The following is a 50,944-nucleotide window of genomic DNA, read 5'->3' as shown; positions in this document are numbered from 1 at the left end:
TCTGCCCAGCGCTGCCTGCGCTGCCCGTCTGCCCAGCGCCGCCTGCGCTGCCCAGCGCCGTCTGAGCTGCCCGTCTGCCCAGCGTCGTCTGATCTGCCCGTCTGCCCAGCGCCGTCTGAGCCGCCCGTCTGTCCTGAGCCGCCGGAGCCGTCCATCAGTCAGGAGCCGCCGGAGCCGCCCGCCAGTCAGGAGCCGCCCGCCAGTCAGGAGCCGCCGGAGCCGCCCGCCAGTCAGGAGCCGCCGGAGCCGCCCGCCAGTCAGGAGCCGCCGGGGCCGCCCGCCAGTCAGGAGCCGCCGGAGCCGCCCGCCAGTCAGGAGCCGCCGGAGCCGCCCGCCAGTCAGGAGCCGCGAGAGCCGCCCGCCAGTCAGGAGCCGCGAGAGCCGCCAGCCAGTATGGAGCCGCCAGCCAGTCAGGAGCCGCCAGAGCCGCCCGCCAGTCAGGAGCCGCCAGAGCCGCCCGCCAGTCAGGAGCCGCCAGAGCCGCCCGCCAGTCAGGAGCCGCCCGCCAGTCAGGAGCCGCCAGAGCCGCCCGCCAGTCAGGAGCCGCCCGCCAGTCAGGAGCCGCCCGCCAGTCATGAGCCGCCCTCCAGTCATGAGCCGCCCTCCAGTCATGAGCCGCCCTCCAGTCATGAGCCGCCCTTCAGTCATGAGCCGCCCTTCAGTCATGAGCCGCCCTCCAGTCATGAGCCGCCCTCCAGTCATGAGCTGCCATTCAGTCCGGAGCTGTCCTTAGTCCGGAGCTGTCCTTAGTCCGGAGCTACCTCTCAGTCCTGAGCTACCTCTCAGTCCTGAGCTACCTCTCAGTCCTGAGCTACCTCTCAGTCCTGAGCTACCTCTCGGTCCTGAGCTACCCCTCGGTCCTGAGCTACCCCTCGGTCCTGAGCTACCCCTCGGTCCTAAGCTACCCCTCGGTCCTGAGCTACCCCTCGGTCCTGAGCTACCTCTCGGTCATGAGCTACCTATCGGTCATGAGCTGCCCTTCAGTCATGAGGCGCCCCTCAGTCCAGAGGCGCTCCTCAGTCCAATGGGGTCCCCTATAGGTTTAGGTTGTGCGGTCGGAGTCTGCACCTTGGGGGGGGGGGGGGGGGGGGGGGTACTGTCACGTTCTGACCATAGTTCTTTTGTGTTTTCTTTGTTTTTGTGTTGGTCAGGACGTGAGCTGGGTGGGCATTCTATGTTGTGTGTATAGTTTGTCCGTTTCTATATATGACCTGATATGGTTCTCAATCAGAGGCAGGTGTTAGTCATTGTCTCTGATTGGGAGCCATATTTAGGTAGCTTGTTTTGTGTTGGGGTTTGTGGGTGGTTGTCTTCTGTCTTTGTGTTCATTGCACCAGATAGGACTGTTTCGGGTTTGCCACGTTTGTTATTTTGTATTTGTGTAGTGTTCACGTTATCGTCTTTTATTAAACATGTTGAACACGAACTACGCTGCGTCTTGGTCCGATCCCTGCTACACCTCCTCTTCAGAGGAAGAAGAGGATGGCTGCCGTTACAATATTTGAGATTCTTCAAAGTAGCCACCCTTTGCCTTGATGACAGCTTTGCACACTCTTTTCATTCTCTCAACCAGCTTCATGAGGTAGTCACCTGGAATTCATTTCAATTAACAGGTGTGCCTTGTTAATTTGTGAAATTTCTTTCCTTATTAATGCGTTTGAGCCAATCAGTTGTGTTGTGACAAGGTAGGGGTGGTATACAGAAGATAGGCCTATTTGGTAAAATACTAAGTCCATATTATGGCAAGAACAGCTCAAATAAGAAAAGAGAAATGACAGTCCATCATTACTTTAAGACATGAAGGTCAGTCAATCCGGAAAATATCAAGAACTTTTAAGGTTTCTTTAAGTGCAGTCACAAAAACCATCAAGAGCTATTATGAAACTGGCTCTCATTAGGACCGCCACAGGAAAGGAAGACCCAGAGTTACCTCTGCTGCAGAGGATAAGTTCATTAGTGTTACCAGCCTCAGAAATTGCAGCCCAAATGATTCACAGAGTTCAAGTAACAGACACATCTCAACATCAACTGTTCAGAGGAGACTGTGTGAATCAGGCCTTCATGGCGGAACTGTTGCAAAGAAACCACTACTAAAGGACACCAATAAGAGCCGAGAAACATGAGCAATGGACATTAGACCAGTGGAAATCTGTCCTTCGGTCTGATGAGTCCAAATCTGAGATTTTTGGTTCCAATCGCCGTGTCTTTGTGAGATGCAGAGTAGGTGCACGGATGATCTCCGCATCTGTGGTTCCCACCGTGAAGCATGGAGGAGGAGGTGTGATGGTGTGGGGGTGCTTTGCTGGTGACACTGTCTGTGATTTTGTTTAGAATTCAATTCACACTTAACCAGCATGGCTAGCACAGCATTCTGCAGTGATACGCCATCCCATCTGGTTTGCGCTTAGTGAGACTATCATTTGTTTTTCAACAGGACAATGACCCAAAACTCACCTCCAGGCTGTGTAAGGGCTATTTGACCAAGGAGAGTGATGGAGTGCTGCATCAGATGACCTGTCCTCCACAATCACCCGACCTCAACCCAGTTGAGATGGTTTGGGATGAGTTGGACAGCAGAGTGAAGGAAAAGCAGCCAACAGGTCCTCAGCATATGTGGGAACTCCTTCAAGACTGTTAAAAATGCATTCCAGGTGAAGCTGGTTGAGAGAATGCCAAAAGTGTTCAAAGCTGTCATCAAGGCTACTTTGAAGAATCTCCCATATAATATATATTTTGATTTGTTTAACACTTATTTTCATTTATACATGATTTCATGTGTTATTTCATAGTTTAATGTCTTCACTATTATTCTACAATGTAGAAAATTGTAAAAATATAGAAAAACCCTTGAATGAGTAAGTGTGTCCAAACTTTTGACTGGTACTGTATATATTTATTATTATACAAAATTATCAACTTACATCCCTACAACAAACATGTCTAACAAAACAAAACACAGGTATAAACAAGAAAATACTAAATACATACAACAACAACAAAAATATAGATATAAATAACATTAAAAAAATATTTAAAAAATATGACAATCCTAGTGCAATTGTATTCACTCAGAAAAAAATCTCATTATGATTCAGCAAGATGCTATTATTTTTGTTATTCACTATGGCTAATGTCTTAACAAGATTATTAAATTAAATAAAAAATATTTGTAATTTTGGTATAGAATTCTGGAATTTTTGTTTGTGTATAAAGTATTTGGCAACAAGAATAAAAAAATTCACAATCATTTCAATGATCTTGTTATCATTGCAATTGTAACATATTATATCCTTCATGTTAAAAACATGGGTAGTGTTAAAAAAGGTAAATAAGTACACTGAAAGGTTTTTCCAAAAATCTATCACAGATTTACATTCAGAGAACAAGTGAGTCAGATGTTCACCGTCATTTTCACAGAAAACGCAGATATCATCAATATCAACAAATTTCGACAACATAGAATTACATGGATATATCTTATGTAGAATCTTAAAGTGCAGTTCCTTAAATTTATTTGGTATACAATATTTGTAAGGCATCAACCAAGCTTTTTTCCAGACAATGTCAGGAATAAGCATATTCCAGAAAAATGTTCCTCTAGCCGTAAGTTGGTTCCGTGAATGGAAAATGTGTCTTATGTATTTGTTACAACAAGATTTCTCAAGCTCACACCTTCCAAACTGAGTTCTGGATAAACTCTGTGGTCATCACCAAAGCTAAGATGAGTTTTCATTCGTGTAGTAAGACCACTGGGAATGGCTTTGATCACAGAAATAAACTCTCTGAAAGGTAACTCATTCAATGTTATAAATTGTTCACATGAAAGAATATTACCCCTGTTGTCAAAAACATCAAGAACAAAGTTAATATTCTTCTCATGCCAGCTAGGGTAGAACAATTACTTATTCCTTACGGTTACGTCTGAATTATTCCACAAAAGAGCTTTGTGTTGGTAAAAATTGTGCAGGAAACATATTTTCCAGGACATTAAAGCTTGTTGGTGAAACCTAGCCAATTTAGCGGGTAATCTTTCAGGAATATAATTACATTTCAGTTAAAACTGAATACCTCCCAACTTATTAAACACATTGTTTAGAATTAAATACCAAATTGATTCTGTATTGACCAAACATATTTTCAACCAATTGCTCTTGAAAGTGTTATTTATGTCAACAAAATCCAACACTTCCAGACCTCCTTCAGATATTTTATTTGAGAGGACTAACTTTTTTAGTTTGTAAAATGTATTTTTCCTGATGAAGTCAATAAAGGTCTTGTTGATCTCTTTATAGGTAGAGGGATTTACAAATAAAGATAATGAGGTGTACACAAAGCAAGACAGTCCCTCTGCCTTGGACAGAAGCACTCTCCCAAGTATAGAAAGATCCCTTTGTAGCCAATTATTAAATATATTCTTGGTTTTCTTAATTTTAGGAGAGAAATTCATGTGTCTGACTAAGTGTTTTTTTGGTAGATGTATTCCTAAATATTTAACACAGTCCTTTACAGGAATATTTTCTATTTCTTTACATCAGAGTCATATAATCATAAGATTTCACATTTAGAAATGTTTGAATTCAGATGTGATAGAGAATGCAGTGATAGCGTTAAGGGTATGGGCGACCTGGTCTTTGTCTTTAAAAAAAAAAAAGAGTAGTATCATCAGCCAGTTGGGAAATTTAGATTTCTATGTAAAAATGGATAAGCCATGCAGATTTGTATTATTCAGAATATCTAGAGATAGAAGTTCCACTACCAAAATGAATAAAAAGGCTGAAATTGGGCATCCCTGTTGTACACTTCTGTTGATACTGAATATTTTGGAAATAGTAAGGTTTAATATCACAGAACTATTTATCTATGTAAAAAAATGTGAATGACTTTGAAAACATTTTCACCGAAACCAAAAAGTTTAAGAGACTGAAAGAGAAATGAATGTTCAATTGTGTCAAAGGTTTTACAGAAGTCCAAAACTAAAATGACAGCATCTGAGTCAATTGCATCTGAACACTAAACGAATGGTGGAGCTTTGTCATAAACCAGAGCAATCAATTTGTAATCAATATTTAATCAAGTAATTGGTTTCCAATTGTCAATGAAATAAGGGTATTTATCAGGCTTCAGAATCAGTGAAATAAGGCCCTTTTTCATAGTGGAGACCATTTTACAATTTTCAATGAAACCTTGAAACATATTAAAAATAGGGTATTCTAGTATCTCTCAAAACTGCCTATAGAATTCATCTGACAGGCCATCAAGGCCAAGTTATTTCCCTTTTTTCATTGAATTCAGAGCCTCATCTAATTTCTTCGATTGACACAGGTGAATCGCAAACAGTGGAACTAATCTTCAATTACAGGAACATAATTCTGAATTTGGAAAATGTAGCTTTCACAGCCATCTTCCTGAAATTGTGAGTTGTAAAGGTTTTCATAAAAGGACTTGACAAATGTTGATAATATCAGATATTGTAATGGGATCTTTTCATTATTTTACCTTTATTTGACTAGGCAAGTCAGTTATGAACAAATTCTTATTTTCAATGACGGCCTAGTGTTCCTTCCTTGTTCGTCAGATTTTTACCTTGTCAGCTCAGGGATTCGATCTTGCAACTTCTCGGTTATTAGTCCAACGCTCTAACCACTAGACTACCTGCCGCCCCATATACATCATTAATTTTGAGTGCCATTACAGATTTTATTTTGTAGTTTCTCTTTTCAAGTGCAAACAAATAGTTGGTGTTTCTTTCCGAGTTCCCAGTTGTTTCATGTAGGGTGGCCTCTCAAAACGTCATATCCTGTTTGTGCGCGTGTGGAGGGTTGCTGTTCTGTCTGGTTTGGACGGGGCCTGCTGATTATAATTGAAGCACCAGCAATAACAGGGGACTGAAGGTAAAAGCAAAGATTGTTATAACGTAAAAGGGAGAACAATAATGCCGGAAAAAAATACATATAGACTGTAATTCCAAATCATAACGATTTGTAATTCTTTAAAAGTTGACTGGTAACAACTAACGTACAATTCGCGAGTTCACCCGACCACCGTTTTACTATCTTGCTAGCTAACGTTATGCTAAGTTAGCTAACTAACCTGCAATAACACGCCGCCGTTGTGGGTAGAAAAACAAGCTCAGCTGGCATTCGTTGGTTATTTTTTGGAGGATGTGTGATCACTGACAGATCAATACACCACCTTGGAGAATCTGCAGAGGATTTGCTACTTCGTGAGAGCGTTATCCAGTTTGCTATTATTTCGGGGAGAGGGTCTCTTTGGCTAAAGTATCTAAAGAATTCAAGGTAAGGAGCTCATCGTCAGTCGACGCAGAACTCGAATGAATGATAACTAGCTGTTACGAACTAACTAGCGAATGTCAGCCAGCTAGCTGCTAACAACCGAAAACTATAGGCAGTAAACCGTTAATTTACTATTCAATTCAAATGGCTTTATTTGCATGGGAAACATTTTTACATTGCCAAAGCAAGTGAAATAGATAAGAAATAGGTGAAATAATCCATACAAAATGTACAGTAAACATTACATTCACAAAAGTTTCAAAGGAATAAAGACATGTTAAATGTCATGTGGATATGTACAGTGTCATAATGATGTGCAAAAGGGAAAATAAATAAACATAAATATGGGTTGTATTTACAATGGTGTTTGTTCTTCACTGGTTGCCCTTTTCTTGTGCCAACAGGTCACAAATCTTTCTGCGGTGATGGCACAAACCTCACCCGATAGATATGGGAGCAAAATTGAATATGTTTTCGATTTCTTTGTGGGTCTGTGTAATCTGTCTCTAATATGGTCATACATTTGGCAGGAGGTTAGAAAATCCAGCTCAGTTTCTGCCTCATTTTGTGGGCAGTGTGCACAGCCTGTTTTCTCTTGAGAGCCAGGTCTGCCTAGGGTGGCCTCTCAATAGCAAGGCTATGCTCACCGGGTCTGTACATAGTCAAAGCTTTCCTTACTTTTGGGTCAGTCACGTGGTCAGTTATTCTGCCTCTGTGTACTCTCTGTTTAGGGCCAAATAGCATTCTAGTTTGCGCTGTTTTTTTGTTAATTCTTTCCAATGTGTTAAGTAATTATCTTTTGTTTTCTCATTATTTGGTTGGGTCTAAATGTGTTGCTGTCCTGAGGCTCTGTGAGATCTGTTTGTGAACAGAGCCCCAGGACCAGCTTGCTTAGGGGACTCTTATCTATGTTAATCTCTCTCTAGGTGTTGACTTTGTTATGGAAGGTTAGGGAATCTTTTCTTCCGGTGGTTGTAGAATTTAACGTCACTTTTCTGGATTTTGATAATTAACGGTTATCAGCATAATTCTGCTCTGCATGCTTTATTTTGTGTTTTACGTTGTATAAGGAAGATGGATGTTTTTGCAGAATTCTGCATGCAGAGTCTCAATTTGTTGTTTGTCCCATTTTGTGAATTCTTGGTTGGTGAGCGGACCCCAGACCTCACAACCATAAAGGGCTACGGGTTCTATAACTGATTCAAGTATTTTTTTGCCAGATCCTAAAGGCCCTCCTTGTCTTGTCTCTCAGTCCATGTTGGACCACCAACAGAGCTGCTGAAAATGACTAATCAAGCCATGTCTTTGTTGGTAAATAGCAGTTTGTTTGTTTGGTTGAGAACGTTAATGTGACAAATTGGTCAGGTAGTTGGCTAACTTTCACAGGTTACCGGCATCTTTGGCTTTATCAAATATGTGGCTTTATCTAAGCATGTTTAGTAAGTAACTAGCTATCTACTAAGGTTAATGTTTTGTCTTGCTAACGTTGCTTAGTTAATGTTAGCTAGCTACACTAGTTAGCTCTTCATTTCAGTAGGCCATACAGGATGGCTAATTGTAACTTCCTTTTGTAAACATCAGTCATTGGTAGCTAGGTAGAGATAGCCAGATGGCTAGCTAACCGGCCATTGTTCACAGCAGGTCCTGCAGAGGCAAATTTAGTTCAGAGTGTGTTAACTAACCATTATCCATTGTTGTTCATTCACCCATACCTCCATGCATTGGTGTCATTTTATCTGTCAACAACATTTTTACAAGGGGCAGGTGTAGATGGCGACCTAGCCGATTAAACTAAACTCCACGATTTATGATGAGTTGAGTCGGCTAATATCGATTCATGGTCACCTTTCGACGTAACGTTACTCTGAAAAGGCTCGGTCATTTAAGGCTTGCCCGCTTCAGTTGAAGTAGCCTCATATGTTTCATGCAGTAATGTTATTTTAGCTAAGTCATATCACCCACATGCTAGTTTTTCTTTTGAAAGTAGCAACCTACCCACCTAGTTGATGCTGTTATTGGTGCTGTTTGAATTTGTATCAATTCAAGTATCTTATTGGTACCCAGTTCTCATCAAAATCATAAATAGCCCACAGATTTACACTTGATTATTTTAATAATAGATTTGGAATTGACTAAGTGCAAGGGATCCATTGGATTTTATCTCTGCAAACAGTACAGTTCAAACAGACACCAGTCACTTCTGTGTAATGTCAGGCCCCTCCCACTGTTAATAATTTTATTGTGTTAACAAATAATCATTGAACATTCTACTACTCCTCTCCCAATAGAATATGGTTAGATCTATGTAGCCTATCCTGTAGCAGAACGTGTTGTCCATTGTGTTTCTAGGAATTGATAATGCTGGTTCCCCTGTGGGGAGGCAGGTAGCCTAACGGTTAAAGGAACATTTCACCCAAAAATGGTCTTTCGGTATTTGTTTCATTAGTCTCTATTTTGAAAGTTAAATGTCTTAAACTTGATTGCTGACATGCAAAACATTTTGGGGCTATATCAATAATGGACTAATAGTTTTTGGGTGGAGTTTTCCTTTTTAAGAACTTTGGGCCGGTAACCAAAGGTCCCCGAGCTGACTAGGTGGAAAATCTGTCGATGTGCCCTTGAGCAAGGCACTTAACCGTAATTGCTCCTCTAAGTAGCTCTGAATCAGCGTGTCAAATAAATGACTAAAATATATAATGTTATGCTATTTCTGCCATCTTGGAGATAGGAAGCAGAATGTTTTGGATCCCAACAGACGTCTGACCTATTAGTTGATGTAGGGAAAAGCTCATCCTCTAAAGCGGAACAACTTCACATGTGATTCTTTGAAACTCACATGTCAATCTATTGGCCAAGAGACCAGTTGCCATGATGAGCTGCAGTTTGGATTGTGCTTTGTAAGTCTAATCTGAGATTTGACACTGCAGTGTTCAAGCATGTTGCCCATCCCTTGGAACAAAACAAATCGCTAGTGACATACCAGCAGAGAGCTCATCTCTTTACCTGGCAACACCAGAGTACCAGTACTGTAGCCTACCTCCATCTGTCATTACGACTTGCATCATGCCATTCTCTTTTGAAATGTCAGTTGGAAGTCAGCGTAATGGGTAAACAAACCGAAAAGAGGCGACAGCTCAAGCTAGCTGCAAAAGGTTTCACCCAATAAGGTCATGTTACTACCATGATGGTAGCACTAATTCTGTTTGTCTTGTTCCTCTAGAGCAGTGGTTCCCAAACTGAGGGGTCGGCAGGAACTCAACTTACTCTTTAAAGTTGTAATTGTAGAATGCACCTTGGGTATTGCATCGTCAGTTCTTCTGGTCATGTTTTCTAGCCCATATATATTGTTTTAGTCACTCAAATATCACATGAATACACATGGCAAAATACACTGCTCAAAAAAATAAAGGGAACAATAAAATAACACATCCTAGATCTGAATGAATGAAATATTCTTATTAAATATTTTTTTTCTTTACATAGTTGAATGTGCTGACAACAAAATCACACAAAAATTATCAATGGAAATCAAATTTATCAACCCATGGAGGTCTGGATTTGGAGTTACACTCAAAATTAAAGTGGAAAACCACACTACAGGCTGATCCAACTTTGATGTAATGTCCTTAAAACAAGTCAAAATGAGGCTCAGTAGTGTGTGTGGCCTCCACGTGCCTGTATGACCTCCCTACAACGCCTGGGCATGCTCCTGATGAGGTGGCGGATGGTCTCCTGAGGGATCTCCTCCCAGACCTGGACTAAAGCATCCGCCAACTCCTGGACAGTCTGTGGTGCAACGTGGCGTTGGTGGATGGAGCGAGACATGATGTCCCAGATGTGCTCAATTGGATTCAGGTCTGGGGAACAGGCGGGCCAGTCCATAGCATCAATGCCTTCCTCTTGCAGGAACTGCTGACACTCCAGCCACATGCGGTCTAGCATTGTCTTGCATTAGGAGGAACCCAGGGCCAACCGCACCAGCATATGGTCTCACAAGGGGTCTGAGGATCTCATCTCGGTACCTAATGGCAGTCAGGCTACCTCTGGCGAGCACATGGAGGGCTGTGCGGCCCTCAAAGAAATGCCACCCCACACCATGGCTGACCCACCGCCAAACCGGTCATGCTGGAGGATGTTGCAGGCAGCAGAACGTTCTCCACGGCGTCTCCAGACTCTGTCACGTCTGTCACATGTGCTCATGTGCTCAGTGTGAACCTGCTTTCATCTGTGAAGAGCACAGGGCGCCAGTGGCGAATTTGCCAATCTTGGTGTTCTCTGGCAAATGCCAAACGTCCTGCACGGTGTTGGGCTGTAAGCACAACCCCCACCTGTGGACTTCGGGCCCTCATACCACCCTCATGGAGTCTGTTTCTGACCGTTTGAGCAGACACGTGCACATTTGTGGCCTGCTGGAGGTCATTTTGCAGGGCTCTGGCAGTGCTCCACCTGCTCCTCCTTGCACAAAGGCGGAGGTAGCGGTCCTGCTGCTGGGTTGTTGCCCTCCTACGGCCTCCTCCACGTCTCCTGATGTACTGGCCTGTCTCCTGGTAGCGCCTCCATGCTCTGGACACTACGCTGACAGACACAGCAAACCTTCTTGCCACAGCTCGCATTGATGTGCCATCCTGGATGAGCTGCACTACCTGAGCCACTTGTGTGGGTTGTAGACTCCGTCTCATGCTACCACTAGAGTGAGAGCACCGCCAGCATTCAAAAGTGACCAAAACATCAGCCAGGAAGCATAGGAACTGAGAAGTGGTCTGTGGTCACCACCTGCAGAACCACTCCTTTATTGGGGGTGTCTTGCTAATTGCCTATAATTTCCACCTTTTGTCTATTCCATTTGCACAACAGCATGTGAAATTTATTGTCAATCAGTGTTGCTTCCTAAGTGGACAGTTTGATTTCACAGAAGTGTGATTGACTTGGAGTTACATTGTGTTGTTTAAGTGTTCCCTTTATTTTTTTGAGCAGTGTATATAGAATTGCAAGAAATAGCTTTAAACCCACAGAATTTCTCCACCAACAAGAGGGATGTGAATAGTTTGTCATCAGCAGTGCTTCTGCGCATAGAAAAAGACGTGGAGCGTGCACGGGGGGGGGGGGGGGGGGGGCAGGATGTTCCCCAATGCTGGAATGGCAGCCCGAGTGAAACATTTTGGGAATCCCTGCTCTAGAGGACTTCACGTGTGTATGAGTTGTGTAAATGAGAAGGAAGCAGCAGCAGGGGGTGGGGAGTTGAAAGGTAGTTGGCAGCTATTTGATTGTGTAGCCTAGTTGTGTAACAGCCGGTGGGCAGTGCATCACAAGGTGGGGATTATTTGGTAGTCCAGTGCGGTGCCCATGGTAACTGGGAGTACGGCCAGCCTGTGCCAGGGCAAGCTGAGACAGGTGGCCGCTGGGCTCTAACTGAACAGAGCTGGCTGCAGAACAGACACATACCCAACACTTTCTGGTGCTGAGGATTCACATGCACACGGGCCAGAATCAGAAAGAGGAGTCAGTCAACACAGAGACTTGATGGTTTAATAAAAAACATGTCAGCCTTGCTGGTCCAATTTCTTTGCTCTCCTCATTTTACACCTGCATGCCTGTAAAGGCGTCCGCATGCTTCCCATCCAAAACATTTTGGAACAGTTAGAGCATATGTTATGACATTTTGAACAGATATGTAATTGTTCATTGGATCAGTCTAAAACTTTGCACATACACTGCTGCCATCTAGTGGCCATAATCTAAATTGCACCTGGACTGGAATAATACATTATGGCCTTTCTCTTGTATTTCAAAGATGGTACAAAAATTAAACTCATGTTTATTTTCTTTGTATTACCTTTTACCAGATGTAATATTAAATTATCCTACATTAATTTCACATTTCCACAAACTTCAAAGTGTTTCCTTTTAAATGGTATCAAGAATATGCATATCCTTGCTTCAGGTCCTGAGCTACAGGCAGTTAGATTTGGTCATTTTAGGCAGAAATTGTCCGATCCTTAAGAGGTTTTAACAAACAATAGAACTATGCACAAGGACTACTTTTAAAAATGGCCACTGAATATGTTACAAACACATTTACAGTGCATTCGGGAAGTATTGAAACCTTTTTCCACATTTTGTTACGTTACAGCCTTATTATAAAATCGATTACATACTTTTTTCCCCTCATCTACACACACTACCCCATAATGACAAAGCGAAAAGTATTTTTTATTTTAGCAAATTTAGGAACACATTTAAAACAGATTCATAATGTACATAAGTATTCAGACCCTAGCATCCCGAGTGGCGCAGCGTTCTGAAGCACAGCAACGCAGCACAGCAACTACAGATCCTGATTCGATCCCAGGCTGTGTCGCAGCCTGTCTTGACCGTGAGACCCATGTGGCGGCGTACAATTGGCCCTGCGTTGTCCGGGTTAAGGGAGGGTTTGGCCGATCGGTTTGTCCTTTTCTCATCTCGCTCTAGCAACTCCTGTGGCGGGCCGGGTGCAATGCACGCTGACATGGTCGCCAGGTGTACAGTGTTTCCTCTGACACATTGGTGTGCCTGGGTTCTGGGTTGAGCATGAGTTGTGTCAAGAAGCAGTGCGGCTTGGCGGGGTCATGTTTCAGAGGACGCACGGTTCTCGACCTTCAGCTCTCCCGAGTCCGTACGGGAGTTGCAGCGATGGGACAAGACTGTAACTACCAATTGGATATCATGAAAAAGGGGTGAAAAAATATATTAATTATTCAGACCCGTGGCTATGAGACTCGAATTTGAGCTCCAGTGCATCCTGTTTCCACCTGTGGTAAATGCAATCGATTCGACATGATTATGAAAGGTACACACCACAGTTGACAGTGCATGTCAGAGCAAAAACCAAGCCATGTGGTCGAGGGAATTTTCCGTAGAGCTCCAAGACAGGATTGTGTCGAGGCGCAGATCTGGGAAAGGGTACCAAGAAAGTTCTGCAGCATTAAAGGTCCCCAAGAACACAGTGGCCTCCATCGTTCTTAAATGGAAGAAGTTTGAACCACCAAGACTCCTAGAACTGAGCAATCGGGGGAGAAGGGCCTTGGCCAGGGAGTCGACCAAGAACCCGGAGCACCAAGTCTAGGTCCAAAAGGCAGCTTCTACCCCCAAAGCCATAAGGTTCCTAAACAGCTAATCAAAAGTTGGGAAAATTCCTTGTGTCATGCACATGTCCTAACCGACTTGCTAAAATTAGTTTATTAACAAGAAATTTGTGGAGTGGTTGAAAAACAAGTTTTAATAAGTGTATGTAAACATCCGACTTCAACTGTAGATAAAAGTATTCAGAGCCTTTACTCAGTACTTTATTGAAGCACCTTAGGTAACGATTTACAGCCTTGAGTCTTCTTGGGTATGACACTACAAGCTTGGCACACCTGTATTGGGGAGTTCTTCCCATTCTTCTTTGCAGATCCTCTCAAGCTCTGTCAGGTTGGATGGGGAGTGTCGCTGCACAGCTATTTTCAGGTCTCTCCAGAGATGTTCGATCGGGTTCAAGTCTGGGCTCCAGCTGGGCCACTCAAGGACATTCAGAGACTTGTCCCGAAGCCACTCCTGTGTTGTCTTGGTTGTGTGCTTAGGGTCGTTGTCCTATTGAAAGGTGAACCTTCGCTCCCAGTCTGAGGTCCTGAGCGCTCTGGAGCAGGTTTTCATCAAGGATCTCTCTGAACTTTGCTTCATTCAGCTTTCACTCGATCCTGACTAGCCTCCCAGTCCCTGCCACTGGAAAACATATCCACAGCATGATGCTGCCACCACGCTTCACCGTAGGGGTGGTGCCAGGTTTCCTCCAGACGTGGTGCTTGGCATTCAGGCCAAAGAGTTCAATGTTGGTTTCATCAGACCAGAGAATCTTGTTTCTCATGGTCTAAGAGTCCTTAGGTGCCTTTTGGCACGCTCAAAGCGGGCTGTCATGTCATTTACTAAGGAGCGGCTTCCGTCTGGTCACTCTACCATAAAGGCCCGATTGGTGCTGCAGAGATGGATGTCCTTCTGGAAGTTTCCCCCATCTACACAGAGTAACTCTGGAGCTCTAGAGTGACCATCGGGATCAAATAAAATTGTATTTGTCACATGTGCCGAATACAACAGGTGTAGGTAGACCTTACAGTGAAATGCTTACTTACAAGCCCTTAACAAACAATGCTTTAAGAAGTTAACGTCTATATGTTGGATAACATTTACATGAATAACATGACTATTGTTGTCTCTTGCTAGGCACGTGAGGTTGTCACGACTGCTAGGGTTTGAGCAATTGTACCGCAGTTTTAGAATTATCCTGAGCCAAGCAGCTGAATTATGAAAACAAGTGATTTTAACCATAAGATGGTATGAATTCTACAAAAAATTACTTTAAATATCCTTGCTGTCCTGTAGAGCAATGGTTTCCCAAACCTTTTCAGTTAATGCAACACCAAGTAAATTTATCTCTGTTCAGAGTACCACTGAAGTACCCCCTTATGTATATTTTACCAGTAGGCCTATGGTCTCATGAGTCTTCTCAAGTACCCCCAGAGGTGGAAAGCCGAATAAGTTGCAAACAATATATTCTGGGCACCATCAGACTACTTAAGATGTTTTGAGAGGAACAAAATGGTCATGCAGAAACAGGGGTGTAACTAAATATTGGTTATTTACAGAAATAGCTATATATGATGATAATATGTAGCCTAGGAAGCCAATAATGGGTGCTAGATATGCACTAGGCTAGATATGCACATTGGCTGCCAAGGATAGATAATTTACTAATTCATAAACATTAATTATATACAGTGCACGACACAAGTCATTTTTCCAGCAATTGTTTACAGACAGACTATTTTTCTTATAATTCACTGTGTCACAATTCCAGCGGGTCAGAAGTTTACATACACTAAGTTGACTGCCTTTAAACCGCTTGGAAAATTACAGTAAATGATGTCATGGCTTTAGAAGCTTCTGATAGGCTAATTGATGACATTTGAGTCAATTGGAGATGTACCTGTGGATGTACTTCAAGGCCTACCTTCAAACTCAGTGCCTCTTTGCTTGACATCAAGGGAAAATCAAAAGAAATCAGCCAAGACCTCAGGAAAAAAATGGTGGACCTCCCTCCAAGTCTGGTTCATCCTTGGGAGCAATTTCCAAACGCCTGAAGGTACCACGTTCATCTGTACAAACAATAGTACGCAAGTATAAACACCATGGGACCACGCAGCCGTCATACCGCTCAGGAAGTCTCCTAGAGATGAACGTACTTTGGTGCGAAAAGTGCAAATCAATCCCAGAACAACAGCAAAGGACCTTGTGAAGATGCTGGAGGAAACCAGCTCAGCAAGGAAGAAGCCACTGCTCCAAAACCACCATTAAAAAAAAGCCAGACTACAGTTTGCAACTGCACATGGGGTCAAAGATTGTACTTTTTGGAGAAATGTCCTTTGGTCTGATGAAACAAAAATAGAACTGTTTGGCCATAATGACCATCGTTATGTTTGGAGGAAAAGGGGGAGGCTTGCAAGCCGAAGAACACTATCCCAACCGTGAAGCCCGGGGTGCCAGCAACATATTGTGGGGGTGCTTTGCTGCAGGAGGGACTGGTGCACTTCACAAAATAGATGGCATCATGAGGCAGGGAAATGATGTGGATATATTGAAGCAACATCTCAAGACATCAGTCAGGAAGTTAAAGCTTGGTCGCAAATGGACAATGACCCCAAGCATACTTCCAAAGTTGTGGCAAAATGGCTTAAGGACAACAAAGTCAAGGTATTGGAGTGGCCATCACAAAGCCCTGACCTCAATCCTATAAAAGATTTGTGGGCAGAACTGAAAAAGCGTGTGTGAGCAAGGAGGCCTACAAACCTGACTCAGTTACACCAGCTCTGTCAGGAGGAATGGGCCAAAATTCACCCAACTTATTGTGGGAAGCTTGTGGAAGGCTACCTGAAATGTTTGACCCAAGTTAAACAATTTACAGACAATGCTACCAAATACTAATTGAGTGTATGTAAACTTCTGACCCACTGGGAATGTAATGAAATAAAAGCTGAAATAAATCCTTCTCTCTGCTATTATTCTGACATTTCACATTCTTAAAATAAAGTGGTGATCCTAACTGACCTAAAACATGGCATTTTTACTAGGATTAAATGTCAGGGATTTTGTGAAACTGAGTTTAAATGTGTGCGTAAACTAAGGTGTACGTAAACTTCCAACTGTAAATGTGATTTGTCTAAACCCTGTTTTTGCTATTGTGTGTTTAAAATTGATTTAATTAGATTAAGACTGTAATGTACTATCCCTTACTCTACCATTGTACAGGTGATCATCACAAAGTAGCCTTCTGCCATTGTAATCCTACTTTTTTTTCATTTTTTTTTCATGTCGCCTAAGTCTGAAGTTATTCTTTATTATTACTTTTCGAGATGGAAAAACGTGTTAACTATGTAGAAAAGATAATGGATCTATATACATATCTTTTTTATATAATCTTTAAGAACTAACAAAATAGAAGCTAGACAGGGAGAATAGAAAATTCCAAAAACAATGAATTTAGCATCCCATAATTTTATGTTTGAGCAAAAGAACACCGGGCAAAATCTATAGAATTGCAGGAAACTAGCTTTAAAACGGCAAAATATTCTCTCCGCTCAATGGAGAAATCTGTACAATTGCAGGAAATTGGCTTCTGCTGCGCCAAGATGGGGGGCCTCTATAATGTTCTCTAAAATGTAGCCTCCCCGACGACCAACCGCGCTCATTGCCACGCCCCCTGCCGTGCAACAGTGTTTTTCCTATCTGACAGTGCCTCTTATTTCCAGCTTACATTACACACACATCTTGGAAAGTGACATTTATGTAATTGTCATGCAGGCAATTATTTTCCATTGTCATAAGCCAACACAGTGACGTGTTTTCATGATCATTAGTACTCAGTTTCATTTTTAATAATAATCAATGAAAATGTATCCTCTTTCAATTGTGGCTAATATCTTTATCTTTGGTCTTTCGGTCCCCCAGGTATTGAGACGTTTTTGTCAGAGACACATCTGACGCCCTTCGCCAACAGTCACAGCTCCCCTTCCCCCGCTTTTCCCCCTGTGACCCCACCCTGACACCCAGCAACCCTCTGTCCTCTGCCCCAGCATGAACGACATCATTGTGGTCAGAGAGGGCTGGCTCCATAAGAGGGGTGAGCTGAGCTTCACTAGTTGCTGTTTCACTGTGTCTGTTACTCTGTTTCTAGGACACTGTGTCCACTTTACTCAGAATTAGTTAAACATAAACCCTAATATGTATGGCTCATGTGCCCCTCTAACTCCCGCCCCCCCCCCCCCCCCCCCTAACTCCCTCTCTCCCTCCCCTCTCTAACTCCCGCTCTCCCTCCCCTCTCTAACTCCCGCTCTCCCTCCCCTCTCTAACTCCCGCTCTCCCTCCCCTCTCTAACTCCCGCTCTCCCTCCCCTCTCTAACTCCCGCTCCCTGCAGGAGAGTACATTAAGACGTGGAGGCCGCGGTACTTTATCCTGAAGAGTGATGGCTCCTTCATCGGCTACAAGGAGAAACCAGAGATGTTGTCCGACCACAGCCTCCCACCCCTCAACAACTTCTCTGTGGCAGGTTGGTCTCTGTCATTTTTGGGCCAACTTCTAGAGCCTGGTGGTACTTGGATGAGAATGAGAGTTGCTTGGTGGTGTTCACACAGATTGGCTCTAAGTTTTTTTTATTTTGTTACAATTTTTATTATTCCTTGTGTTTCCTCTCCTGGAATCCTTTCCTCACATCATAAGGTGACGTTTTGAGGAGGTTTGTAGAGAAGACTGGAGGAGAGGAATCGAGGGAAGACTGTTGAGATTCACCCAGTGTCTACAGTAGCACACTCTAACCTCTCTATTACTCCCTGTCTGCAGAGTGCCAGCTGATGAAGACAGAACGGCCCAGGCCCAACACGTTTGTCATCCGCTGCCTACAGTGGACCACAGTCATAGAGCGCACCTTCCACGTGGAGAGTAACGAGGAAAGGTGAGAACGGAAAGGTCCAGTGGCAGGGACAACGTGGAAGAGTTGAATGGGTGTTTGTTTCTCTGTAAACTGGGCAATGCCCTCCTTCTCCAAGTTGTATTATTTTTTACTAAACCAACTTTCAGGATTAGAGGTCTGCAATTGACCCCATTAGTGACCTCAATTGACCTCACTAGTTAATCACCCTCATCCCCACCGTATACACACACACACACACACACACACACACACACACACACACACTCAGTCAATGTACATTCATGTCTTTTGGGCTTGAAGTGATCTACATTTAACCTCCTTTCTCCTTCCAGGGAGGAATGGATGAGAGCGATCCAAGCGGTGGCCAACGGCCTGAAGACGCGAGAGGAAGAGGCGCCCATGGACATCACGTTTGGCTCCCCCAGCGACTGCAGCAGCATGGAGGAGATGGAGGTGGCCATGTCCAAGTCCCGCAATAAAGTGGTCAGTGTCCCCCTGACAACCTAGCAGACCTGTCACTGTCCTCCTGTCCCCCTGCCAACCTAGCAGACCTGTCACTGTCCTCCTGTCCCCCTACCAACCTAGCAGACCTGTCACTGTCCTCCTGTCCCCCTAGCAACCTAGCAGACCTGTCACTGTCCTCCTGTCCCCCTACCAACCTAGCAGACCTGTCACTGTCCTCCTGTCCCCCTACCAACCTAGCAGACCTGTCACTGTCCTCCTGTCCCCCTACTAACCTAGCAGACCTGTCACTGTCCCCCTAGCAACCTAGCAGACCTATCCCTGTCCTTCTGTCCCCCTAGCAACCTAGCAGACCTATCCCTGTCCTCCAGTCCCCCTAGCAGACCTGTCCTCCTGTCCCCCTAGCAGACCTGTCCCCCTAGCAGACCTGTCCTCCAGTCCCCCTAGCAGACCTGTCCTCCTGTCCCCCTAGCAGACCTGTCCCCCTAGCAGACCTGTCCTCCAGTCCCCCTAGCAGACCTGTCCCCCTAGCAGACCTGTCCTCCAGTCCCCCTAGCAGACCTGTCCCCCTAGCAGACCTGTCCCCCTAGCAGACCTGTCCACCTAGCAGACCTGTCACTGTCCCCCTACCAACCTAGCAGACCTGTCAGTGCTCTTTGTGTTTGTCCAACAGCCCTTCTCTAGATGTGGCTGCTTTTGTCCATTGGAAACTCTGTATCCTAGTTCTGAATATCTCCTCCTTAGTAAAAGTACCTCATCACAGCTGGTTTCCCATCTCCCTATGTGACCTGGGCCATAGTGTGTGTTGGTGCGTTTTCTGCTCCATTCTCTGCCCGTTCTTCATCTAAAACCGTTGTGCAGGTCTATGTAAACTCTTTATTACTTTTACTCTGGAATTGTCATGGTCAAATAAATCCTGTCATCCAAACTGTCTTGAATAAGCCTGAGATCTGAACTCTCATGGTGTTTGTCTCCCCCCCCACAGACCATGAGTGACTTTGACTACCTGAAGCTGCTGGGGAAGGGAACGTTTGGTAAGGTGATCCTGGTGAAGGAGAAGGCCACAGGAATGTACTACGCTATGAAGATCCTGAGGAAAGAAGTCATCATCGCTAAGGTAACCATTTGGCATCAAAGGAAATGACAGTCGCTCAGACAGAGGCATCCAAATGGTTCCTTATATATGGCGCTACTTTTGACCGGTACCCATAGGGCGCTGGTCAAAAGTAGTAGTGCACTATATAGGGAAAAGTGTTCCATTCTGTACGAGACCAGATTTCTGCACCATACCCCTGGAAGTATGCTGCTTTTGATGACTGTTACTTCTTGGTTCTATTGTGGGTTCTTGAGTGGCTCAGAAGTCCAAGTCCAGCTGTACACTGCTGGGTGAATGTCTGTCCCTCATGGTGTGTTTTTGTGTGCCGTGTTCCATAAGGATGAGGTAGCACACACGGTAACAGAAAGCAGAGTCCTTCAGAATACAAGGCATCCCTTCTTAACGGTGAGTTCCTATCTGACGTCATCTGACCTTACTGAACACCGATTACAACATTTCACCAAGCAGCCACCTGATTCAAATGTGGTCACTAATTCTGACTCTACCCCCTCCCACACAGACACTGAAATACGCGTTCCAAACACATGACCGGCTATGCTTTGTGATGGAATATGCAAACGGAGGAGAGCTGTTCTTTCACTTGTCGCGGGACCGTGTGTTCACAGAAGACCGGGCACGGTTCTACGGTGCGGAGATTGTGTCTGCGCTGGAGTACCTCCACTCACAGGACGTTGTCTACAGAGACCTTAAGGTAATGGCCGCTTCCCTGTCTGTCTACCAAATGGGACTGGAAGTCTGGCGGATGTTTCCCTGACTCACCCATACATTTACACGCACCTCCTCACATTGAAAGTATATTCTCAAGACTAATATTTCGCACAATAGGAAATATGGTCTGTTTTCCTGGACCCAGATGAAGCCCAATCTTGGACTAAAAGTGCCTCTGAATTAGTCTAGGACTAGGCTCAATCCTACCACAGACTGCTTAATCTGTGTCAAGGAAAACAGCCCATATTTCCTATTGTTTGAAATGTTTCCGTACTGTTTAACCCATTTCGTATGTAAATACTGTATTCTAGTCAAGTCCATTCTATTCAGCTATAGCTGTGTGTGTTACTATTCTATCCTACGTATTCTTCAGATATACTACATATACTGTCCATAACGTCTATACATCCCTACATCCCCATCCATATATAAATATGTGTATGCGACAATACATTTTGATTTGAGCACCAACCTCTTGGTGAAAAGCCTGTAAGTCTGTGGTACATTCTACAGTTAGCTGTCATGTCAGCGGTGGTGTTTTCTGCTGCTGATTCTCCTGTGGTCACTCTTCGTTCGTTCTCTCTATCTTTCTCTTCCAGCTGGAGAACTTAATGCTGGATAAAGATGGACACATAAAGATCACAGATTTTGGACTGTGTAAAGAGGGAATCACAGACGGGGCTACCATGAAGACCTTTTGTGGGACTCCAGAATACCTTGCACCTGAGGTAACTACAGTATAATGATGTGCTTTGAACAGTACATGGCAGTGTGTCCAGTTAACAATTCCAGATGCATTCCTTGCTGGTTTCTCATCTTGGATTGGTTTCCAGTCAATAATTATCTATCCAGCAAAGAATGCTTAACATACAAAGTTAATAACTCTACCATTGGAAAGTAAATGATTATCAACCGGAATAGACAGCCGGTCTGCAAATAGTTCATTGTTCATATTGCAACAGATGTAGAAAGAGACACAGTGCCAGGGCTTCCATAGAATTGGATTTACTATTTCTCTTTGTCAGTTGTATCTCTCTCCCCCTCCAGGTATTAGAGGACAATGACTACGGCCGAGCGGTGGACTGGTGGGGTCTGGGTGTGGTCATGTATGAGATGATGTGCGGTCGACTGCCCTTCTACAACCAGGACCACGAGCGGTTGTTTGAGCTCATTCTCATGGAGGAGATCCGCTTCCCCAAGAACCTGGCCCCCGAAGCCAAGGCCCTGCTTGCTGGCCTGCTCAAAAAGGACCCCAAGCAGAGGTGTGTGTTTCTGTCTTTCATATTTATTTATTTATATATATATATGAGTGAAGAAAATAGTGACGATGCTGATGATGACTGATCATTTTGTAGGCTTGGAGGTGGACAAGAAGATGCCAAAGACGTGATGACTCATATGTTCTTCACCACCATCAACTGGCAGGATGTGGTAGAGAGGAAGCTCTTGCCTCCCTTCAAGCCCCAGGTGACGTCGGAGACGGACACGCGCTACTTTGACGATGAGTTCACGGCACAGACCATCACCGTAACGCCCCCGGACAAGTGTGAGTTGAGTGTGTCTCTCTTTGTTTGTCTCACTGTTAAAAATATTTTTTTAATTGTGGGAAGAAAAATAAAAAATGTCCTTGTTTGTGTATTAAATCTCCTGGTTCTGTCTACTCCAGACCACAGCTTAGACGCAGAAGACCAGGACCAGCGCACACACTTCCCTCAGTTCTCTTACTCCGCCAGCATACGGGACTGACCTCTCTCGCACACACTTCCCTCAGTTCTCTTACTCCGCCAGCATACGGGACTGACCTCTCTCGCACACACTTCCCTCAGTTCTCTTACTCCGCCAGCATACGGGACTGACCTCTCTCGCACACACTTCCAACAGTTCTCTTACTCCGCCAGCATACGGGACTGACCTCTCTTGCACACACTTCCCTCAGTTCTCTTACTCCGCCAGCATACGGGACTGACCTCTCTCGCACACACTTCCCTCAGTTCTCTTACTCCGCCAGCATACGGGACTGACCTCTCTTGCACACACTTCCCTCAGTTCTCTTACTCCGCCAGCATACGGGACTGACCTCTCTTGCACACACTTCCCTCAGTTCTCTTACTCCGCCAGCATACGGGACTGACCTCTCTCGCACACACTTCCAACAGTTCTCTTACTCCGCCAGCATACGGGACTGACCTCTCTCGCACACACTTCCAACAGTTCTCTTACTCCGCCAGCATACGGGACTGACCTCTCTCGCACACACTTCCCTCAGTTCTCTTACTCCGCCAGCATACGGGACTGACCTCTCTCGCACACACTTCCAACAGTTCTCTTACTCCGCCAGCATACGGGACTGACCTCTCTCGCACACACGCGTGCACACACATTCACATTAGCAGGCAAGCTAACACATATTCACACACACTAGCACTGCTGGGGAAATGGGCGCGCGCGTGCACACAAACTGACACACTCTCAAACGAACACTCGCACAAGACACACACACACCAGGAAGTGGTGAAAACATGGATCCTAGAGCATGACGTGATGACTGACCTCAGCAGGCCTGTGTGGATAGACTGGCGACCCTGTCTCTCATTCTGACGGGACCAGGTGGAACAGGACAGGGCTGCCCTTGGTCATGCCTGCAGGACCCCACCTGTCTGCCCTCCACACTACTACTACACTGGGTACATCAAAACATCGACAACACTTCACCATCCCTGGGTTATGCCAGCAAATACCACCTCACCACCAGCCAAACGCATGCTGCACCTATCCAACACACACACTCTGACAAGCAACACATCAATCCTCCCATACACTGCAGATGTTTTTTTTGTTTTTTTTTACTACTGGATAATAAATTGTAAAAAATAATAATCCAAACAAATGTAGAAACACATTAAAGAAAAAAAATATTTGAGGGGAGGGTGAAAAATATTTAAATGTTTTTATTTCGATTGTTACGGTTTTAAAAGCCATATTTCTGCAATTTACAAGTGCTCTTGCTGAAACTTGCGGTTACAAGTCGTGTGGACTGTTCCTACGAGGGAAAACAGGTCGGGAGTGGGAGAGGGGTAAGATGAAGTCTGTGTGTACCTCGAAGGGTAGCCATTTCCCTGCTTGCACTGTGTATATGAATGGGTTTGAGTGTGGAAGAGAATGTATGAACAACCATTTGAATTTCAACATCTGTTTTATGTTTATGCATCTGCATGGATATCTTTGGATTCTGCATGTCGGCTAAACAAGGAGAAGAAAGGACACTACAGCACAGTCAATGAGAGTTTTAAAGGGAAAATAGAGGTGGTGGAGTTGTAGCTTAGGCAGCCCTGTGGATTGACTTGTTCCCCTGGTGGTTAGAACGGTCATGAGAAAAGAAAGAATAGAAGAGTGACCACAGCGCCAGCCTGACCAATCCCCTGTCTGGAGCCCAGTCCAGATCCCCACACAGCCATAGCTGTCAATCATTTGTTTGAATCATCTGTTCACTTTTTATTTTGATGTAAAGATCTGTTGTTTTTTAAATAATTGTTATATTCCCATATTTAAGGATGAAAATGTTTTAATCATGGATCAATTATTATTTGTGATGAGGCCAAGCTAGACTCATCACGAGGTTGATATTGAAGGTTGTGGTTGGTATTTTTTAAGTAATATAAGACACAGACTAAGTCATTTGTCAGTATGTCAGAGTAGGACCATGTAAACCAGGGTTGGGGTCAATTCCATTTAAATTCAGTCAATTTAGGAAGTCAACGGTGTTAAAGTCATGGATTGAAATGGAAATGACTCCAATTCTGGTGTGATGTTGTATATAATGACGAGATGGTCTTGTCTCTGCTCAAACAATGGGAGTCGTCCCAAAGGCGGGAGGGTAGTCAATCTGCTTATCGCTGTATTCTCTCGTGGACAGATTGACGGGAGCGGAACCTTCCTCTCTGTGTGACCCTCACATGATGCACCAGTCTTGAATGGTTGCGTACTCCCCGTCAGGCATGTAGAGAAGTGGTCACAGGTGAAACAACCATTGTGGGCCACAGCTAAGTGCTGTGACATATTTCATTTTTGCCTTAAAAAAAAGATTCCTTCACTCATGGAACATTTCATTTATCTTTGTTTTTGATTTAAGTTGTTCCCTTTTGGTCCACCTATTCCAACTTTGGAAGACATTGTCTCAATTATATATTAAATGTGTGTGTATATAAAACAAGTTTAAACATGTTGATTTTTCTTTAGGTTGTTAATTTCGATCATGCGTGTGTTCCTTTTGTGTGTGTGTGTGTGTGTGTGTGTGTGTGTACTCATGCACAGCAGCAGGTTGATGTGGGGCACTGTGGAACAGGTCTCTAGTCTGTGCTCTATACCTGTATCCTCCGTACCTCAGTGGGTTAGTATAGTCTGACTGCTGTACTCCATGGCTGAGGCTATGGGAAACATCCCTCCACCATCCATTCTTGACTAAGGCCCATATTCAGCCCTGGTAAATGCAGCTTCAGAAACGGCAGGACCGGATTTCAGGAACAACCGCCCTCTGATGGACCTCTCATGTCGTTTTCAATGTTAGGACGACCACGAGGGGGTGCTGTAGACCTTTTGTAATGTTGACACTGGCAGTAAAGCCACACGGTCTCTGAACCTTGTCTCAATAAAGTGAACATGCTTTGTCTAGTAGTGTGTACACCTAACATGCAAGCCAACACCCCTGACCTCTCTTGTAGGCTTTACACACAGACAATCGATATGGATCTCTTCACTGGCAATGTAAATATCAAAAAGTATTGATGAATGCATCATTTATAGGCTAGAAGAGGGGAAATTCACAGCTTTGTAGATAGAATGTGAGTTGTAGCTTTACAATGATTACCTTGCTTCTCTGTATTTTGAATGTGATCAATAGTCACGAATGTCATATCGCAATGCTGGTGTACCAAGAATTCTTAGCTTGTTATTGAGTTGAGCTTTATCTGGGGAGGAGCTACGGTAAGCAATATTTTTAGGGAGAAGACTATGTCCTGGTAGACAGCTTCAGCTCCCTTGTTACAAGATTTTACATTGTGACAATTATGTGCCAGTAAAGACTTTTACTGAATTAAGTGTTTGTGTCTCTTCATTTGGGTTACCGGCTTCAATATCTCATATGCTACCTTCTGCCGTTGTTCCCTCGAGCAAGGTACTATACCCCTAATTTATCCAGTGCGCTGCTTTGCAGAAGCCCCTGCTCCCCGCCTGTGATGTGTAAGAGGACCGAGCACGTCCCCATTCTCATCGACGGGGCTGCAGTGGAGCAGGTTGAGAGCTTCAAGATCCTTGGAATCCACATCACCAACAAACTAACATGGTCCAAGCACACCAAGACAGTCGTGAAGAGGGCACGACAAAACATGTTCCCCCTCGGGAGTTTAAAAAGATTTGGCATGGGTCCTCAGATCCTCAAAAGGTTCTAGAGCTGCACCATCGAGAGCATCCTGACTGGTTTTGCAACTGCTCGGCCTCTGACCGCAAAGCACTACAGAGGGTAGTGCGAACGGCCCAGTACATCACCGGGGCCAAGCTTCCTGACATCCAGGACTTCTATACCAGGCGGTGTCAGGGGAAGGCCTGAAAATTTGTCAAAGACTCCAGCCATAGACTGTTCTCTCTGCTACCGCACGGCAAGCGGTACCGGAGCGCAAAGTCTAGGTCCAAGAGGCTTCTAAACAGCTTCTACCCCCAAGCCTGAACATCTAATCAAATGGCTGCCCAGACTATTTGCACTCTGTATCTGTACCCCCTGTATATAGTATCGCTATTATTTTACTGCTGTTTAATTACTTGTTACTTTTCTCTTATTCTTAAATGTTTTTTAACTGCGTTGTTGGTTAGGGGCTCGTAAGTAAGCATTTTACTGTAAGGTCTAAACACATGTTGTATTCGGCGCATGTGACTCATGCATTTTGATTTGATGTTGTGTGTCCGTTTGGGTATCGTAACAACAAAAATGCAAATAGACTAATAAAGCAAGCATTGTATTGTAAACGTTTTGAATTACAAATTGATTGATGTAGGCTAATTCCTCATCATATGCTGATCAGGGATCAGTCACACACATGCAAATCATGACGTCCCCAACTCCAATTAGTCAATCACGTGTGTTTATTAGCCGACTGTCAGATAATGTTGACTGTTTTGTGTCTCTTGCGTCTCATCTGCCACTCCTCGTGGTTTCAAGTAGCTGCAGGGCCTCGAGGTGAATTTGCTCTCTCCGGATCGAAGCATCATGGCCAAGACCGGATTCTGCGATTCCATACCACTGCTGGACTTGCACAAGAAGGTTAGTTTAAAGTTTAAATATAATGCGTACAGTTTTGTGTATTCGACGTCCCATAATGTGTCCAAACATTTAAGTGGCGCAGAACACCGGTGACCCACACCTGCGAGTTTGTTTATCCCTTTCCAAGTAAATCACATTTTATGTCACATGCACTGAATGTAACAGGTGTTAACCTTCCCGTGAAATGCTTAGAACCCCATAACTCCTTTAACTGCATGGTTGGTTAAGAAAATATTTACTAAATAAACTGGGTATCTTTATACCCGTCGCACGACCCACTGGTTGATACTCAGTGTTATAACCCTCTTAGGCCCCACTCCCCCCTAAGATACATACTGCAGCCCTCGTCCTCCACATACAACACCCGTTCTGCCAGTCACATTTTGTTAAAGGTCCCAAAAGAACACATTCCTGGGTCGCTCCTCTTTTCAGCTCGCTGCAGCTAGCGACTGGAACGAGCTGCAAAAAAACACTCGATTGTGCAATTATCTCCATCTCTTCATTCAAAGACTCAATCATGGACACTTACAGACAGTTGTAGATGCTTCGCGTGATGTATTGTTGTCTCTGCCTTACATTTGTGCTGTTGTCTGTGCCCAATAATGTTTGTACCATGTTTTATGCTGCTACCATGCTGTGTTGTCATGTGGCTCTAACATGCTGTGTTCTTAGGTCTCTATGTATTGTGGGTTCTCTTGTGATGTTTGTTGTCCTATGTTTTTAATCCCAACCCCACAGGAGGGCTTTTGCCTTTTTGTAGGCCGCCATTTGTAAATAATAATTAGTTAGTAACTGACTTGTCTAGTTAAATAAAGGTATTAAAACCATTTACATGAATTTTCTGAGTTTGGGTGGGAATGGTTTCATAATGTGTAGCCCTTGATCATGATGCTCAGGTCAATTACATATGTCATTGGACTAAGGCATCTTCTGTAGGAGGGAGTTTTGCTAAGGGTGTTTTCACATAGTCCTCTTAAAATAAGCCATCTCAGTCCTCTTTAAAGTGAACTCTGGGGTAAAATAAATGAAGGCAAAATAACTTTTTGTACTGCCTTTGGGTGAGAACTCAGCTCTTTTGCCAGTTCACATCCCTTTTTTTGTTTAGGCTTCTGTCCTCCTTGCATTCACATTGCTATATTTAGTGTTGGTAGCAGAATAACTGCAGATTAATAACTGCTTTAATAAATTGTACACCCAAGGTAGGCTACTGCCCCTAAGTGCTAGAATAGATTTTTTATTTTACATATTTTTTTCCTTTTGGAGTGTTAACACTGAACAAGAAATTAAGCAAACCGCACTGAGTTCACACAAATTGGCTGAAAGTGACAGTGAGGACATCCTAACACGTGTTGCTTGTGATATGGTTTATGAAACAAAGACTTTACCTTTCATATCAGCAAGAATCCATAAAAAAAATATTAAATTAGTACACACCTGTAGGGTTAGGGTTTCCACGCGGCCGTGTAGGGTTAGGGTTTCCACGCGGCCGTGTAGGGTTAGGGTTTCCACGCGGCCGTGTAGGGTTAGGGTTTCCACGCGGCCGTGTAGGGTTAGGGTTTCCACGCGGCCGTGTAGGGTTAGGGTTTCCACGCGGCCGTGTAGGGTTAGGGTGCTTGTTTGCGGAAAAACGTATCTGCGTATCTGTGTGTAACAGGAGACGGACACCACAAACGTGTTGTCACTAAAAAATACTGTTGGCTGCAACTGTTACAACCAGTTAAAACTGTACAGCAGTGGAGGCTGCTGAGGGGAGGACGGCTCATAATAATGGTTGGAAGGGAGAACATGGAATCTATGTATTTGATACCATTCCGCTCCAGACATTACCATAAGCCTATCCTCCCAAATTAAAGCACCACCAGCCTCTTGTAGTATGCCGTGTTTTGCATTTGTGAAATACTTTTGATGTGATATGAAAGTGGTATTTGTTTCTAGAACTATAACTGAGCATTGGGTCACGTTTAGATGTATTTGGCTGTTTTGGTTTGCATGTTTTTATAAGTAAAAAGCCTTTAAACATTTCATACTATTCTACATACTTTTACATTTTAGCAGATTTTATTTATTTTTATACCACACAAATTACGGTACCTAAATTACAGGTTAAGAATGGACAGAGATTCTTTAACTGCTGGCTACTCTTCTGTGACCCAATGAGACAAGGTCACAAGTGTTTCCCTAAAGTCTGTCTGGGTTTACATATTCTATTGTAGAGAAGTTCATAGGTTAATCAATTGATAGTGACAGAATTATACTGAACAAAAATATAAATGCAACCATTTCTACAATTTTACTGAGTTAGTTGATATAAGGAAATCTGTCAATTTAAATAAATTAGGCCCTAATCAATGCAGGTGAAGCTGGCTATGGAGGTCCTGGGCTGGCGTGGTTACACATGGTCTGCGGTTGTGAGGCAGGTTGGACGTACTGCCAAATTCTCTAAAACAAAGTTGGAGGCAGCTTATGGTAGAGAAATTAACATTAAAGTCTTTGGCAACGGCTCTGGTGGATATTCCTGCAGTCCACATGCCAATTGCATGCTCTCTCAACTTGAGACATCTGTGGCATTGTGACAACTACATGTTTTAGTGGCCTTTTATTTTCCATAGCACAAGGTGCACCTGTGTGATGATCATGCTGTTTAATCAGCTTCTTGATATACCACAGCTGTCAAATGGATGGATTATCTTGGCAAAGGGGAAATACTCACTAACAGGCATGTAAACAAATTTGTGCACAATTTGAGAAGCTTTTGTACGTATGGAACATTTCTGGGATATTTTATTTCAGCTCATGAAATATGGGACCAACATTTTACGTGTTGCTTTTTATATTTTGCGTTTATAGTTCAGTCTAGATTACTTCCCAAGCAAAGTTAGCCTATAAATGTCAAAAACAATACAATGATATCCCAATATGCATCTGATGTAATGTAAGTTACTTGAATCTGGTTTATTGTGAAGTCAATAACTCTGATAAATACATAATGGTCAAGAATTATTATAATAGTAGCAGCAAGCTATCAAAGTTGATCTCTGGTCCTCCTCTTCGCACTCTCCTTCTCACCCTGAACAGAACATGGGCTAGTCTGCGCACAAGATGGTGGATTTTGGTGGGGACCAAGCCTACAATTTTTGGCAGAAACCGTTGACTCTCCTCCTGAACTGCCGCCGTAGCTCTACACTGCTCAGCCATTGGTTAAGAAGCACACAAATGATTTTGATCAGCAAGAGAAGAGCAGACTGGCATAGGGTTGAAATATCTATTGCAGTGTGTAAAAACAGCCTAGTTTTATTTACACCATCCCGGCATCTTAGAAATATAACTTTGATCTGTGCTTAGTAGCCTGTTAATCATTTGATCGAGAACACACTAAATAGCATATAGGCGCATTTGATATTGCGCGCCCAGTGGAGAATCAGAGGGGTGGCATCGCCTGTGTGTGTGTACACAGTTCATTTGTAAAGTATTCAGACCCCTTCCCTTTTTCCACTTTTTTTTTCATTACAGCCTTATTCTAAAATGGATTTTTTTTTAAATACAATCTCATCAATCTACACACAATACCCCGTAATGACAAAGTGAAAACAGGTTTTTAGAAATGTTGGCTAATTTATAAAAAACATACCTTATTCACTTACGTGTTCTCAGACCCTTGCGATGAAATTTAGCTCAGGTGCATCCTGTTTCCATTGATCATCCTTGAGCTGTTTCTACAACTTGATTGGAGTACACCTGTGGTAAATTCAATTGATTGGACATGATTTGGAAAGGCAAACACCTGTCTATGTAAGGTCCCACGGTTGGCAGTGCATGTCAGAGCAAAAACCAAGCCATAAGGTCGAAGGAATTGTCTGTAGAGCCCCGAGACAAGATTGTGTGAAGGCACAGGAAGGGTACCAAAAAACATCTATCATTGTAGGTCCCCTTATAACACAGTGGCCTCCATTATTCTAAAATGGAAGTAGTTCAGAACCACCAAGACTCTTCCTAGAGCTGGCCAAACTGAGCAATTGGGGGAGAAGGGCCTTGGTCAGGGAGGTGACCAAGAACCCGATAGTCACTCTGACCGAATTCCAGAGTTCCTCTCTAAAGATGGGAGAACCTTCCATAAGGACAACCATCTCTGCAGCACTCCACCAATCAGGCCTTTATGGTAGTGGCCAGATGGAAGCCACTCCTCAGTAAAAGGCACATGACAACCCGCTTGGAGTTTGTCAAAAGGCACCTGAAGGACTCTCAGAACATGAGAAACAACATCCTCTGGTCTGATGAAAGATGGCATTCAGGCCAAATGTGACGCTTTGAAATCTTTGGCGGGATCCTGGCACCATCCCTACGGGGAATCATGGTGGTGGCAGCATCATGCTGTTGGGATGTTTTTCAGCGGCAGGGACTGGGTAACTAGTCAGGAATGAGGCAAAGATGAACGGAGCAAAGTACAGAGATCCTTGATGAAAACCTGCTCCAGAGCACTCAGGACCTCAGACTGGGGCGACGGTTAACCTTCCAACAGGATAACGATCCTTGGCACATAGCCAAGACAACACAGGAGTGGCTTCAGGACAAGTCTCTGAATGTCCTTGAGTGGCCCAGCCAGAGCCCAGACTCGAACCCGATCGAACTTCTCTGGAGAGACCTGAAAATGGCTGTGCAGTAATGCTCCCCAGCCAACCTGACAGAGCTTGAGAGGATCTGCAGAGAAGAATGGGAGGAACTCCCCAATACAGGTGTGCCAAGCTTGTAGCGTCATACCCAAGAAGACTCAAGGCTATAATTGCTGCCGAAGGACTTCAACAAAGTACAGAGTAAATGGTCCGACTACTTATGTAAATGTTATATTTCAGTTTTTAATACAGTTAATTTCTAAACCTGGTTTCTCTTTGTCATTATGGGGTATTGTGTGTAGATTGATTGATATGGGGGGGGGGGGGATTGAATCCATTTTAGGAGGCTGTAACAAAATGTGGAAAAAGTCAAGGTCTGAAAACTTTCGAAATGCATTTTCAATTTCAGACAAGCGGATGGTTTAGTCATTTAAATCTAGTCCAGGGGAGGGTCATTGTAATTTGTCAAATGTCAACATTTCTGTTTTTAGAATGCTTATTAGGATATAAACTCAGCAAAAAAAGAAAGGTCCCTTTTTCAGGACCCTGCCTTTCAAAGATAATTTGTAGAACTCCAAATAACTTAACAGATCTTCATTGTAAAGGCTTGAAACACAGTTTCCCATGCTTGTTCAATGACCCATAAACAATTAATGAACATCAAATCAATGTTTATTTGTCACATGCGCCAAATACAACCGGTGTAGACCTTACAGTGAAATGCTTAACATGCACCTGTGGAACGGTCATTAAGACACTGACAGCTTACAGACGGTAGGCAATTAAGGTCACAGTTATGAAAATTTAGGACATATAAGAGGCCTTTCTACTGACTCTGGAAAAAGACCAAAAGAAAGATGCCCAGGGTCCCTGCTCACCTGCGTGAATGTGCCGTAGGCATGCTGCAAGGAGACATGAGGACTGCAGATGTGACCTGTGCAATAAATTGCACTGTCCGTACTGAGACCCCTAAGACGGCACTACAGGGAGACAGGACGGACAGCTGCTTGTCCTCGCAGTGGCAGACCACGTTTAACAACACCTGCACATGATCGGTACATCCATACAACACCTGCGGGACAGGTACAGGATGGCAACAACTGCCCGAGTTACACCAGGAACGCACAATCCCTCCATTAGTGCTCAGACTGTCCGCAATAGGCTGGACTGGGTGCTTGTAGGCCTGTTGTAAGGCAGGTCCTCACCAGACATCACCGGCAACAACGTCGCCTATGGGCACAAACTCGCCATCGCTGGACCTGACAGGACTGGAAAAAAGTGCTTTCACTGACGAGTTGCGGTTTTGTCTCACCAGGGGTGATGGTCGGATTCGCATGTATCATCGAAGGAATGAGCATTACACCGAGGCCTGCACTCTGGAACGGGATCGATTTGGTGCTGGAGGGTCCGTCATGGTCTGGGGTGGTGTGTCACAGCATCATCGGACTGGGCTTGTTGTCATTGCAGGCAATCTTAACATTGTATGTTACAGGGAAGACATCCTCCTCCCTCATGTGGTATCCTTCCTGCAGGCTCATCCTGACATGACCCTCCAGCATGACAATGCCATACTGCTCGTTCTGTGCGTGATTTCCTGCAAGAGAGGAATGTCAGTGTTCTGCCATGGCCAGCGAAGAGCCCAGATCTCAATCCCATTGAGCTCATCTGGGACCAGTTGGATCGGAAGGTGAGGGATAGGGCCATCCCCCCCCCCCCCCCCCCCCCCCCAGAAATGTCCAGGAACTTGCAGGTGCTTTGGTGGAAGAGGGGGGTAACATCTCCCAGCAAGGACTGGCAAATCTGGTGCAGTCCATGAGGAGATACACTGCAGTACTTAATGCAGCTGGTGGCCACACCAGATACTGACTTACTTTTCATTTTGACCTCCCCCCTTCAGGGACACATTATTACATTTCTGTTAGTCACATGTCTGTGGAACTTGTTCTGTTTTTCAGATGTTGAATGTTATGTTCATACATATTTACACGTTAAGTTTGCTGAAAATAAACGCAGTTGACAGAGGACTTTTTTTTTGTTGCTGAGTTTATATAGGTAACCGTTCTGTACATTTTCATCCGTCCCTGAGATGTATTTTTGGATGCCTCCAACACAGGTAGCGGAAGAGAGACGAGCCCCCTTAAGAGCCATGGCCAATGCCTGTGGCCCCAAAGACCGTTGGCAGCCCCAGGAGGGAGAGTCCAGGGCGACCTACCAGAAAACTGAGCCAGAGGCCAGATGGGTACGCCTCCTCTTTCATTCTGATAGAGCCTGACCTACCTTCTATTCCATTTCCTCTTCCCCTCTGTTCTGGAGTGTAATCATTAGTCCATACTGTAAAATTTGAGTGTCTATTGGACAAATTCAGGTAGGTTCCTTTAAGTTTGCTTATGTTTAACCTGTCTAGCCCCGGGGTTCCGCTAGCGGAACTCCTCCCACATTCCACTGAAAAGGCAGAGCGTGAAATTCAAAAAATATTTTTGAGAAATATTTAACTTTCACACATTAACAAGTCCAATACAGCAAATGAAAGGTAAACATCTTGTGAATCCAGTCAACATGTCCGATTTTAAATGTTTTACAGCGAAAACACCACTTATATTTGTTAGCTCACCACCAAATACAAAAAAGCACAGACATTTTTCACAGCACAGGTAGCTTGCACAAAATCAACCAAACTAACCAAGAACTAACCAAGAAACAACTTCATCAGATGACAGTCTTATAACATGTTATACAATAAATCGATGTTTTGTTCGAAAAATGTGCATATTTGAGGTATAAATCATAGTTTTACATTGCAGCTACCATCACAAATGGCACTGAAGCAGCCAGAGTAATTATAGAGACCAACGTGAAATACCTAAATACTCATCATAAAACATTTATGAAAAATACATGGTGTACAGCAAATGAAAGACAAACATCTTGTGAATCCAGCCAATATTTCAGATTTTTTAAAGTGTTTTACAGCAAAAACACAATATAGCATTATAGTAGCTTACTACAATAGCCAACCACACAGCAGCATTGATTCAAGGCAACAGTAGCGATAGCGACAAAACCAGCAAAAGATATTAATTATTTCACTAACCTTCATAAACTTCATCAGATGACAGTCCTATAACATCATATTACACAATACATATATGGTTTGTTCGAAAATGTGCATATTTAGAGCTGAAATCCGTGGTTATACATTGTGAAAACGTAGCAACTATTTTCCAGAATCTCCGGATATATTTCTGACACTCACCTATTCTGACCAAATAACTAATCATAAACTTTACTAAAAAATACATGTTGTACAGGAAATGATAGATACACTAGTTCTTAATGCAATCGCCGTGTTAGAATTCTAAAAATAACTTTAGTACGACATACAGCTTACGTTATAGCGAGAGCGCCCAAAATCTGGGCGGAAACTAATAGTAAACATTTGACAGAAATACGAAATAACATCATAAATGGGTCCTACTTTTGGTGAGCTTCCATCAGAATCTTGTACAAGGGGTTCTTTGTCCAGAATAATCGTTGTTTGGATTTAGAATGTCCTCTTCGTCTGTTGATTTAGCAACCAAAACTTGCCAAGTGGCGCGAAGCTGTCCATCGTCACCAAACGCAGAGAACGGAACACGCCAAAACTCCCGGAAAAAAATTCAATAATCTGATAAAACTATATTGAAAAAACATACTTTACGATGATATTATCACATTTATCAAATAAAATCAAAGCCGGAGATATTAGCCGTCTATAAGGAAAGCTTTTCAGAAGCCAAAGCTGATGTCCTTCCCGCGTCTTCCTGAACAAAGGAAATTGGGGTCATGTCATTCCAAGACCTCTCTTTTGACCATAGATATAGCTAGACTCCCCATTTCACCTCTCACTGCCTATTGACATCTAGTGGAAGGCGTATGAAGTGCATGTATAGTCATAAATTTCAAGCAAATTGATAGGGAGGCCCTGGAACAGAGCCTCGATTTCAGATTTTTCACTTTCTGACAGGAAGTTTGCTGCAAAATGAGTTCTGTTTTACTCACAGATATAATTCAAACGGTTTTAGAAACTTGAGTTTTCTATCCACTAATAATATGCATATTGTACGAGCAAGAATAGAGTACGAGGCCGTTTAAATTGGGCACGATTTTTCCCCAAAGTGAAAATAGCGCCCTCTATCCTCAACAGGTTAACTAAGGTAAAGTAAATACAATTAACAATGGTGTGTGTGTGTAGTCAGTAGTGTAGGTGAGTGGTTGCGTGTATACATGTGATAAGTATTGGTGTTGTAGGGTGCCAACACAAACAAACCAAATAGCCACAACCAAAATCTGTCTGTGTCTTGAATGGAGAGAGTCTCCTCCATGAATGGGGAAGTGGTGTATTTATCCTGGGAGACACCGGGCCCAGGTGTTTCCCATGTAGCTGACGACCCTTCCAACTCCGCCCACCGGCATCCTAATAAGGAAACAAGAACAAAGAGAGAATACGGCAGACAGAGTGGGAGGGTCGTCACAAGTCTTACAATACCATATTTTGACAACTTATCCTTCCTCTGTGCCACGCTCTGTGTTAATGTAATTGTCCTGCTGTGTATGTCTGTGCAGGCCAAGAGGCTGCCTGTGTCGACAGATGATGGCATTATCATCGGCTTCCATGAGGACGACAGCCCCTCTCATTCAGGTCACTGCAATGTACTACTGTACCAAATAGAGCATATAATTGTGTGTCAAGCCATGTCTGTACTAAGTTAACCCTATCTCTACTAAGGTCAGATGGCTGTATGGCGGAAGAGGCTGTGCTGATCTACCTACATGGCCTCCAGGGCCTCTATAGCCTGCAGGAGTTGGTGCCTGGCATGTTTCGTCATGAGACTGAGCTGGCCATGGAGACGCTTGGTCTTATCTATGACAGGAGCTACGCATGGGACATCTTCTCTGACATGATGGTGGGGGTGTAATATAGGTGGTTCCATGTAATGAGTAGCCTTTGCCTCAGACCCAGATAGTCTTGTTAGATCCCAGAGTTAATTCCTAGGATTTTTTTGCTTCCTAGGCTTTAGCTCACACTCTTGTCACAACTTAGGAAAGTTGAACAAGATTGGGAGTAGGCTTGTATTGTTAAGAATCGCTCTACATTTGAATCAGTAAATAGGTTTGCATCTACAGTTTTTATGCACGTAGTCATACCGTATCATTTCTTTTTTTATCACGTCAGCTGTGCTACAACAGGAAGTTTTGGTACAATTTTAGAAATGCGTACAGATCATTTGTTCATTCAACATGGTGGGATCTTTTCGTCTGTAAAATTAATTCAGCAAGATATTGATTTTAGCAACCATAAACTTTGAGTCACGACATGGCGGGCCAAGACCAGAGTAGGCACATTTGCTATTTAATGCAACCGTTTTTGTGACAAAACTATCGGTAGAGTTGAAACTGCGATGGAAATGCAAACTTTAGATTTTTTTGGGGGGGGAAACTTTAAGTATTTGTGTGCAATACGTCATCACGCACTGATTTTTGTCTGCAAATTTCAGTTTGGTGTAAACGCCACTGGGAAAATGTTTGAATATCCGCATAAATCTTTCGCCAATGGGATGGAAACCAAGCTAGTGGCGTTATTTTGTTGGTTTGCTGTACTTCTGTCATTGACACTGCCTCCTTTTCCAGAGAAGTCAGTTGCGGTTCACCTTCCCCAATGCAGACCTACCCAGACCTTTCACAAACACCACCCGTGCCATCCTGGTCGACTGGCTCATCCAAGTCCATGTGAGTTCCCCTCGTGTCCCTCTACTATTTATCTAAAAGGATTTCCTGGTTAAAATGTACTGAACTTGCTACTTCTCAAATTTAGGAAATGTGCACTTGACAACAGGTTGACCTTCTAAAGTGAAGCAGTTTAAGCAGATGCCCTTCAGCTTACCTAAGACTAAATGTATGTGGTAGAATTCAGGCCATTGTGTCCTCCCATCACCCCTGCCTCTTACAGGAGGTGTTCCATTTCTCAGAGGAGACCCTCTACTTGTCTATCCACCTCCTGAACCGCTGCCTACACCAGATCAAGGTGAACACAGCCAAACTGCAGCTGCTGGGAATGGTCTGTCTTTTCCTGGCTGCCAAGAAAGAAGAGTGTCTTCTCCCTGAGGTATTCTACATCAGACCTGGGTCAGATACATATGGTGTTCTTCACCAATGTTTTCCCTCACTGAAGCCATTATGCCTAGCTTGGTATAGCATAATCAAGTAAGAGTTGGATATATGTCGTGTTCTTCCAGACTTTCAAACACTGACAGTGGGAGCTAGAGAAGGGGATTGAGCAGGGTGGTTTTTGGACCAGGGCTTTCTCTAGTGTTCTCCAACCCCCTCCCTCTCCAGGTGTCTGAGCTGTGCTACCTCATGGAGAATGGCTACTCCAATAGACAGCTGCTCCGTATGGAGCGCCAGGTCCTCACTGAGCTGAAGTTTGAGCTTTCCCACTGCTCTCCGCTGCACTTCCTGCTCCTCTCTGCCTCAATCGCCCACTGCAGCGCCAAGGTGGGTGAACCCTCAACACTTTAACCCTGAGAAGTTCAGCCAGATTCTACAATGGATGCCATGTTGGCTCCTTTATTTTCTAAATGTTGGTGAGGTAACAAGACGAGTGCCTCCGACAGTTCCCTCAAATGACAGAACAGTGAATTTAACACCGTTATTTTTTTTTTTCATTCAGGATAATATGTATCCAAATTGGGACCGTATTGTGATGTCAACAAATTGCATGTCTACCTTCACTGGACATCTTAATAGGAATATAAAACTTTCAGAAATAAACCGCACAATGCAGAAGTGTGAATTAGCACTTAGCAAGTGCTATGTGGCGCCCTGGGAATGTTCAGACAGAAACCACATTGGCCAAATTTAACCTAGTTGCTAGTCAAACTGCTCAGATTATCAGATCCACCTGAACATGTTAGTAATCTGATGTGCAGCAAAACCGCAATAAAGACAAGCTGGAACGTCCCCCTTTACGTGTCTCTACATCCAGTTGGTGTGGATGGGCCGTTATATTCTGGAGCTCTCTCTGTTGGAGGGACAGTGTGTGGTGTTCCTGGCTGCCCACCTGGCTGGTGCTGCCCTCTGTCTGTCCCGCAGGGTACTGCAGGAGCCCCCCACCCCAGAGGGAGAGACTGCCTGGTGTGTTGCCTCCAGTATCCACATAGGCAGGTGAGGAGAGGCTCTTTTCTTGATTGCAAATATACTTGACATGATACCCAATAATTTTCACTATTAGACTTTGAAGTGGAATGTACTTCTGTTGTGTTTTGACCCAAACTTTTTCTCCTGTCTGCCTCCTTCAGTGAGACGACCCTGCTGAGGATAATGCTCATCCAGGCAAGGGCTGCAGCCCGGGCCCAGAGCAGAGACACTCGCGCTACTTTCCTCAAGTACTCCACAGCAGGGACCATGCATGTCAGCAGCCACCCTTCCCTGCTGAGTGCCACCTGTATGTTGGGCCAGCCAACTACACGCACCTGAAGCCCCACAGTAGCCTACACATGAGGTGCGCGTCACTGTTTTTCTATGGGAATGGGCCATTTTAGGAGGAATGAATATCACATTTTGAGAAAGGGAGACGGACATCCTGAATGAGGACTACTGGCCCTTACAGTCACCTTTTACTTCTTACAGACATTTCATATTGTAAACGAGAGAGCTTGAGATGAAGGCTTGCGAGATTACATTTGACCCACCACATCAAGAAGAGGTGTGATGGGAGGAAGGGGACGTCAATATAATATGCAGTACCAAACTGACTTGTATGGTTAAGCAGGACTTGAGTGCCTGTTCTGGACTAGCCAGTGCCACATTTATTTTATGCTCTTATCTTGGATCTAATTGCGAATAAAAAAATAAAAAAAGGTATTTCAATGATGCTTCATCTTTTTTACTGTTTCTTGTAAAATGTTGGGACAAAAAAAGCAGGCTTCCATTGTTTAATGTGATATGGTTTAATGGAACTTTTTTAATAATGTTAAATAAAGTTGTCTGCTCGCATTTGTTGTAAGCTACCTGTAAGTTTCTGCCTGCACTTATTTATAGCCTGGCTACATCTGCCCCTTAGCTCAGGGATTCTTGAAAGTCGGGACAATCCTTGTCCAGCAGATAAACTGTCTACTGTGCATTCGGAAAGTATTCAGACCCCCTTTTCCACATTTTGTTACATTACAGCCTTATTCTAAAATTTATGAAAAACAACAATTTAATACCTCTACATATAATGACAAAGGGAAAACAGGTTATTAGGAAGAAATATGCACTTTTTTTAATACATTAAGATTTATGTATTTAGACTCTTTCTATGAGACTCAAAATTGAGCTCTAGTGCATGCTCTCGCCATTGAGCATTAATGTTTCTACAACTTGATTGGAGTCCACCTGTGGTAAATTCAATTGGTTGGACATGATTTGGAAAGGCACACACCTGTCTATATAAAGTCTCAGTTGACAGTACATGTCAGAGCAAAAACCAAACCATGAGGTGGAAGGAATCATCTGTAGAGCTCCGAGACAAGATGTGGGGATGTTTTTCAGCGGCAGGGACTAGAAGACTAGTCAGGATTGTGGTAAAGATGAACTGCGCAAAGTACAAATCAAAGTTTATTTGTCACGTGCGCCGAATACAACGGGTGTAGACCTTACAGTGAAATGCTCACTTACAGGCTCTAACCAATGGTGTGGGGGAGAAAGGTGTGCGTGTAGGTAAGTAATGAAATAAAAAAGCAAAAAGACATTTGAAAAAAGAGTAGCAAGGCTATATACAGACACCTGTTAGTCAGGCTTATTGAGGTAGTATGTACATGTAGGTATCGTTAAAGTGACTATGCATATATGATGAACAGAGTAGCAGAAGTGTAAAAAGAGGGGTTGGTGGGACACAATACAGATAGCCCGGTTAGCCAATGTGCGGGAGCACTGGTTGGGCGGGCCAATTTAGGTAGTATGTACATGAATGTATAGTTAAAGTGACTATGCATATATGATGAACAGAGAGTAGCAGCAGTGTAAAAAAGGGGTTGGTGGGCACACAATGCAAATAGTCCGGGTAACCATTTGGTTACCTGTTCAGGAGTCTTATGGCTTGGGGGTAAAAACTGTTGAAAAGCCTTTTTGTCCTAGACTTGGCACTCTGGTACCGCTTGCCATGCGGTAGTATAGAGAACATGACTGGGGTGGCTGGGGTATTTGACCATTTTTAGGGCCTTCCTGGTGTAGAGGTCCTGGATGGCAGGCAGCTTTGCCCCAGTGATGTACTGGGCCGTATGCACTACCCTCTGAAGTGCCTTGCGGTAGGAGGCCGAGCAATTGCCGTACCAGGCAGTGATGCAACCGGTCAGGATGCTCTCGATGTTGCAGCTGTAGAACCTTTTGAGGATCTCAGGACCCATGCCAAATCTTTTTAGTTTCCTGAGGGGGAATAGGCTTTGTTGTGCCCTCTTCACGACTGTCTTGGTGTGTTTGGACCAATCTAGTTTGTTGTTGTGGACACCAAGGAACTTGAAGCTCTCAACCTGCTCCACTACAGCCCCGTCGATGAGAATGGGGACGTGCACAGTGCTCCTTTTCCTGTAGTCCACAATCATCTCCTTAGTCTTGGTTACGTTGAGGGATAGGTTGTTATTCTGGCACCACCCGGCCAGGTCTCTGACCTCCCAATAGGCTGTTTCGTCCTTGTCAGTGATCAGGCCTACCACTGTTGTGTCGTCAGCAAACTTAATGATGGTGTTGGAGTCGTGCCTGCCCATGCAGTCGTAGGTGAACAGGGAGTACAGGAGGGGACTGAGCACGCACACCTGGGGAGCTCCATCAAGAGAGATCCTTGATGAAAACCTGCTCAGGACCTCCGACTGGGGCGATGGTTCACCTTCCAACAGGATAACGACCCTAAGCACACAGCCAAGACAACACAGGAGTGGCTTCGGGACAAGTCTCTGAATGTCCTTGAGTGGACCAGCCAGAGCCTGGACTTGCTGGCAGCATTCTGGATCATTGCTACGCATACAAAGCCCTCCCTCGCCCTGCTTTCGGCAAATCTGACCACGACTCCATTTTGTTGCTCCCAGCCTATAGACAGAAACTAAAACGGGAAACGCCCGTGGTCAGGTCTGTTCAACGCTGGTCCGACCAATCTGATTCCACGCTTCAAGATTGCTTCGATCACTTGGACTGGGATATGTTCCGGATAGCCTCAGACAACAACATTGATGTATACGCTGATTCGGCGAGTGAGTTTATTAGCAAGTTCATTGGTGAAGTCGTACCCACGGTGACGACTAAAACCTTCCCCAACCAGAAACCGTGGATTGATGGCAGCATTCGCTGCGAGCCACTGCTTTAAATCATGGCAAGGCGACCGGAAACATGACCGAAAACAGTGTAGCTATTCCTTCCGCAAGGCAATCAAACAAGCTAAGCGTCAGTATAGAGACAAAGTAGAGTCGCAATTCAACGGCTCAAATACGAGACGTATGTGGGGTCTACAGTCAATCACGGATTACAAAAAGAAAACTAGCCCCATCGCGGACACCGACGTCTTACTCCCAGACAAACTAAACAACTTCTTTGCTTGCTTTGAGGACAATACACGGCCCGCTACCAAAACCTGCGGGCTCTCCTTCACCACAGCCAACGTAAGTGAAACATTTAAACGTGTTAACCCTCGCAAGACTGCCGGCCCAGACGGCATCCCTAGCCGCATGCGCAGACCAGCTGGCTGGTGTGTTTTTCAATCGATCCTTATTACAATCTGCTGTTCCCACATGCTTCAAGAGGGCCACCACCATTGTTCCTGTTCATAAGAAAGCTAAGGTAACTGAGCTAAAGACTATCGCCCTGTAACACTCACTTCCGTCATCATGAAGTGCTTTGAGAGACTAGTCAAGGATCATATCACCTCCACCCTACCTGACACCCTAGACCCACTCCAATTTGCTTACTGCCCCAATAGGTCCACAGACGACGCAATCACACTGCACTCTGCCCTAACCCATCTGGACAAGAGGAATACCTATGTCAGAATGCTGTTCATCGATTACAGCTCAGCATTTAACACCACAGTACCCTCCAAACTTGTCATTAAGCTCGAGACCCTGGGTCTCAACCCCGCCCTGTGCAACTGGGTCCTGGACTTTCTGACGTGCTACCCCCAGGTGGTGAGGGTAGGAAACAACATCTCCACCCCACTTATCCTCAACACTAGGGCACCACAAGGGTGTGTGTTATGAATGTTATGAGTAATGACTAAATTATGTATACATTTAATGTAGAATTATAACTAACAGAATTCTACCCTGTCACTGTATGATTGTATGAAATTTATTAGAATCATACATTTAAATCTGATGTGTCTAGTTTTAGTCAGAACTAGTACAAGGACTTTTTGTTCCTTTTTAGTATGTAAGCAGGGTGCAAGTGTGAGACAATGTATGAGATAAGAGGAGCTATCGACAGACAAGCTGTACTACTGTGTTCCTTTCAGGACATTCTGTCCCCACCCAGGGAGGGGAGAGACCTTGGGCTTGTAGTAGATTGTATAACAGGTGGCAGGCAATGTATGAGAAGGAGAAGACTCGTGAACTATATTGTCATTGTTTCCGAGAGGAGGAGGGACATTTATGATGAAATGTGAGGTATATAGACCAATGTACAGGAAATGATAAGCAGTGCTCTCGTAAATAAACTTTGCTGACTATTGTAGCTGGGCCTCTGTCTGATTCATTTCAACCAGTTTCCTACAAATTCTGGGTTTCAGGCTGAGTAGTTCATTGAATTGGGTTTATGAACATTGAGAACATAATTCTCATCACAGTGCGTTCTCAGCCCCCTCTTGTACTCCCTGTTCATCCATGACTGCGTGGCCATGCACGCCTCCAACTCAATCATCAAGTTTGCAGACGACACTACAGTGGTAGGCTTGATTACCAACAACGACGAGACGGCCGACAGGGAGGAGGTGAGGGCCTCAGAGTGTGGTGTCAGGAAAATAACCTCACACTCAACGTCAACAAAACAAAGGAGATGATCGTGGACTTCAGGAAACAGCAGAGGGAGCACCTCTCTATCCACATCGACGGAACAGTAGTGGAAAAGGTGGAAAGTTTTAAGTACTTCGGCGTACACATCACAGACAAACTGAAATGGTCCACCCACACAGAGAGTGTGGCGAAGAAGGCGCAACAGTGCCTCTTCAACCTAAGGAGGCTGAAGAAATTTGGCTTGTCACCGAAAACACTCACAAACTTTTACAGATGCACAATCGAGAGCATCCTGTCGGCAACTGCTCTGCCCACAACCGTAAGGCTCTCCAGAGGGTGGTGCGGTCCGCACAACGCATCATCGGGGGGAAACTACCTGCCCTCCATGACACCTACAGCACCCGATGTCACAGGAAGGCCAAAAAGATCATCAAGGATAACAACCACCCGAGCCACTTCCTGTTCACCCCGCTATCATCCAGAAGGTGAGGTCAGTACAGATGCATCAAAGCTGGGACCGAGAGACAGAAGCTTTTTTTCAATCTCAAGAACAGCCATCACTAACATTTAGTGGCTGCTGCCAACATACTGACTCAAATCTCTAGCCACTTTAATAATTAACATTTGGATGTAATAAGTGTATCACTAGTCACTTTTAACAATGCCACTTTATATGTTTACATACCCTACATGACTCATCTCATATGTATATACTGTACTCTATACCATCTAATGCATCTTGCCTAAGCCGCACAGCCATCGCTCAACCATATATTTATTTGTACAGTGGGGCAAATAAGTATTTAGTCAGCCACCAATTGTGCAAGTTCTCCCACTTAAAAAGATGAGAGAGGCCTGTAATTTTCATCATAGGTACACTTCAACTATGACAGACAAAATGAGAAAAAAAATTCCAGAAAATCACATTGTAGGATTTGTAATGAATTTATTTGCAAATTATGGTGGAAAATAAGTATTTGGTCACCTACAAACAAGCAAGATTTCTGGCTCTCACAGACCTGTAACTTCTTCTTTAAGAGGCTCCTCTGTCCTCCACTCGTTACCTGTATTAATGGCACCTGTTTGAACTTGTTATCAGTATAAACTGATAACTTCCGGCGCCGACCAAGATGGCCGCCTCGCTTCGCGTTCCTTGGAAAATATGCAGTATTTTGTTTTTTTTATGTGTTATTCCTTACATTGGTACCCCAGGTAATCTTAGGTTTCATTACATACAGTCGGGAGGAACTACTGAATATAAGAGCAACGTCAACTCACCATCGTTCCAACCAGGAATATGACTTTCCCGAAACGGATCCAGTGTTTTGCCTTCCACCCAATACAATGGATCTGATCCCAGCCGGCGACCCTATGCGACGCCGTAAAAGGGGCAAACGTAGCGGTCTCCTGGTCAGGCTTCGGAGACGGGCACATCGCGCTCCACTCCCTAGCATACTACTCGCCAATGTCCAGTCTCTTGACAATAAGGTCGATGAAATCCGAGCAAGGGTAACATTCCAGAGAGACATCAGAGATTGTAACGTTCTCTGCTTCACGGAAACATGGCTAACTCAAGAGACGCTAACGGAGTCGGTGCAGCCAGCTGGTTTCTTCACGCATCGCGCCGACAGAAACATACATCTTTCTGGTAAGAAGAGGGGCGGGGGGTATGCCTTATGATTAACGAGACGTGGTGTGATCATAACAACATACAGGAACTCAAGTCATTCTGTTCACCTGATCTAGAACTCCTCACAATCAAATGTCGACCGCATTATCTACCAAGGGAATTCTCTTCGATTATAATCACAGCCGTATATATCCCCCCCCAAGCAGACACATCGATGGCCCTGAACGAACTTTATCTGACTCTTTGTAAACTGGAAACCACACACCCTGAGGCTGCATTCATCGTAGCTGGGGATTTTAACAAGGCCAATCTGAAAACAAAACTCCCTAAATTCTATCAGCATATCGATTGTGCTACCAGGGCTGGTAAAACCTTGGATCATTGTTATACTAACTTCCGCGACGCATATAAGGCCCTCCCCCGCCCTCCTTTCGGAAAAGCTGACCACGACTCCATTTTGTTGCTTCCAGCCTACAAACAGAAACTAAAACAACAAGCTCCCTCGCTCAGGTCTGTTCAACGCTGGTCCGACCAATCTGATTCCACGCTTCAAGACTGCTTCGATCACGCGGATTGGAATATGTTCCGCATTGCGTCCAACAACAACATTGACGAATATGCTGATTCGGTGAGCGAGTTCATTAGAAAGTGCATTGACGATGTCGTACCCACAGCAACGATTAAAACATTCCCAAACCAGAAACCGTGGATTGACGGCAGCATTCGCGTGAAACTGAAAGCGCGAACCACTGCTTTTAACCTGGGCAAGGTGACCGGAAACTTGACCGAATACAAACAGTGTAGCTATTCTCTCCGCAAAGCAATCAAACTAGCTAAGTCCCAGTACAGAGACAAAATAGAGTCGCAATTCAACAGCTCAGACACAAGAGGTATGTGGCAGGGTCTACAGTCAATCACGGATTACAAAAAGAAAACCAGCCCCGTCGCGGACCAGGATGTCTTGCTCCCAGACAGGCTTAATAACTTTTTTGCTCGCTTTGAGGACAATACAGTGCCACTGACACGGCCCGCTACCAAAACCTGCGGGCTCTCCTTCACTGCAGCCGAGGTGAGTAAAACATTTAAACGTGTTAACCCTCGCAAGGCTGCAGGCCCAGACGGCATTCCCAGCCGCGTCCTCAGAGCATGCGCAGACCAGCTGGCTGGTGTGTTTACGGACATATTCAATCAATCCTTATCCCAGTCTGCTGTTCCCACATGCTTCAAGAGGGCAATCATTGTTCCTGTTCCCAAGAAAGCTAAGGTAACTGAGCTAAACGACTACCGCCCCGTAGCACTCACTTCCGTCATCATGAAGTGCTTTGAGAGACTAGTCAAGGACCATATCACCTCCACCCTACCGGACACCCTAGACCCACTCCAATTTGCTTACCGACCCAATAGGTCCACAGACGACGCAATCGCAACCACACTGCACACTGCCCTAACCCATCTGGACAAGAGGAATACCTATGTGAGAATGCTGTTCATCGACTACAGCTCAGCATTTAACACCATAGTACCCTCCAAACTCGTCATCAAGCTCGAGACCCTGGGTCTCGACCCCGCCCTGTGCAACTGGGTCCTGGACTTCCTGACGGGCCGCCCCCAGGTGGTGAGGGTAGGTAACAACATCTCCACCCCGCTTATCCTCAACACTGGGGCCCCACAAGGGTGCGTTCTGAGCCCTCTCCTGTACTCCCTGTTCACCCACGACTGCGTGGCCATGCACGCCTCCAACTCAATCATCAAGTTTGCGGATGACACTACAGTGGTAGGCTTGATTACCAACAACGACGAGACGGCCTACAGGGAGGAGGTGAGGGCCCTCGGAGTGTGGTGTCAGGAAAATAACCTCACACTCAACGTCAACAAAACAAAGGAGATGATTGTGGACTTCAGGAAACAGCAGAGGGAGCACCCCCCTATCCACATCGACGGGTCAGTAGTGGAGAAGGTGGAAAGTTTTAAGTTCCTCGGTGTACACATCACGGACAAACTGAATTGGTCCACCCACACAGACAGCGTTGTGAAGAAGGCGCAGCAGCGCCTCTTCAACCTCAGGAGGCTGAAGAAATTCAGCTTGTCACCAAAAGCACTCACAAACTTCTACAGATGCACAATCGAGAGCATCCTGTCGGGCTGTATCACCGCCTGGTACGGCAACTGCTCCGCCCACAACCGTAAGGCTCTCCAGAGGGTAGTGAGGTCTGCACAACGCATCACCGGGGGCAAACTACCTGCCCTCCAGGACACCTACACCACCCGATGTCACAGGAAGGCCATAAAGATCATCAAGGACAACAACCACCCAAGCCACTGCCTGTTCACCCCGCTATCATCCAGAAGGCGAGGTCAGTACAGGTGCATCACAGCAGGGACCGAGAGACTGAAAAACAGCTTCTATCTCAAGGCCATCAGACTGTTAAACAGCCACCACTAACATTTAGCGGCCGCTGCCAACATACTGACTCAACTCCAGCCACTTTAATAATGGGAATTGATGGAAATTATGTAAAAATGTACCACTAGCCACTTTAAACAATGCCACTTAATATAATGTTTACATACCCTACATTACTCATCTCATATGTATATGTATATACTGTACTCTATATCATCTACTGCATCTTGCCATCTTTATGTAATACATGTATCACTAGCCACTTTAAACTATGCCACTTTATGTTTACATACCCTACATTACTCATCTCATATGTATATACTGTACTCTATACCATCTACTGCATCTTGCCTATGCCGTACTGTACCATCACTCATTCATATATCTTTATGTACATATTCTTTATCCCTTTACACTTGTGTGTATAAGGTAGTAGTTGTGGAATTGTTAGGTTAGATTACTTGTTGGTTATTACTGCATTGTCGGAACTAGAAGCACAAGCATTTCGCTACACTCGCATTAACATCTGCTAACCATGTGTATGTGACAAATAAAATTTGATTTGATTTAAAAGACACCTGTCCACAAGCTCAAACAGTCACACTCCAAACTCCACTATGGCCAAGACCAAAGAGCTGTCAAAGGACACCAGAAACAAAATTGTAGACCTGCACCAGGCTGGGAAGACTGAATCTGCAATAGGTAAGCAGCTTGGTTTGAAGAAATCAACTGTGGGAGCAATTATTAGGAAATGGAAGACATACAAGACCACTGATAATCTCCCTCGATCTGGGGCTCCACGCAAGATCTCACCCCGTGGGGTCAAAATGATCACAAGAACGGTGAGCAAAAATCCCAGAACCACACGGGGGGACCTAGTGAATGACCTGCAGAGAGCTGGGACCAAAGTAACAAAGCCTACCATCAGTAACACACTACGCCACCAGGGACTCAAATCCTGCAGTGCCAGACGTGTCCCCCTCCTTAAGCCAGTACATGTCCAGGCCCGTCTGAAGTTTGCTAGAGAGCATTTGGATGATCCAGAAGAAGATTGGGAGAATGTCATATGGTCAGATGAAACCAAAATAGAACTTTTTGGTAAAAACTCAACTCGTCGTGTTTGGAGGACAAAGAATGCTGAGTTGCATCCAAAGAACACCATACCTACTGTGAAGCATGGGGGTGGAAACATCATGCTTTTGGGCTGTTTTTCTGCAAAGGGACCAGGACGACTGATCCGTGTAAAGGAAAGAATGAATGGGGCCATGTATCGTGAGATTTTTTGTGAAAACCTCCTTCCATCAGCAAGGGCATTGAAGATTAAACGTGGCTGGGTCTTTCAGCATGACAATGATCCCAAACACACCGCCCGGGCAACAAAGGAGTGGCTTCGTAAAAAGCATTTCAAGGTCCTGGAGTGGCCTAGCCAGTCTCCAGATCTCAACCCCATAGAAAATCTTTGGAGGGAGTTGAAAGTCCGTGTTGCCCAGCAACAGCCCCAAAACATCACTGCTCTAGAGGAGATCTGCATGGAGGAATGGGCCAAAATACCAGCAACAGTGTGTGAAAACCTTGTGAAGACTTACAGAAAACATTTGACCTCTGTCATTGCCAACAAAGGGTGTATAACAAAGTATTGAGAAACTTTTGTTATTGACCAAATACTTATTTTCCACCATAATTTGCAAATAAATTCATAAAAAATCCTACAATGTGATTTTCTGGAATCGTTCTCATTTTGTCTGTCATAAAGTGTACCTATGATGAAAATTACAGGCCTCTCTCATCTTTTTAAGTGGGAGAACTTGCACAATTGTGGCTGACTAAATACTTTTTTCCCCCACTGTACATATCCTTATTCATTCCTTTACACTTGTGTATAAGGTAGTTGTTGTGAAATTGTTAGATTACTTGTTAGATATTACTCGCATTAGCATCTGTTAACCATGTGTATGTGACCAATAACATTTTATTTGATTTTGACTTGAACCTGATCGAACATCTCTGGAGAGACCTGAAAATAGCTGTGCAGCAAAGCTTCCTATTCAACCTGACAGAACTTGAGAGGATCTGCAGAGAAGAATGGGAGAAACTCCCCAAATACAGGTGTGCCAAGCTTGTAGCATCATACCCAAGACTCGAAGCTGTAATCGCTGTAATATTTATGTAAATATATTTCCGTTTTTTAATTTAGTGTAACCGATGTGAAATGGCTAGCTAGTTAGCGGCTAATAGTGTTTCAATCAGTGACGTCACTCGCTCTGAGACCTTGAAGTAGTTGTTCCCCTTGCTCTGCAAGGGCCGTGGCTTTTGTGGAGCGATGTGTAACGATGCTTCGTTGTTGATGTGTGCAGAGGGTCCCTGGTTCGAGCCCAGGTAGGGGCGAGGAGAGGGACGGAAGCTATGCTGTTACATTGATGCCGTTGACCCGGATCACTGGTTGCTGCGGAAAAGGAGGAGGTCAAAAGGGGGGTGAGTGTAACTGATGTGAAATGGTTAGCTAGTTAGCAGTGGTGCGTACTAATAGCGTTTCAATCGGTGACGTCACTCGCTCTGAGACCTTGAAGTAGTTGTTCCCCTTGCCCTGCAAGTGCTGCGGCTTCTGTGGAGTGATGGGTAATGATGCTTCGAGGGTGGCTGTTGTCGATGTGTGCAGAGGGTCCCTGATTCGAGTAAGGGCAAGGAGAGGGACGGAAGGTATACTGTTACTTTAGCATAAATTAACAAAAATGCTTTGTCATCATGGATTATTGGGTGTAGATTGATGGGGGGGGCAGTTTAATCTATTTTAGAATAAGGCACCTTATGGCGAAATCCTGCACGGAGCCTTCACCGTGCGCTGCCACTTAACTTCTTCTGGGTAGGGGGCAGTATTTTCACGTCCGGATGAAAAGCGTGCCCAGAGTAAGGCCCAGATCCTAGGATATGCATATTATTAGTAGATTTGGATAGAAAACACTCTGAAGTTTCTAAAACTGTTTGAATGATGTCTGTGAGTATAACAGAACTCATATGGCAGGCAAAAACCTGAGAAAAAAATCCAACCAGGAAGTGGGAAATCTGAGGTTTGTAGGTTTTCAACTCTTTGCTTATCCAAGATACAGTGTAAATGGGGTCATGTTGCACTTCCCAAGGCTTCCACTAGATGTCAACAGTCTATAGAACCTTCTTTGATGCTTCTACTGTGAGGTGGGGCCGAATGAGAGGGGAATGAGTCAGAGGTCTGGCAGAATGCTTTGAGCTCGTGACGCTCGTTCACGTGAGAGCTCTGTTCCATTTGCTTTTCTGAAGACAAAGTGTAGTAGAGTTAAAATGGAAATTCCATCAAACTTCAAATTATTAGAATAGTACACAACCAGAACAGAACATCCAGGTTGAGGGTCAGTGGCCAAAGCCCGCGAACAGGAAT

General features: G+C 44.4%; 2 protein-coding genes across 3 annotated transcripts; both read left to right on the top strand.

Moving 5' to 3' along the window:
* The first annotated feature begins 5,788 nt into the window (after positions 1-5,788).
* akt2 (v-akt murine thymoma viral oncogene homolog 2) lies at positions 5,789-25,665 on the top strand. Of its 2 annotated transcripts, XM_038961070.1 has the most exons (13): positions 5,789-5,891; positions 17,310-17,481; positions 17,777-17,908; positions 18,199-18,310; positions 18,622-18,772; positions 19,737-19,868; positions 20,187-20,252; positions 20,368-20,559; positions 21,176-21,304; positions 21,624-21,838; positions 21,932-22,122; positions 22,243-22,292; positions 22,348-25,665. In XM_038961070.1, exons 2-13 carry the CDS (start codon positions 17,436-17,438, stop codon positions 22,375-22,377), a joined length of 1,446 nt encoding a protein of 481 aa, XP_038816998.1. In that variant the 5' UTR covers positions 5,789-5,891; positions 17,310-17,435; the 3' UTR covers positions 22,378-25,665. The 2 variants fall into 2 exon arrangements, with proteins under 2 accessions (XP_038816998.1, XP_038816997.1); XM_038961069.1 differs by having other exon boundaries at positions 5,819-6,296; positions 22,243-25,665.
* A 7,914-nt stretch (positions 25,666-33,579) lies between these two features.
* On the top strand, positions 33,580-39,005 carry LOC120018972 (cyclin P). Its single transcript, XM_038962181.1, has 8 exons — positions 33,580-33,732; positions 36,096-36,171; positions 36,264-36,436; positions 37,161-37,259; positions 37,480-37,635; positions 37,866-38,024; positions 38,515-38,693; positions 38,828-39,005. The coding sequence occupies exons 1-8, from the start codon at positions 33,580-33,582 to the stop codon at positions 39,003-39,005; spliced, it is 1,173 nt and encodes a 390-aa protein (XP_038818109.1).
* Positions 39,006-50,944: the final 11,939 nt, after the last annotated feature.

This window comes from Salvelinus namaycush, chromosome 23 (assembly GCF_016432855.1).
Source record: "Salvelinus namaycush isolate Seneca chromosome 23, SaNama_1.0, whole genome shotgun sequence".
NCBI lineage: Eukaryota > Metazoa > Chordata > Actinopteri > Salmoniformes > Salmonidae > Salvelinus > Salvelinus namaycush.
The sequence above is the reverse complement of the archived record's forward strand: the minus strand, read 5'-3'. Positions and strand labels throughout refer to the sequence as shown.

Bases quoted from the DNA above. Each gene is read 5' to 3' on its own strand.
- akt2 (XM_038961070.1), top strand. From the start codon at position 17,436: ATGAACGACATCATTGTGGTCAGAGAGGGCTGGCTCCATAAGAGGG. The intron at 17,482-17,776 runs GTGAGCTGAGCT...CGCTCCCTGCAG, and splicing joins GGGCTGGCTCCATAAGAGGG to GAGAGTACATTAAGACGTGG. The intron at 22,293-22,347 runs TTCTCTTACTCC...CACTTCCCTCAG, and splicing joins AGCGCACACACTTCCCTCAG to TTCTCTTACTCCGCCAGCAT.
- LOC120018972 (XM_038962181.1), top strand. From the start codon at position 33,580: ATGTATTTTTGGATGCCTCCAACACAGGTAGCGGAAGAGAGACGAGCC. The intron at 36,172-36,263 runs GTCACTGCAATG...TACTAAGGTCAG, and splicing joins CGACAGCCCCTCTCATTCAG to ATGGCTGTATGGCGGAAGAG. The intron at 37,260-37,479 runs GTGAGTTCCCCT...TGCCTCTTACAG, and splicing joins ACTGGCTCATCCAAGTCCAT to GAGGTGTTCCATTTCTCAGA.